This window comes from Falco punctatus, assembly GCF_963210335.1.
Source record: "Falco punctatus genome assembly, chromosome: 2".
NCBI lineage: Eukaryota > Metazoa > Chordata > Aves > Falconiformes > Falconidae > Falco > Falco punctatus.
The window spans coordinates 3,817,208-3,888,937 of NC_137581.1; the positions used below are offsets into that span (position 1 = coordinate 3,817,208).

At 41.3% G+C, this 71,730-nt stretch overlaps 1 protein-coding gene across 12 annotated transcripts; it reads left to right on the forward strand.

The window, feature by feature from the left end:
- The first annotated feature begins 8,170 nt into the window (after positions 1-8,170).
- Positions 8,171-60,297, forward strand: EMSY (EMSY transcriptional repressor, BRCA2 interacting). 12 transcript variants are annotated; one of them, XM_080375431.1, is made up of 21 exons: positions 8,171-8,331; positions 9,463-9,571; positions 13,074-13,173; positions 13,819-13,893; positions 16,151-16,326; positions 17,451-17,603; positions 21,009-21,268; positions 25,685-25,958; positions 26,914-27,216; positions 29,376-29,525; positions 31,029-31,202; positions 33,445-33,581; positions 35,114-35,287; positions 36,193-36,391; positions 37,543-37,707; positions 37,976-38,131; positions 39,889-39,948; positions 40,976-41,130; positions 42,410-42,973; positions 43,848-44,360; positions 45,866-47,486. In XM_080375431.1, exons 2-21 carry the CDS (start codon positions 9,502-9,504, stop codon positions 46,058-46,060), a joined length of 4,053 nt encoding a protein of 1,350 aa, XP_080231557.1. In that variant the 5' UTR covers positions 8,171-8,331; positions 9,463-9,501; the 3' UTR covers positions 46,061-47,486. The 12 variants fall into 12 exon arrangements, 11 of the variants coding, with proteins under 11 accessions (XP_080231557.1, XP_080231560.1, XP_080231563.1 ...); XR_013926039.1 differs by lacking the exons at positions 43,848-44,360; positions 45,866-47,486 and adding exons at positions 53,007-53,123; positions 57,359-60,297 and having other exon boundaries at positions 8,172-8,331; positions 37,973-38,131; XM_080375432.1 differs by having other exon boundaries at positions 8,172-8,331; positions 9,463-9,576; positions 37,973-38,131.
- Positions 60,298-71,730: the final 11,433 nt, after the last annotated feature.

The following is a 71,730-nucleotide window of genomic DNA, read 5'->3' on the forward strand; positions in this document are numbered from 1 at the left end:
GGGGAGACTAATTTTTAAGTGATCCCCATATAATGGAAAGAAAATGAATGTGATTATTTTCAAAACCTAACAATGTTACCAGTAACCCATTATTTTAAAAGAAAATTAGTTTACATTACTACTTAGTTGGAAAATTCCAAAATTAGCTTTTGTTGTTGAGTACAGGAAATCACCAAACCCTTTGATTTTTCTGGCAGAGTAGCTTTTGTAGTGTACATGTATAATTTCTTTCCTGGTGATTTTGTGTGTTAAGTGATCCTCCAGATCATTGAAGTATTGTTCACAGTGTATTTCCAAGTGTGTCTGTCTGTTGACATTGAATGGACATTATATACTGTATTAGTACTGTTGTACATCTGTATTCTCTGGATAAACTATTAAAGGAATTTTGTGTTTGTGTGGATTTTTTAATAGCTTTTTTTTCCCTGCTGTGTCATTAAGTCAGCTGTATCTTAAATCCAGGATGCTCTATCACATAATAATAGTTGTAAAGTAACCTTGTAATGTACTTCTGGAAATCAACTGCATGTCTCTTTCCCGGGCTGAAAGTCAGGATGCCTTTATTTTCCGATTGTACCATGTTAAGTACAATTGTGTACTCCTTCAGGTTTCCTGCTATTAAAAGTTTATTGGCAAGGGAATATTTGAAGTCTGAAATGCTTTCATGACTCTTACTACTATTATGTTACCTTGCAAGTCATACAGCCCCATTGTTGCTGGGATAACCTGTTGAAGAACTACATGGACATCAGGTTAATCCCATAGATGTATTTTTGTAGATCTGTATCCAGGCATGCTGAAATTCACAACAACAGAATGAAAAACAAGATGGTTCTGTCCAGGGTTTGCCTGCAGTTCTGGAGAACTGGGAGGCAAAGGTGGGGGAATAAGTCTTGTACACTGTATGACTGCAGCCCTCTTGACACTGCCTGAGTGTGTGCTGGGCACGTGATACTGGTGAGCAGTGTGCGATTTGAACTCTAACCCTAAGTTGGAGCAATCCAGCATGCTGGCTCCCTCATGGTTAGCTTTTTGCAAATGAGAGTTGGCAATGTCTAGGATGATACTAAAAGGTTATAAGACCCATTTCCTGTTAGTGTTTTCTCTGATGGATTTCTGTTAATTCCAATTCAAAGAATGATGATTTTCACAGGTTTTGTGTCAGGTCTTCAATGTAAGGAAATCCAGAGGGCTGTTGGCTTCGCAGGACTGGGCTTTCATGCGAAGGTGTGGTGTTGGGGTCTACCCAAATTGCATGATTCTATGCACAGGCTGGCTGTATTCTTGCCTACTCGTCCACTCTGTCTTTACTCACAGCTGTCTGTATTCCGGCTTAGAGATTCTCTCCCTGCATAGGAAAGCAGCCTTCTAAATTACAGACAACTGCTCTGAGTCCAGTCCTCGCTTCCACCTGCTTCCACCTGAGCTGCTGGAGTTTCTGAAGTGTTCAGCCAGCCCACGCAGATGATCACAGCCTACCGTGCTGCTCTGTGAGTGGCACATGCTAAAGGAAAGACCTTTGTATCACCATGAAGGAGTTAAAGGGAGAAAATGTGAGCCATCATTTATTTTCCCTATTTGCTCCTTTTGCAGGAATTACAGGTTGACTTTTATTTGTTTCTGCAAGCCTTGCTAACTGCCAGTGTTAAACGCCAACCTCTTAAAAAGTACATGAGCCGACCCCAAAGTTTCAGCAAAGGGTGTGCAGTGACAAAAATGTTACTCTTTCTGGTTTGTAAACTCAGCACCAGCTTCCTTTCCTTTTCCATTGCTGTTTTCACCCTGCAACAACGCTGTATGTTTAAGTGAACTTTTATTTGCAAGGTGTTCTGGGATCAATATAATTTATTGAATTCAGGGCACAGCAAATGGATGGGATCCTTCAAAAACTGTTGGGCATAAAGAGTTTCCAGATGATTGTATTGCTAGGAAAAAACAAGGTCCTGGATTGTCCAGATAAGTGAATGCCTAGTTTCATTGGCCATTAGGTAATTGTGATCATTAACTGTCCTGTTGTCTGTGGAGCTGCCGTTGTTGTCCAGTCTCCGCAGTGACTGAATACATCCTTTAAAGTTGATAGGTTTGCTTGCTTCCCCAGTGTTTACAGCATATCTAACCTTGTAAAAATCTTTAGTCAAAATCAGGAGCAAGTCATTCACCGATGAGTTGAACTTCAAAGCAATCCACAGTCTGTTGATCGGTTAAAAGTGCAACTGGAGAAAGAACATGTGAACTCCCCTAAAATGCAATGCAAATTAGGTCCTAGCCAAATTCTTCTAAGTGCTAAGCTGGGGTATGTTCTTTGCATTGCAGAATTATGCTTGAATTACCAATGGTTTGTAGAGCACATATGTGACCATAGATAAGGACACAAGTTGTGCAGTGGGAGTGGTAACTTTAATACTGCGCTGTGATCCCAGGCTTTCTGCTCTGAGAAGTGGCTTTGCTTTCTTCCCCACAAGCCTGTATGTTCTTCACCAATACAGCACACCACAAGGAGGATGGAGGTTTGCATCTGCCTCCCTAGATTGTAGAGGATGCTAACTTTAATTTGCTCTTTGATATGCTATAGGATGACACAATGAATGTTGTTTTCATTATCTGAGGTTATATAATAAAGTTTTTGCCTCAGTGCTTAGACAGGTGCTCAACTCAATGCTTAGTGGTGTTTTGATGGATTTAAGCCTTGCTGAATTTAGGTACTTTCAGCACTGAAGCTCTTAGGATTTGTAAAATAAATACGTATGTTGAATATAATATGCATTACTTATAATGGGGGAGGGGGGGGAATCTATGTTAACTGGCAACACAAAGCTATCTTCAGTGAAAGTAGCTGAAATATCTGTGTGGATTTAAATACAAATAGTCCTGAGTGACAATCCCTGTATCTGATAAGGCTGTATATAAAAGGCTGCTCTGGCAAGCTGCCAGCACCTAAACACTGCTGAAGCTTCTGCTGTTATCTTATCCAGGAGAAAAAATGTGATGGGAAAGTGTTTGAGGAGGAAGAAAGAGTTTAGGAGTGGTCTGAGGGTGATAGAATGAAATTAAAATAGAGATGCTTATGTCAGGAAAATGTATCAAGTCACTGAATAACCTCTTTAAGAGAATTAGAAGCTCCATTGGTTAGGCCATTTAACTTGGGGGGGTGGGGAAGACCAAGAAATCTTTTTAACTTTTATTAGAATCTAGGCTATTTCTCTCTTATGCAAGACATGGGAGATAGTTTAAACCATCTTTAAATTCCCTAAAATTTAAAATTACCAACAGCATTGCATTCATCTTAGTATAAAAGTGTAGTGAGTTTCTTACGTTTCTCAGTTGCTGGAAGACTGATACAATTTTTGTTTGTTTTCCTTGGTTTTCCAATTTTTCTTTTGTAATTACCAGCTTAAGACTCTGGGAAGCTGAAAATTCTCTGTTTACAGCAGAAAAGCAGCAGCTGCATGAGCTGTGCATGGTTCTCATCTAGTACCGCACTGATGCACTTCTCTTCTACCCAGGAAAGGCTGCACTGAAGAAAAAGGATTATTTCGGAGTCTGTATCAATCAGGTTGCAGCGATGTGACTGGATATGCAGTTAATAATCCAGCAAGAACTGCAGTGAGGCTGCTGTGCTCGTTTCCTCTGAGCCCCCAAAGAGCTGGGAAGCGCAGCTTTGTCCTGGTGACCTGGGCTGCATACAAATCACCTTCTCCATGTGAAAATCACAGCTCCTCCCTTGGGCCAGCTCACTGCTGATGCTTCCAAGCTCATTGTCTTCCTCCTCCTGTTGTTTTTGGCGACAGAAGGGAGTGTGGTGAGACATAGATGATTCTGTTAGTGCCCAGAAAGTTTAACTAATTAGACCAGTGTCTGTATTTGATGAGAATCTTATTATTTCAGCTGATGGGGAATCCGAGGATGTCAGGTAGAGAGACCATAATAGAAAGTAGGAGTGTTCGGTGGTCACTACATTTCTCTTACTGGAAGGAGGAAGAAATTTTGCTTAAATGGTAATGGAGCAAAATCTTAAAAAGAATCCCCAGCGCTATGCCGTTATAAATAATAATGCATGGCTTTTATGTAGTGCCATCTGTTACTAGTTTTGAAAATGCTTTATGAAAGTGGGAAACGGAGGCACAAAAGAGGTGATGGAACTTGTGTGGGTTTGCTCACTAGGCCACCATCAGATGAAGAACACTCCAGATCCTGACAAGTTTCATCCTCTGCTGGCTGTAAGGGGAAAGCCAACGGTGAGCTGCTGTTAACACATTTAGAACTAAAGTATCAGCCTAATATGCCCAAGCTACAAAGATTCAGTGATTTGCTGCTTGAAGCTGTTTTAATGATGTGAGTTCTTAGCTCGCCTAAGAACTGCCAAGTAAAACGGATTATTACAAAATACTTTTACCTTGTGGTTTTGCATTCTTGAGCCTTGCCTCCTTGGGCATTATTGCTATCGACAAGTTTGTTTCTTGTTTTACTTTTTGAACAGTTAGAAGATGCCCTGTAATTTTGGGCCTCCTTAACTCGGGACCCAGGGATGTAGGTGATGAGAACTAAGAAAGTGATTAGCATCTGGAAGGCAACTAAGGCTAGAAAAAACGCTGGCATTTTCACATTCTGCCTTTTCTTTCTTTACCCACAATGATTTATTTCATATGAATTTTCTGAGAAAATGTGTGACATTTAGCCACATTTCTGTATTTATGAAGTAAGCCTAAACCATATTGGTTTTATTTTCATTTTTGTAGTCTATAACTGGAACACTCTTGACGTTTTATTCATCAGATGTAAAAAAATACTGTCAAGTCTATCTCTTATGGGTGACCTCCCTGGATTAGGCTAGAAGATCCTAAACTGGCTGCATGCAGTCATTCTGAGTCCAGATAGCCTTAATTTAGTCTTATGGAATGATCTGTGCTACTCCTGAGACTGATTAGGGCTGTACAGCAGATTGGTGATTCTTATGTGATGGTGGGACTTGATTCAAGAAGAGCCTCCTGACCAGAGCCTGCTGAGGGTGGCTCTGATGCATCTGCTGCGCCTCATCTCTGCTTCTCTGCAGGGACAACCTTGGTAGATCCATCCAAGTAGATCAACCACTGCAGAGCTCTGGCCTTGGTTCAGGTTACTTATGCTTTTCAGGACTCGTAATTTATGTGCTTTGTTGGTTTATTTTCTTTGTCCATGGTATCTCAACCATCTCATTTTTATGGAAAATGGAGTATGGAAAATTGATTGTAGGTTAGTCTGAAGTAAATGGCAATGTTGGTGCCATAGCTACAAGCAGAATTTGGCCTTTGGACTTTCTGGATCTATCTCATGTGTTTCCAAGTCTGGGCCTGAGTAAAAATAGGAAGTATTCTTGGAAATCATCTTATAACATCTGTAGAAATGCAGCAATCTGTAGTGTTTTAACCCTAGCCATTTACCAAGTACCATGGAGCTGCTGGCTAATTCCCCCTCAACCAGAAGGATAGGGAGGAGAATCAGAAAGGAATGTAAAACTTGAGGGTTGAGATAAGAACAATTTAACAAATAAAGCAAAAGCCCTGTACATAAGCAAAGCAAACCAAGGAATTCTTTCACCGCTTCCCTTCAGCAGGCAGGCGTTCAGCCATCCCCAGGAAAGCAGGGCTCCATCATGCGTAATGGTTACTTGAGAGGACAAACACCATAAAGCCAAATGTGTGTCACAGTCCCCCCCCTCCCGCCCTTCTGCTTCCCCCAGCTTATATATACTGAGCATGACACCATATGGTGTGGAATATCCCTTTGGCCAGTTCGGGTCAGCTGTCCTGCCTGTGCCCCCTCCCAGTTTCCCGTGCCTCTCCAGCTTCTCGCTGGCAGGGCCCAGGAAACCGAAAAGTCTTTGATTGAGTATAAACATCACCCAGCAACAACCAAAACCATCAGTGTGTTATCAACATTGTTCTCACACCAAATCAAACACAGCACTGCACCAGCTACTGAGAAGAAAATTAACTCTATCCCAGTTGAAACCAGGACACAATCGCAGCTTCTGACTCTTCATACGTAACTGGCTTGTTTTTTACATCTCTCTTCTGTTTCATGTGCCGAAGGAGATGAAGCGTATACCGTTTTCTTGCGTACATGCATATGTAAGTATGTGAGTGTCAGTGTGTGTCTGTCCACCTTGCACATACTAACTTTTGATCCTGTGGCTAGTTTCATTCGCATTTGAAAAAAACCTAAAGATCTAAAAAAAAAGTAGCAAATTGATCTAATTAGTCTTAACGAATATAGCTGCTGAGCAGGGCTGAGAAAATATATTTGTGCTCTCTCAAACTGTGTTGTTAGCAGAGATTTCACTGGAGAGCAGTATGAAAACAGTGCATTAATAAACACACAAACTGGAAGAAAACATTTAGCTAAAATCTATACCTTAGTGGATAAATTTAGGTTTTGGTAGTTTCTTGCTCAAGGAATGATTTGTTCTACAAATACAAGGACGAGCTGTTAAACACCTCAGATGCAATAAAACTGATACTCAGCTGCAGTATCACAGTTACAAGTGACAAATAAAGCTCAGAAAGGTTATTTTATTCTGGTAAGTGGTGAGGTTGTCCTGCCTGTTCCTACTGACCAGAGTAATCCAACTAAAAGGCGCATATGCAGATCAGTTTGCAGTGGAGTCTCTGACCTGCAAAGGGAGATGCTAACTTCTGGCACTAACCTGGACTGCATCCTCTTCAGTTTTGTGCAAAGCTTAGGACGGTTGTTTTTATTAAGGAATATTACACAGAGATTAGATTTGCCTTCAGCTGGTTCATGTTTAGGAAGGCAGTAAAAAAGGAGGAAAATTGTTCTAGCTCTCCTGTACTGTTCAGCATTGTTTTCAAGTACTTCAGATTTATTCTGCTGTGAAGAACAATAGGAAATTGCAACTGAGAAAATGTTCATCAACCATCACAGGGAAGAAACATTTTTATCTATAGTTAGGTGGCAATAACAGCACTTGCAGATCTGGAAATAGGTGTTGTGATTCAATGCACACCATCCATCTGCCTTGTCTTCACCTCAGCAAACCTCCAGCTGTTTCTGGCATTCTGAAAGCAAACTATAATACACAATTTTCTGGGAGAGAGCAGAATAAGGAGGAGCCCTTCCCTCCTCTTCATTAAACTGTGCCCCCCCAGGGCGCCCGTTTGCTTCGCAAAACCAGAAAGCGTGCAAGATGAAGCATGGAAAATAAGAGCCTGCAGCAAAAATGACGCCCTGGGAGATGGAGAGATGGGAGCAAACGCTCATCCTGAGGGACCTTGGTGCGATTTTCCAGCCATCGCCTTCCAGGCGGTTCCATGGATGGGATTTTTTTTTTTTTTTTTACTTTCTCGCTGCAACGCACAGCTCTGATCAGCAGTGTTGCTTACAACTTCCAGCTGTACCCCAGAGATATTTTATTTTACACTTCTAATCGGATCTAGGGACTTTTAAAGAGATGTAATTTACAGCTTTTCCTGGAAACCTGCCAGAAAAAAAAGTTCTGATGGCTGTTAACAGGCAATACGCAGCTGCCAGGCCCAGCGCCGCCGGCCTGCGGCCCTGCTCGCCCACGGGTCACAGCGGGGAGCAAAACCTGCCGGCCGGGGGCGCGGGGCCGGCCGTGGGGCGCGGGTTGCGTGCCCTGCGCGTCCGCGCAGCCCGCCCACGGCCCCGCGCAGCTCCCCGCTGAACCGCTGCTGGGTTTCAGTCAGAAAAGCTGAAAACGGCCGGATGACGTCAAGGCTAATGTCGACCCTGCCAGGTTTCCTTGCCGAAGCAGCGGTCAGCCGTTAATGCCGGAACTTTAGGGGTACGTGGGAACGTTTCAACGCCGCCCCTCCCGCCCCGCGCTGTAAGCGGTTTCAGTCAGCGGCGGTGCAGCGCGCCTCAGCCCAGCCGCCCAACGGCCGCGGGGTTTTGTCCCCTCTCGCCGCCCGTACCCAGCCGCCAGGCCATGGCGGGACGGCCGGCGCCGCGTCCCAGCACGTCGACAAACGCTGAGGGGACTACAGCTCCCAGGCGTGCTCCGCGCCGCCGTGCAGGGCGCAGCGTCCCCTCCCCACCCCCTGCGCCATCTTGGCACCCGCTTCTTCCATCTCCTCGCTCGCGGAGGGTGGTGGCCAGGGAGGGCGGGAACTACAGCTCCCGGCGTGCCCTGCGGCTCCCGCGCATGCGCTCTGTGTCCCGCCGCCATCTTAACCCGGGGCAGCGCTGCCGCCGCCACCGCCACTAAACAAACCCGAGAGCGGCACCGGCGGGGGGAGGAGGAGGAGGAGGAGGAGCAGGAGCCCGAGCCCTGTCGCTGAGGAGCCTTTCGATGTGCCAAGCACGGCCGGGCAGGTGGGTCCCGCTCCCCGGCAGCGCCGCCGCGCCTTCGCGCTTTGCCCCGGGCGCTTCCCCTCGGGGAGAGGGGCAGCTCCCCTTCCCTGGACGGCGGGGACTCGCCGCCCCCTCACGGGCCCCGGCCCGCAGGCAGCGCCCCGTCCCCCGCCCGCAGGCCACCGGCGCTGTCTCTCCGCCCGGCGCGGGGAAGCCGCGGCCGCCGACCGCTCCCTCCCTCCCTCCTGCCGGCGGGGGCCCCGGGGACGGCCGCCCCCGAGCCCGGTGGGGACCCAGCGCCGCTCGCTCCCGCCGGTCCCCCGCGCCGAGGGCCCTGGAGGGCCCCCAGAAGGGCGGGCGGGGAGTCCCCGGGTGGCGGCTGCCTCCGGGTGCCCTCGTAGGAGATTCTCCCTCCCTCCAGCTCCGCGCTGGAAGCTGCGACGGCTCCGGGGCTTTTGTTCCCGGTGCCCAACCCCCGCCGCCCCCCCGCTGTGCCGTTCCCTGCCCGGGGCACACGGCGCGGCCGCGGGCTGGCCCCAGCCGGCTCGCCCTGCTCGCCTCCGGCTCCTCGTTTTCCTTTATTATCCTCGTTGCAATGGGGAGATGCGCCCTCCCTCCTCGTCACCCCCGGAATCTCGCCGCGATGTGATCGGGCGAGGGGGTGTTCCCGTGTTTGGGTTTTTTTGGGGGGCTGGTGCTGGTACGTGGAAGGCAAATTTCCACGGTGTTTTTGCCATTCTGTCATATAATAGGCTAGTGCTAAATGCATTCCCCGGGGGGAAGGGGGAGCGTGCGGTTAGCTGGAAGAGTTCTTATAATAGGTACTCAGTGCATAAAGAGAGGGAGGAGACTTGAACATCAATTCGGAGAGCGTTTCAGCATGAAAAAAGGCTGGAGAAGGAGAAAGCAAACTCGGTAAAAAGGCTTGGGTGATGGATTCGAGCAAGGGAGTGCAGGAAGTCCGTGCCCTTGTGAAGCTGCTGAATTCCTGCATGGCAAAACATGCCATTACAAAGGTTGGGAGCCTGGAGCTGGAGTGCGAGGGAGTGTGTTGGTGGAGATGTGAGCAGGCTGAAGAGAGTTTACATTAATTGGCTTGGGAAATCGATAAATGATGGACTTGCATTTACTGCATTTATATTCCTTTTCCAGCGAGGCTGAGCTCAGTGGGCACACAAACACAAGGGAAAGATGCCAGTGGTGTGGCCAACTCTTCTGGATCTTAGCAGAGATGAATGCAAGAGGATCCTTCGCAAACTGGGTACAGTAAGATACAATTTGTGGGTCTGTATGTTTGCCCTTTTAAGATTTGCCTGCCTGCTGCTTCCACAAAATACTTTAATATGTCTACAGGCAACTTACAAGTCATTTCCTGCATTTTGCATGTGTCATTGGTTTGACAGCCCTGGCTTAAAATGATGTTTGGCAGATGCTCTCTGCCTGAGAAAAATGAATAGCACAGAATTGTTTTGGTTTGGTTGAATCTCTGACCATGGATGTCCTGGTCCATCTCAGCCGATGTTGCAGTGTTGTGCTGTTGTTCTTTTAATGACTATTAACGTGCAACGGGATGCACTGTGAGAGGAGGGTCTTCATTTTTTTTTCTAATCTGTATTGGACACCTTTTTGTACCAAAAGAGGTGATGGTACCCTAGTTTAACTGGCACTGCGGGACTGAGGTCAAGCAGTAAAGACTTGAAACAGGAGAAAAAAGAAAGATTGTGATGGTTTGTGATTTGCAGTTGCACAGATTATCAGGGAAGTGTGAAAACAATGTTCTTACTTAACTGTCATAACAACAGCAGCTTTTTGCATTGTTACAAATGTAGATCAATATCAGAGTCCCCTGCCCGTTAGATAGGTATTGGGAGACTTTTTTGTGCTCTGTCCTTGCAAATATATGTGTACAAGGAGACTTGCTTTTGTATTTTGGAAGGTAATAAAAATATTTGCTCTTTCCTTATGTATCCACTTCCAACTACCACAGGAGAGGGAATCCTTTGTTAAGCCATTGATCTGATCTTGCATGGTTGTTTTTGAGTTCTTGGAGATTAAATTCTTTTCATTTAGGTGTTTTTTTGTTTTTGTGGTTTTTGTGGGTGTTTTTTTTTTTTTTTTTTGCCAGTTACATGATGCATAATAATAGAAGGGAAGAAAAAACCCATAGATTTGGTTTCAGACTTTCTTCTGAGGAGCATAATCTAGGAGATGATGTCAGGAAGAAAGCTGAGGCTCCGTCTAACTTCCTGTGACTGTCAAGTCACAGTTATTCTTGTTCTTATTTTACTTGAACGTTAAAAGATGATGTGCTGTACTTTTTAACTGTGCCAAGGTTCTTGTATATTGTGAAGCCATCCACTTTATTTTCTGAGAGTTGAGGATTTATTTTCCCTCTATTTGCCCTTTTTATTTGATTTCTTGGGAATCTGGTATTTGCGTTCTGTTGAAACAGCGATGCAGATGTTGCACACAGCATCGCAACTAAGCTGTGTATCCATTAAGGCGACAACCCCCCACCTTAAGCGAGGCTCAAGAAGTATGAAAGCTAGGAGAAAGTGCAGGGTGCCAAGATTTGGACTGGGTCTGTGCTACTAAATTTTGTTAACGTAGCTCTGCTGGCTAGGAGCGTGGAAAAAAAACTTCTACCCCAGCTGACAGTGGTGTGCTGGCAGAACCTTGCTGGTGCAGCTGAGCCAAACAGAACTGCGGCTACACCTCCTTCAATGACATAACCTAGGCTGACAGGAAATTTTTTTTTTTTTCTTACTGGCATGAGCAGTGTCCCCACAAGAGGGCCCTGCCAGCGTGATAGAGGATTGTAGCAGCCCTGTCTCTTCTGGGGTGGAGAAGCTCTTCTGTTAAATAGATGTACCACAAGAGTGGAGGGTGAAGGAGCAGTGGGAGCAGCAAATAGCTGTCTAACAGTCATATCCAGCAATATTTATAGAGTCCCACTTTCCAGCTCTCAGCCCAACATCTTGTTTGGCTGACTGTTCAGCAATTCCATCGTGAATGAAATGCAGTGGTGTAGGTGAGGCTGAAATGCACCCTGAGGTGTGCAATACCTAGGGTTTTTCTGCAGCATTTGTGACTTATAACTGAGTAAGGGGGTGATGGTAGCACCTTACACTTGAAATAATGATATTTGTGAAACCTGTTTTGGCTGTTTGTGTGTTGTGTTGGACAGAGAGCGCACCAGCTAGTGATTGCTATGTAGACATAAGGGTAAGGAAGCTAGTTACAGCTGTTCTGTAATCTTTACTACATTCCAAACGGCCAGAATATGCATTTTTAAAGTCCTAGTGTAGTGGATCTCTATTAAAAATGCAGAAAGAAGAAAAATAATCTGTCCTTGCTAAATAATTATATGGTTGTATCTGAGAATTACTTTATGTTGTTAACAGAGTAAAATAATTAGTATCTTAAATATTGTAACATGGTTGTCTAAATAAATGTTGATATTAGTAATAACCATTGCATTAATTAGCAAATGTTTTATAACTGAAGCTGTAAATGCTTCTGTAGGTCACTCGGCATCCCTGTGCAGCCTGCATAGTTAACAAAAGCGACTTTGCTTTGTGTTTTGCCTGCTTAATCAGGACAGGAGAGCAGGACTTCTTTTCAGCACAATTCCTTGATTTGATTTGTAAATTAGCTCTTTGGAATCCCAAACTGAAAGCTTTTCAGAATAGTATCAGTCTTTCTTTTGCAGCAAACTTCAGAGGTGTTAGGTTTTGGCCTGCCCATTTGATTCTTGCTTTTGGTTAACTGGGATCTGTTGTGGGGTTGGTTTGCGTTGGCCGCTGAAATGGGTGTGATACTTGCATAGAAGGCACCTATGTAAGTATTAGAAGAATTTGTATTTCTGGTTAAAGCAGGAGTTTCAGTAATGTTTCCTTAAGCTGTGCTAAGCTTAGAATAGAAAGTCATTCTTTGCCAAATTAGCAGACTCCATTATTTGTGTTAGGTATATTGTCACTCTGTTTACTAGGACAAAATTCAGACGTTTCAGTAGTCTTAACTATTTTTTAAAACACCAATGGCATGACATTTACATAAGTCACCTGGAATTACAAATACATGTTAAATCAGAGTTGTATTTTTGAGAGTTAAATCTTCATGATGGCTTTACATTTAAGAGTAGCTGGATTGTTTCTTTTGTGTTGAGCAGATTAAATTTGGTGTGTTGCATTCTTTTCAAATTCAGGCAGTTGTACATATGAAGTAAATGGGCATAAAAGATTATGGTGATCGTATTTAACAAACTAGAGCTGATGTTCTCCATGGGAATTGAGGAAGGGCATTACAAAAAAAAAAAATCAGTTGCTCTTTTGATAGTGTATTTCTTTTTCAAGCCAGGCTTTTCCATGGAACTTTCAATAATGGTACGTGTTAAAGATTTTCTTCTGCTTCTGGAGAATTCTGAGCTATTCTCTCCAAATTTGGGGACTATTTCTTCAAGCTTTCTGGCTGAACTGTCAGCTCAGAGAGAGCTTGACATATTCGGTTGGTTTTTAAACTGGATAATCCTCTGTGATGATACAATTGTTTCATAGAAAAGCTGTATGCTGCAGAGTAATTGACTGAGAGAGTTCTAAATCATCAATCTCTTTTGAAAAGCACGAAATAATTGAAAGACATGTTCCTCTTAATGATTTTGAAAATTAATGGAATACTGTCAGTAATACTGAAAGTAACTCCCCCCCCCCCCCCCCCTTTGCTGTGAGCATTAAATAGAAATACCGTTTGTTCTAATTCTTCAGAACTGGAGGCATATGCAGGTGTCATCAGTGCCTTACGTGCACAGGGAGACCTTACGAAAGAGAAGAAAGATCTTCTTGGAGAACTCTCTAAAGTGCTTAGGTAACCCTGACCTTTTTAAAATAAGGACCAATGACCTGTTTTCTTTTAAAGTATTGCATGCTCTTTCTAGTCACTACTATCACAAAGCAAATCTTAATTTGGAGGAGTAATTCTCCATCTTGTGGAGATTTAATTCTTATTCTGCTCTGAGGTTTTGATAAAGAAAACAACTGTACTTCTGTGGCGGAAGCATTTCTGTTTTGTGGGTACTTTGTGAGTTATTGAGTGTTAAAAGGATTACAGCTAGCTCATGAGCATGTGCTAGCTTGCAGTTTTGTCAAGGTAGGACTTCAGGGTCTTTGGGCCCAAGTTCCATCAAGAAAGAAGGCTGCATGTTCTGTGTGAAGTTTTCTACTGTATGCTTTGCATTTATTGCTCTCGTTAGGAGGTTGGATTCTAGCTGTTTTGCAGGGGTACCCTCTGAACAGTAATGTTTCTTTTATTCTTCGGTAATATTTTTAAACAATAATACATTCATTCTTTCTCACTGTGATAGCACAAGTTAAGTGACAATCTCTTAAATGTAAATGCCTGTTCCCTTTTGTCTCTTGAGTAGATTATTCATAAGTTTAATTTTAGCTAGAAGTTTTAGATAAATGTTCATGTCTCCCTCTGACTAAAATATATTGCTGGTTTTTTTAATAGTATTTCAACAGAGCGACATCGTGCTGAAGTTCGGAGAGCAGTAAATGATGAACGACTAACGACTATTGCACACAAGTAAGTTACAGGTCATTTTCTACATGATTTCCAAGGGTACCCTTTGGAAAATCCATTATGCCTTAACTGAACGATAGAACTTTGGAAGATTGATAATGGTTTAAAGAACAGTAGTTAAAACAATGTATGGATGAAGGAATTATGGTGTCAGACTTAAACCAGGGAACTAGAAACGGTTGTTTAGTACTGTTGCATTTTGGATCTGAAGACATGGCAGTCACTGTACAAGTACAATATAAGAAACAGTCTCTTGTCATGAAGAAGTTCCTGTGAGATAGGTGAGAAGAAACAGGGAGTGGAGAAAATAGAGAACTCCATATGCAGGATAAACATGTTTGCTTTATTATTTGTTGTTTTGCCTTTAATTTTATTTAAATCTGTTTGGAAAGGTTATATTAAGAGGGACTTAACTACATAGAAAGAACAAAGAGGGAGAGAGGAGGCAGAGATTAGTGGAAAACAGTGTATCAGCACAGAGGGGGAAAAAAATTGTCAGAATAAAAAAACTGCAGCAAGCTAACTGATGACATCAGTGTCCACCATTCGCTGTTTAATGCAGCTGCTGTGCTGGTATCAACTGGGCTGATTCCTGCTTGCATTTGCTTTCGCAAGCTCCACATGATTTTGAGAGGTGGAGAGGAGCAAGAGGGCCAGTGCTTACATGTCTTTGAGAGTTATTTAACAGTCTTACGGTTAAGGACTGTCTTTAAACAGAGCTGGATTGTATTTTTTTCTTTTTTTTGTGTGTGTTAAAAACATTGATTTTTAAGTTTGACTACTGTAGCTTAGGTGTTAGGGGGAGAAAAGAGGAAATCCTACAGATTTCCTGTAGCAGGCCACTTGAAGTTAGCAAATGTCTGATCCAAGACTTGCCAAAATCAGCATACTGTTTGAGTGCTGCAGAAGGACATTTTCACATTTTAGTGTTTTAATGTTCAAATCTGAAGAGTTAGATGTATGCAGTTTACCAAACAAAACCCACCAACTTCCTTACGCTCCTTTAAAGAAAGGGTGGGGGGAGCGGGATGAGCATTTAATTGTCAAATCAGGATTCTTTCTTGAATAGTTTCCTTTTTAAGTATTAGTCCTGTTTTTAGCGTTTTACAGAATAAGTATAAAGTTTGTCCTGAGGTGTTGAACTTCAAATGGATGAAATATAATCCAGACAAGGTGCAATTGTGAAGTGGTGCATCTTTTTATTTTTCCTGGGGTAATTCTTTGTGTAAGTGATGGTTGGTAATACAGTATTTGACTTACATAATTCTCTAACTCTTTCGGAAAGCCAACTTTGTGCTAGCTTTGCTATGGGCAAAATTTCTAGTCTTACTTTTTATTTTAGGAAAGCATTTTCACTTCAGCTGATGTAGCTCTGCTTATACTATATAAATATGTATGAAGAATGCTGAAGCATATCAGGATTTAACGACAGAACAAATCCTTTGCATTTTACAAACTAATTTGTGGTAGTTTTTGCTGGAACTTAACTTGCAATAGTTCACTTGAAGTTGTTTTTCAGAATATATTAATATATTAATGGGTTGATTTGCTTAAGAACATAACATTGAAAAATAATTTGCTTTTCTGGTTTTGCTGATTTGACAAATGACTCATGTAAAACAGCCATAAACAGAAACATTTTTCCATCTAGATAAGAACAGCATTTTTTGGAAACATTCTCATTTGTGTGTAAGTACTAAGGTTAAGAGAAAATTAGAGCAGCAGGCTGGTTTCTGCTGAGGAAGATGTGGAGGGTGTGTTTAAATCACTTTATGTTCTGTTACCTCGTTTGGGACTACTTTAATAAGTCTGAGAAACTCTTCTGCTTAGGTAAAACAGGATTTGCATTAAAGCCGAGGGCTTTTTCCTCTAATGTAATGAATTTCAGTAGTCTTGTATACAGTCTATTCAATGCCTAGGGATTTTTGTCATCCAGAATTGGAGTGTACCGACTCTACCTGAATAGTAGCTAATCTAATATGGCAATTTTGAGTATGACATGCGCACACCTCTGGCCCATTAAGGGCTTTGTAAAACAAAACAGTAAAAGAAGAGGCAAGTCTTACATTTTCTATGGGACGGTTTCTGTGTGAGGTGGGAAAAATGTGAGGGCTTTCATGAAATGAAGAAAGTTGATGATTGCTGTACTGTGTCTTTAGAAACTGCTTTTTAGGCTTTCACTGTTGAAAAAAGGCACTTAAGAATACTGCATATTTTGGAAACTCTGCAGGATACTTACAGAATGTGCGTTTCTATTTAGTATGTCTGGACCAAATAGCTCTTCTGAATGGTCTATAGAAGGTCGTCGACTGGTACCACTGATGCCACGGCTTGTTCCACAAACAGCTTTTACTGTTACCGCTAATGCTGTTGCCAATGCAGCTGTTCAGCACAATGCATCTCTTCCAGTTCCTGCAGAAACTGGGAACAAAGAAGGTGAGAGAAAGACGGGATTCTACTGCAGTCTGTGGGAATATAAAAAATGTCACAGTTGAAATTGTTATCTTAAATGTGAAGTGTTCGATTAAAAAAAAAAAACCACCCAGATTTTCTCTTATATTAATAGAAATATGAAAAAATACCTTTTTTTTTTTTACTTCTTAAAGATGCCTTTGCAGCATCTGCAGCAGAACTCAGACAGCTTTGTGTTAGTGAACACAGAAGCAACTGAAACTTAAAAAAGAAAAAAAAAAGCCAGGAAAATAGGGGGAAATTCACTGGGTAACTTGTTAATTTCTGTAAACTATAAAACCTTGACTGATGGCTTTAGATTTTATGAAGTTCTGTAAGTGGTGAAAGATGTTTCAGAACGCTATTCTAAGAATGTAAGTAGGTTAGTGAAAGTCAAGAAAATTTTGTTGGGTTTCTCCCTTCCCCCCCCCCCCTTCCCCCTTCAGATGAAACATACCGAGTTAACAAGTTAAGATTGCTTTCTGCTTTCCCTATACCTTTTAAATAATGCTAGTACACATTTCATCTGGCTTGGCTGAATGGGCTTGAATGCAACTGGACAATGTGTAACACTTCTTGAAAGAAGCTGTTTTATTCTGGTTTTATGAGAAATACTGGATTGTTCTATTACTTATAAGCAACAGTTTAAAAGAGCTGATTAGCAAAATCAGTTGTTCATTACTGAAGTAATATTTTGGTTTCTTCAGCTGATGCGCTGTTGAGGAGCGGCACTAGCTATTATCAGCAGTGTAGATATGGTCATTTACAGAAAAGCAAAAATTGAAATACTGAATTAATGCTAAAATGACAAATAACAGGTTGTAAAGTAAAACTTCAGATTAATACAAATAAAAAGTCTAGAATGGGCAGTGCAGATTTCTGGGATGGGTGGAGGGAGGTTAGATTTCTGTGTTGTCTTTGAAGGCAGTTAATTCCATGGCTATGCTTAAGTCAAGCTGGGGAGTATTCAGCAGTAACAGGATTGCAGAGGCAAAGATGTGGATAATGACCCAATAAGCCTTTGGCTTCCATTTCTATTGTTAAAAGAGTGATAGAATAATGGGATTCTGCACTTCAGTTATATGGAAGGTGTCTTTTCTCCTCTTCAGTGGTGGTTTGCTATTCCTACACAAGTACCACTTCAACCCCAACATCTACCCCTGTTCCAAGTGGCAGTGTAGCAACAGTGAAGTCCCCCAGACCCGCCAGTCCAGCCTCCAATGTAGTCGTCTTGCCAAGTGGAAGTACTGTTTACGTCAAAAGTAAGTGATACTAGCAACTGATTAACCAAAGGGAAAGAAAGGGACAGTCTTGTGGCTGAAGCATGAAGTGAGTTAAACACTCTGACCATGGGCAAGTCATTTAATGCCTTTGTGTCTTCATTTAGTCTAAAGAATGAATTTGTTGCTTCCCTTTTTCAGAGAAATTGTGTTCAGAATAAATCCACTCACTGTAAAATGCTGCAGGGAGCAGTAATGGCAAAGTCAACAAGTGAGAGGTGTTCTGAAAATAAAATACAGGAATTGCTGTATATCAGTGGATTTCTAATCCAGCTTGTTAAGAACTAGTCTTAAAGGTGGCTCTGCTGGTTGCTTCTGCAGAGGACTTCCCTTTTCCTTCTGTTTAAATAATGCATAGTAGTCACTTATTTGAGTTAGGAAAGGTCCCTCCTTTCCACTTTCACAGTTGACCTAGATTATTTTAGAATACCATAGTTTGGTAAGCATTTATATGCTTACATTAACTATGTCTGGCCATTTTGTGATGTATTTGGAAGCAAATCTTAATGAGGTTTGTGTTCCTGGGCAACTGTGAAAACTCCAATCAAAATCCCACCAGATACCCATCTTCATGTTTTTAACTTTGGAAATACAAGGTTCTATCCATGTCTAGAAACAGTCTTTTTTTCTTGTCTCCCCCAACCTTTTTTCGTTGGCTAATAAATCACCTAGTTCTTAAAGCAGAATTACGTCCTCATACATATGCCCAGCTCATCAAACATAGTTTTATTTAACTAATAATTAAAAATTTTTCCTTCTGTCTTTTTTGGTGTCTATCAAAATGTAGGTGATAAATACAGATTAATAGTGAAGTTGATAAGTGCTGGTTTTATGCTTGCTGTGGATACCTTTAATATTTAAAAATTATTTTAATCTTTATGCTAGATGTGCATGTTTGTATAAACTTCGAGCTAGTCAGAAATGTCACATTGTACGTAAATGTAATGTTACCTGCAAACCACCATCTTTAATGGCTACATTAACCCACAGAACCCATTACATTAAGATTTTTCATTTTTCTGATTTAATGCACTGATCACTCAGCTTTAGTTTAAAGATTCAGGGGAAAATGTTCTTAACCTCTTAAAAATTTAATTTAGACTTCTATTGAATTATTACGTGGTAATGAGTATAAAACCAGTGTAGACACACGACAGAGGGATGAAAGGTTCTCATTTTTATTCTGTTCATCCCTAGATTTAACTTTTCCCCCACTTCATGCACTTCATTTTATTCTTTTTTTTTTTTTAAAGGAACTGTGTTTTTCAGAGTATATCAGTCACATTAGTTTTAACAAACCTACTTAAGAGCAAACTGAGGAGGCCTGAGTCAGTTGTGACTTTGCCACTGATCTGTTATGTGACCTTATCCAAGTCACTGTCTGATTGAGCCATTAACCTCTCCGTGCCTCTGCTTCCTTGCTCGTCAAGTGTGAATTATGGTTAAGCTGTATTACCTTTCAGCTAAATGCTTGTGGAAGACTTTGTGCAAATGCAGTTTCTAACGTGAAATTATAGGAATAACATTCTTAAAGCCCCAGCAGTGAAAACAGGAGATTAAATGAGCTGTACTTAACATGGAATAATGTTGTGCTAGTTTAATCTTACTTTCTTACTTCTGTGGTGAATTGGGGTGGTTTTTTGGGTGGTTTTTTTGTGAATAACAAATAGCTTTATCTTCAGTATTTCTCGGTGACCCACCAAAATAACAGCTGTGTCCTAACATCCTCTCGCTTGTGGATTTTTGATTCAAATGGGTTCTGAGATTCTGAAATTCCTGCACATTTTCAATGCGATTGGAGACCTCAGAGTTGAAAGTTTGTGTAGTGCACTCACTAATACTTAAAAGCTAGTTCATAATAGACCTTAGTCATGTAACCAAATCTCTGCTTTATAGATGGAGATCACCACCGGGCTTCTTCAGGGCCATAAAGTAATTGCTGATTAGAGCTTTGAAATCCAGACTCGTAGATCCGCTCTTCATCTGTACTGTTGCAGCCAGCTAAAACTATGTTTTGGAGTTCAAAGCGAATTTGAAATAGAGCCTTTGCTTCTCTTCTCTAGTTCAATTTCCCGTTTTTACGTGAATGTAACTGTCAGCCTTCTGAAGTGTACCTGCAAATGAGCTGGTACTCATACTAAGGGCAAATCCCATTTTTCAGAAATCACTTGCTATGCTGCTGGGCACTTTCTTGTCCGTGTCAATTCCTGCATCTTCACATTTTGCATGCCAGAATATTTAGTTATTTTAATTAGAGATTGACCGTAATGAGATACTGTCTGTAATTAGAGGTTGACTGCCAACCAGATTTGCTTGGATTATGAGCAAGTCTGCTTTTTGCTGTGACAGCATTTTTTGTCTTGAAGCCCCAGGCATAGGGAGCAAGATCTTCAGTCTTGTTCAGTATAGAGGAGGTCGTGTCTTTTCAGCTTATCGATGTTTTTCAAAATTTTTTTACACTGGCTAATTTGGTAAACATAAATGCTACCCAATAGCTGTAAGAGATTTTCAAGGTTATTAAGCTGTGTCTTTCTGTAAAGTATACCAGTTTTTGAGCCTGTTGCCTACTTTGGAAGATTTCATATGGATTCAACATTCATTGATCACGCTGTTATCCTTTGCTCAGCTGAATATTGCAGCAGATTTGATTTTTTTTTTTTTGTATGTATACAGATAGTGAGGAAGAATGAAGCTCCTTGAGACTGGACTTTTGTTTTTAATTGTGTGTTAGGTGCCATTTTACATCTGTTGCACAAGATGCACCAAACAAGGCAGAAGCTGATAAAGTGAAGTTTGACCTTTATGGTTAAAATATATATAATAAAAAAAAGTATCTCAAGATGCAGTTCAGATGAAAGGGGGGAGTGGTGCTCTAACGATATAAGCATGGCATGAAAGCAGATGCAAAGCCTGAAATCAGAGAAGACTACAGGATGACAAGCTTCAGGGACTAGTTGCTGTAAACAAAACCACCACTACCAGTGTAGCGTGAAGTTTTAAACCAAAGTGTGCATGATGTTTCCCCACCACCCTTGTGTGTATAGGCTCATTGGTCAGACTTCTGTAGACACCATGAAATCCCTGTACTGGTTCTTAAGTCCTTTTAATCTCTTAAACTGAATGAAGTGACTCAGTAACTGAGTAGCTTGGATTTTGTTTTTTTTTTCTTCTTTGTTTTATGGCACTGGTGGTGTGGTTTATATCAAGGGCTAAGACCATCTGTGGTGTGGTACAGGTTAGTTGTGACTGTAAGATGTAAATAATCCTCTGTTTCTTTTTATTGTATTTGAAAGTGGGTGTAACACTCAGCAAGTTTGTAGTGTTTTAGGAAGCACTGAGTGCCACAGACAGAGAAAATATAATACAGAAAAAGTACTTCTTTTCCAGGTGTTACTTGCTCAGATGATGATGAAAAGCCCCGCAAAAGACGGCGAACAAATTCTTCTAGTTCTTCCCCTGTTCTCCTGAAAGAAGTCCCGAAGGCTGTGACTCCTGTCACTAAAACCATCACGGTGCCTGTAAGTGGCAGCCCCAAGATGAGTAATATAATGCAGAGCATTGCCAACTCTTTGCCACCACACATGTCGCCTGTGAAAATAACCTTCACTAAGCCCTCAACACAGACAACAAACACGACAACACAGAAGGTATGTGGGGGAAGCTGCCAAATGTTACTTTATTCTGGTATTATCAATGAATAAGATATGATGTTTGACTCTTCCTTTCTGTGAACTGTCTAGCTGTTTTCTAAGGATTGCACTTGGGATAAGGCAATCCCCCTTTAAAAAGAACAAAGAGAAAACCAAACTCTTGTATGAATTTAGTTCACCTGTGTGTGAAAGGACCTGGATTGACAGCCGTGGAGACTGAAGCCCTCTTTTTATCCACAGAACAGGTACAGCACAGGCAGCGGGAGTGCAAGCTTCCCCCAGACTGCCCCACCAATGTGCCTCAACCCTGACCTGAAGGGACCACTTCTAGGGATGAGAGGGGATTCAGTCTCCATGCTCATTCAATTCTTGGCCTCTCTGGTGAGACTGCCAACAAGGTTGCCAGTTAGTACCATTTGTGGTGTTGGGTTTTGTGATATGGACACTAGTCCACTGAGAACTGGATCACATAGGCCACTGAACAGCCTTCAGATGGTAACAACTATTGGTCAAAGGTAATCTTTCTTATTTCTATTTTCCTTATTTATAATTATCCTTTGCAGTAGTAGAATTCCAGGAGAGGTGGCATGGGCTTTCCCTTGCCAAGCCTTTTGTCTAGAAACTAGTTTTTTGGGGTCTGTAAAGGTTACTCTTAGAGTTGATCAAAGACTGGGGGGGGCTTTATTTTCCTTTCAGTACTAGGGTGCCATTTCTCATTCTACGTTAACAGTATTATAGTGGTCAAGTTCAGTCGCGTTATTTCAGCAGAGCGTGCCCAGTTTTCACCAGAATGCAGTGTGTGAGAGAGGTTTTCAGTGTAAGATTTTGTTTTGGACTCAGATTTTTATGTGCTTAGTCTATGGCATGACTATTTTCCCATGCTTTAGGAAGCATTTCAGATGCATCTACTTTTTTGTTCTTAAGGTTTAAAAAAAGATTAATGGCTTAGACCAACTTCATTCTTGGTACAGTTATTAATTAAGGCAGACTTGGGGCAGGGGGTGGTCTATGGAATTAATTTGGCCTTGATACTGACAGGCTGATGGTAGGCTGGCCACTAACAAGCATTTTTTTTCCAACTGTGAGAGTTTGACTATTGAGCTCAAACCTTCACGTGGTATTTGCTTTTCTTAATTGTTTTATGACTATTTGGATTAGCAGAGTTCCCATGTCCTAGTTTTTGGAAACCTTAAAGCCAAGGAAGATTAACTGAAGTAACATGCAATAAAAAGCTTGCTTTCTGGCCTTTTCCCGCTTCAGAGCTCTTTGGTGCTTTCGTTTGATTTGCTGTTCTTTAACAGTGTCCTTAATCAAATTTAGTCTCTGAATAGTATAGAGATCCGTGAGTGAGCATAAACCATCAAGTAGAATGTCCTGCATTCAGTGCAGCAAATCCACAGTTCGTATAGGGCTTAACCTACCCATCCTGTTGCTCTTGTTAGACTACTCTTTTGTGCAGGAAGAATTTTTTTTCCTTAAATGTCTGTAGTCTTGTATTAAGTTTCACTATTATATATCATGGTAGTTAGAGATGGAGTGTATTAAATCTCCAAAGGGAAGAGAATGGACTGTTGATACAGTCTTTTATGTAGTTGTGCCTTTGCTTGTTCTGCTGTGGAAATTTCAGGGTTTGCTTTGCGTAGTATTTGACTTTCTGAACCTGTCACACTGCCCTCTTTTGTTGGGTTCAGACATGCCAAAATATGTAACTGGATTGTTTTAGTAGGAGAAATCCCTTTTAGTAGTTTTAAACTAAATGTCAGATTTGTTACACTCAAATTGGAAGTGTACTATTTTAAACAAGTGCTGTTGGATAGGAGTGAAGTTGTTGGCTATGAATAAAATTCTTCATTTCTGCATGCCAACTTTCTGAATTGTTTTGACATTTAGTAGGTTGGAGGAAGACTAATAATGTCACAGCTCCAATTTCTGGATTGCCTTATAATAAAGTCCTCTGTCTAGGACACAGAAGGAATCTAGCGAGGCTTCTGGCAGTTAATGCCTTTATTTCTTCAAGGACTAGGTTTTGATGTCTATCAAAACACAGCTGACGACTAATTTCAATGTATGTTAGGAATTTGTTTTTACTGTAGCAATTAAAATCAACAGCAACAAAAAAGCAACTTGTTTTTTTTTTTAATAATTAAAAATCAGGCAGTCTTTCTGCTGTAAAAGAGATGTGGTGCGGTTTTGGTACCCATGATGAGGTTACTTTGATCATTTCAAGGTACATGAGAAAACAGTATCTCACAAATACAATTGTGATTTGAGCTTTAATACTTCTAAATTTTTACTTCTAAATTTTAATACTTCTAAATATCCAAAAATTTTCTGGATATACTTCATACATGCAGCTCACTGAACTTTGTTTTGCTGTGTTAATTTTGGAAGAAGAAATAGAGACCCAAACCTGCTTAGTTGCAGGACAGCAGTTATTGTTGAGCTATAATGCTTTACAAGCTTTTTTCCTTATATGATTAAATAAAGTGTTATTAGGTGATAATCTTGACTGATGGTTTTATCTCTGTCTTTGAATGAAGAACAATGGTCTTCAGGAGTCATGATGATTCCCAGATTCATCCTACATGTCTGTACCTACTTGGTTGAAATGCTGAACTTGCCAGCTTGCACTACAGATTAGATAGGAAATTAAATGTGAATAATCTGCCTTTTTTAACTGCAAGTTGTCCTGTATTTCTAAATTAGTTATTCTAGGTGGAAAGGAGTTGGCTCTAAAATTCAGACACTAGGGGAGTATTTCTAGTGTTAGCTGTCTATTTAAGAAATAGGATAAAATGGCAGAGGCACATTATAGGGTCTTTCCACCTGCAAGCCTTGTACCAGAATCAAGTTGTGTCATGTTCAGCTTGTCTGCATGGTTGTAGCCTAAGAGCAGTTTCAGAAGGGTGTTCTGGTTAAATCAAGGTTAGGCAGAAGGCAAAAGCAATAGTGGTGCAGAGAAAACAGTCTTCCTGGAGAATGCAATAAAGTGGTGGAGCAGCAGATGTGGAATTCTTGTCCTTCAGACATTGGTCAGTTGTGGTCAACCTGCTGTAGCTTGTGGCGGTAGTAAGGTTTTGGTTTTCCTCAGGTCAAGATATTAAAGGCTTAGCTGAGGAGTGGGGACCATAAAACCAAGCACTGGGTCAAAGGGAGAGGCAGAGGTAACCATGGTGGTGAAATCAGCTGCTTTTACTCCATCCATGTGGCTATTGCTTTTTTTGTTGTTGTTGTTATTAAATGAATTATATCTTAATCTTTTAGTGTTTGATCTGTCACTAAAGTCTGTTTCTGGTACCATTACCATATTATTTATTTTCTCTATCAGGCAAGGTTTCAGAAGTCCTTGGGTAGTAGCGTAAGACTTTTGGTTTGAGCTGACCCAGGTTTTCTTTGCTCTTTCTATACCTTTTTTCTATCTGCCTTTGTTACATCAAATAATAAGTTTTAATTTTCAAAGTTTTAATAAATGGATTTTTTATTAGGACAATTGCATTATTAAAACAATTTGTCAACGTTCTTGCATGGTAAATTGAAAATGTTGTATTTCTGTGGTATGTGTTTCTATTTTCACTGTGTGTAAGTACAAGGAGGTACATGTAAGCAGAATAAAAGGAATCATTTTATGTGAACAGTCCCCATATTCAATACTTAAAATTCTTAGTTTTCTAGATCAGTTGCGTAAGAACAGTTCTCTTCCAATGTTATAATGAATTCTATGTTTTTCTGTGTCAGATCAGATTCATGGCATTGTAATTGTAAGTCGCACTAGGGGTAATGTTTATTCTCTTTAGACAAATGGTTTTCAGACAGATAAGAAATAATTTCTTGTTATTGAGAGCACTAATTAAAGCAGAAATTGTTTCAAACCTAAACCAGTTTTTTCACTGATGAAATATTGTTTACAGCCTTGTGCGTCAAAAATATTTCCTATTACTAACTCGGCAACTGCTTGCTAATTGTTAAAGAGGAAAAAAAAAAACCCCAAACATCTATTCCCTCATTGCCATTTCTTGAAATATGTGCGATGTTTGGGAGAATGGTGTTTAAAACTTGCTGGAAACCCCTTCAGTTGCATTTAAAATGACCTTCAGGCTTCCTGGCCCAGTGTAAATAAGCCAAGCAGTTTATTCCTGTCTGTTTGTCTTCAGATATAAGGTAATTCTACTTTAATTAAATAGTAATTGTTTTCCTCAGAAGAAAACACCTTCTAATTTTAAGGAACTGTTTAACACTATTACTTCAAACTAATTTTTTTTGTTGCCAGCAAATGTGATTATGACAATCTTAAATGGTCTTAATAACGTGTATCCTTAAAAGTAAATACACAGACAGATACAGTACTGAAATTTTATGCTTTTAAATAAATGCAAAGAACAAATGAATTTCGTGTTGTTCTTTTTCTTCTTTCAGGTGATAATAGTAACCACCTCTCCAAGCTCAACTTTTGTACCCAACATCCTTTCAAAGTCCCACAACTATGCAGCAGTTACGAAACTTGTCCCAACATCAGTCATTGCCTCAACTACTCAAAAGCAACCAGTGGTTATAACTGCTTCTCAGTCCTCTTTGGTCAGTAGCAGCAGCAGCAGTAGCTCTTCCACTCCCTCCTGTGCTGCAAATACTATTGCTGTGACTGCTGTAGTATCATCAACACCATCTGTGGTTATGTCAACAGTAGCACAAGGTATGGTAATAACATTATGTTTATAAAAACTCTTTCACTGATGAATTCTACTTTGTGTTGAGAATAGCGTAGGGAAGATGCACTGCATGTTTACATATGATGAGCAAAGCACAGGAGACATGAAAGAAGTCTACTGATGAAACTAATGCAAGATACTCCCCAGAAGTTCTTGTTGAACTCTTTTCCTCTCTACTTAAACAATTAATGTGCAGATCCCTTTTTAAAGGGAATGTTGTGAGACTGTGCAGCATAGCTTTTTATTTTGAAAAGGTTTTACTTTTGCAGCATTAAAACACTGTAGTCTCAAAGTGACTGGCTTTAACAACTCTGATGCATGGAAAAATGGATGTATCCAATATTTGAAGGTGATTGCTTCTCTTAAAGCCTGATTTACAAAAACATGCAAAGTTAACGTTAAATAAATACAAATTACGCTTGACATGTCCAGTCTTAAGAATATTTCTTGTGGTAGCTAATACTGGTGACAATTCTGAAAGGTAGAGGAGTGTTTACACCTTTTTATCTGTGTGTTTTATCAGCATGTCAGTTTTCAAGTCCTTAAAAATTAAGACCTGAGGTGAGCCTGGATTAAAATTCCTAGGTTTCTGATGGCTAATTCCAACTATGTGTGCTAGCTTGACTGTTTTAGCTCCACAGCAACTAGCTAACATTTGGAAGGGCAGCTGTGGATGAAAGAAAGGATCTCAGTGAGCAGCACTTGAAAAATGCGGTGCCTGAGAATGACAGATGTCACATTGCAGTTTTTCCTGGTTCATATTTTCCATTCTTGTTCCAGTCCACGAAATGTTAGACAATCAAGTCTTTTTTTTTTTCTTATGTATATCTATGTATTTTCCAGTTGTAAAGATAGTTTAAATGCAAAATTAAATTAGAAATCGTAATATTTTTCTTTTGTGTTGCACTGTGCAATCTTAAACCATTTACTCTTTCACAGGTGTGTCTACATCGGCAATTAAAGTTGCCTCTACCAGACTACCTTCCCCAAAAGGTTTGGTTGGGAATCCAACTCAGATCTTAGCACAGTTTCCCAAACAGCATCAACAGTCCCCCAAACAGCAGCTGCACCAAATACAACAGGCCCAGCAGCAGCAACAACCACAGCAGCAGCAGCCGCAGCAGCAGCAGCAGCAGCCACAACAGCAGCAGCTGGTGCAGTCTTCTGTAGCTCAACAGCAGCCACAGCAGTCTCAGTTGCCACCTGGCATCAAGCCCACCATTCAGATCAAACAGGAATCAGGTAGTTGGAGTTAATCTTGTGTCATATTGCTGACTGGTGAGGTCTGACCACAGCTCGAGAAAGTAGGGCAGAATTCAGTCCCAAAATGTGTATGGGAAGCCGTTACGAAGGTGTAATTACTTGAGTACAAGATTTAGCATTAAACTTGGATAGAAGTAGGTAGTGAAGGATGTCCTGATGTTTTCAGGTAACGTTGATTGAAGAATTTGGTTCTTTCACTCTTCTTGTTTGGTTCAAGTATTGCAGACCATGCTTTAGGAATAAATGTTTTAACTTTAGAGATTGAAATGTGTGTAAATATCTTCAAAAGTAACCCGATTTGAAACTGGAAGACAAGAGTGTTCTGAACATCCAAGAGCTGTTCAACTGTATCAGCTAGAAAAAGTTAATCCAAGTTTTAATTCTTTTCTTGGGTTCAGAAATCAAAACCTGCTTTTGAGGTACTTGTCAAAACAAATACAATTAGATCAGAAACTGGAAGTTGGACTCTATTCTTTTTGTAACATTGATCCATGCGGTTGACTTTGGGCAAGTCATATAGTCTTTCTATCTTGGCTTTACTCTGCTGTAGAATACAGTTCTTATCTCCATAAGGTGTACTAAGAAGTAATGCTTGCAAAGTTGCCTAATTCTGAAGGAAGAGGTGCTGTAAAAGTGCAAAGTATTTTTATCTCCCTGTTTTATATTAATCATGTCAGTAAAGTTATTATTTTATATTCATATATTTTATATTCATACTATTTAGATCAGATAATTCAAATAGACCATAGAATGAAGAAATAAACAGCCCTACTCCTGTCCTGTGATAAACTTCCTTTTGGATTATAGGACCATTGTCTATGAAAAAATAGCTGCTAATGAAGACAGATAAGAGGCCTCCATTGTCCAGTCACTGGACACTACTTGGTCAATAAGAGCTTCACTTCTTGCCTTCTACCATGGGTTTAGGCTCAGTGTGCTTTTTTTAGTTAAATTTTCTTTGGAAATACCATCTGATACCTATTATTTCTGGAAGATGTGAATCAGTTTTCACAGAGGCTTTGCTTTTTACCCAGTTTTGTGTCTGGATGATGCAATGGTTTCAGTTCCTCTTTCCCAACTTCATTGTATGGAGCTTACTGGCTCTGTACTGTTTATATAGTCAACATAAAAAGAAGGAACAATCTCTGGAGGATGTTCCACATCCTGAGTGGAAGAAATTGTTCACCTAGAAACATTTGTACACAAATACAAGTGCCTACATTTAGATGGGATTAATTTATGCTGGGTGTTTCACAGCATTTCACCAACACAATACAATGCATTTACCTCATTGTGGAACAATAGAAGATGTAAGTGTCCTGGATATACTTTTGAACAGATGACATGAATTTCCTGGTTTGCAACTGAGAAGTAAATCTCACAGTTCCCATTCCACGACACAAATAGAGAGAGAGGGAGCAGAATCTTTGCTGTACCAAGGTGTCCTCATCCTTCGTTCTTGCTGATTCTACTCGGGTTGTTTCAGCCCAGTTCCTTTGTGGCTTTAAGATAACCAATAAATCAAGAGGCGAGTGAGCAGTTTACTTAAAACAGCCTTCCCTAGCCTAATACTATATTCTTTACACCCACTAATACTCTTTGTGCAGAAATCTTTATTGAATTTATTCACAGGGATGAAGTCAACTAGGCTAATTAAGACAGGTTAGAATTTACAGGCTAAAGAGATGAAGGTCTATTTCACTTTTAGATGGTTCATTGTGTATGAACCAATTCAGTATAGGTTGTAACCTGTTGGTTCCCGGGAAACATTCTGTTTTTCAAATCATGGACCAGAAAAGGTTAAAAATCACTACAACAAATCTGTGATGGAATGGAATCCCATGCCTCAGTGGGAGTAACTAGGAATTGAAACAGGCACATGAAAGGCAAAGATGATGAATGTCTTGTTATTTACCAAAAAAAAAAAAAAAAAAACAAACAACAAACCAAACCAACAAGAAAAAGGCAAAAAAATCCAACCCAAACTAAAAAAATAATTCTTTTCAGGATCAAGAATGCATGGGCTCAGAATGGAAGCCTTGTGGGGCTACTTGCCCGTTAGGGCTTGGTCTGAGAAAGCATTTCAAAAAGTAACTTTTCGTGCCTGTGTTTTAACAGTGACCTTTCTCCTTTCCTAGGTGTTAAAATAATCACTCAACAGGTGCAGCCCAGTAAAATCCTTCCCAAACCAGTTACAGCGACCTTGCCCAGCAGTAGCAATTCACCTATTATGGTGGTTAGCAGTAATGGGACTATCATGACAACTAAACTGGTCACTACTCCCACTGGTAAGTTACGGCTCTGAGAAGGGAAGGGAGGGTAAACCCAGACATACAGATGATCAAACATGGTTTATTAGGGTAAAAAAACCCCCACTTCTCTCTTGTGAACAGTGAGTACAACAGCACGTTCAGAGTCCTGTTGATACTTGTTCTAGATTAGGATTTTTGCACTGAGTACTCTTTTATTCCTCTGACGATCTTTTTGAATTGGTACTTAAAAATGATTGTTCCTTCCTTACTGAGTTTATTTTAAAGGAGGTTTTCTTGCAGCATATACTGATACTTTGCACTTCTGTAGCATCTTATATTAGACAATTTACATTAATTTTTTAGGTATGTCAAGCAGATAGGAATGATGCTGACCTATTTTACATATATGGACTTTAAAAGACAGGTGACTTGCTCATAGTCCTGTAGTGAATTTATAAAAAGGGCAGTAAATTGAATTTTAAACTCCCAGTGTTTTTCTGGGGATCTAATTGTATTTGTGTTTTCCTAAAGATCAGAAATAATGCAGACTGTTCAGATTGTAAACTTGTGTGAGAAAAATTTGAAGGGCATCTTTATCCTAGTTTTCAGAAAACAGTAACTTTTAGCATGGGTTGGGAATATTAGCATAAATTAATGGTTAGTATTCTTTTTTTCTAACTTTTGAAGTACTTCACAAAAGCATTCTTAAATACATTAAAAAAAATCTAGCAGGCTTACAGGTCGTTTAATTGGTAAAACCTGTATTGTGCTCTCTTGGATTTGAAAACATGGCTTTCTTGTTAGACTGTCTTGGTCTGTGATCTATAGCAGTTAAGGTCTAATGCACTATCTGCAGCACTACAAGCAGAATGGAATTACAATGTTCCTGTAGCTGTTAGCTGATATTATTATTTTGAGCAAGTTTCTTTTGGGGACTCAGTTCTGTTTGCATTTTGAGAAGGAGTAGATCTGAAAAAACCAACACACACCCTGGCAGGAAGTTTGGTTTTTACTGCTGAATGCTAAAACCATAAAATTGCATTATCACTGTAAATGATGTTTTCAGTCTTGGAGTGATATTTAGACCAGTCATTGGTGTGTTCTTTATAAACAATTTGTCATATAGAAGAAGCAATAGTATAGGTGTCTTTCAAGAGAGAGTAGGGATCAGTTCTGGTAGTGTCATCAGATGCCTGACTCGGGTATCTAAAGGAGCAAGTGGCAAACATACAGCAGAATCTGAACACCTATTGAAAATTAAAATCTTGGGCACAAGGATGTGTATTAAAAGATGACAGTTTATGAATATGAAATATGAAAGTTGTAAATACTTTAGAAGATTCTTAAAGTTGGTATATACTTGAGTATTGCTCTGTGGGTTTAAAAAGTAGCAGGAGAATTGTAAAGGGTGGTAATAAATCACAGTGTTGGTCTTTGAATAAATCTAATGCTTTTCACCTAAATTAACTGATTTTTCCACAAATACTAGTAGAGGATCATATTCTAACAGTGAACTTTCTTGTTCTGTCTTTAAAACAGGAACTCAAGCAACATATACGCGGCCAACAGTTAGCCCCTCTATAGGGGCTCGGATGGCTGGAACTCCAGGGGCTGCTACTTATGTGAAAACTACAAGTGGTAGTATCATTACTGTGGTACCAAAATCACTGGCTACGCTGGGAGGGAAGATTATCAGCAGTAATATTGTTTCTGGTAGGCATATGAGTACTTCTTGTGCTTACATATCAAGACTATTTCAAAAGTAACTTCAGACTTGCTCTAACTGTTTCTGGACTTTTTGTGGGTTACATGGTCAAATAATTAGTAGGACCTTTAAAGGAGAAGTTGTTAATTCAGAAGAAAAGCAGCTGAGGATGAAGAAAATAATGGGTAGAAGTTAATGATGTAAAGTGATCTTAAAGATTGCAGCAGTTCTTGTGTGTAAGGAGGAAGCATCTAACGTGAGGGAAGCCTGGGAGGAGAAGAGAAATGTTGGGGGAGGAGAACTACTGTGTTAGAGGGTGGAAAGATCAGAAAACTATTGGCCCAAATTTAAAGCATTTTATAATCTGGGTGCTGCCCTTTTCTATTCCACTGCATGTCCAAAGAACCAGAATAAAAATAAGCTCTGTATGTTAAACTCGGTGGTGTAGTCTCCGCCTTATCTTGTTCTTCTTTTATCATTGTCAGCCTGTCTTTCCCTTACACAATGTTCTAACTTTAAGTTTTTCCTCCCAGCCTCACGCAGACCCTACTGCTTATCTTTGTTAGTCTGCTGACCTACCTTGACGCTCTCTGCCTGTATAGCCTCTAAATCTTTGGGACCAGGACCAAGCACACTCACTCCAGTCACAGTTTCTTAGTATCTGATTTGGACTTTGTAACAGTGCTAATGCAGAGAGGGTCTGCTGTGTTTTCCTGGCTAGGTACATATGTACAGCAAGGTCTGCTGGTTCTGTTCATCCTGTCTAGTAATATCTTTAAATTACTCTAAGGTCCCATTGTTGGTGTTTAGCAAAGACCTGACATGGCACCAGTCAGCCACTGGAAGCTGCTGCACAAGCTGTCCAGTCAACCCCTTCTGAGGAGTAGTCTGGTAGAGGTACCTCAGTTTTTTCAGATGCTGATTTCTACAAAATGATATTTAGAGCTTCTTTGGGAAAAAGTAACTTTTTTAGCCTGTTGTGGGTATCATGAATTTTTCAGAAGATTTCTAGATCTACTAGTAGGTTTATACACAAATGCAAGTATAATTCTCCTGGGCACTAGCTAATGTGGGGAAGCCCATGACTGACCCTGTTAGTGATAGTAATGATTGTCCTGAAACAACACAGGTGTGGAAAGGATGCTTGCCTTTTTTATTTTTGCTTTGTGGTGGGTTTTTTTGGGGTTGTTTTGGGGGTGGGGTGGTTTGTTGGTGGTTTTTTTGTTTGTTTGTTTAAGGAAGCAATCTTTAGATGCCTTTGAAGGTCACTAGAATTAAGTAAATCATGTACATATTCCCTTTCCCAGAATTAGTAAAATTATTAATCTGGAATATATGAGTGAAGTATCTACAGGCATGACTGACAGAGGGAATCCTTGGGTCTGCAGCTCTGCTGTGACTGAGTGCTACTTTCTTCCAGGAGAAAGTGGAAGGTAGTGATAAAAAGTTGTCTGAGATACTGAAATGGCAGTCTGGTAACGGTGATGACTTACGTATCGGTACATATGTACTCTTGTAGGCTGGGGGGGCTGACTAGAATTACCTGTCATGGCAGTTAAATAAAAACCTGATACAGGGAATGGAACTAATTAAGTACTGGGAGAGGATCAGAAGTAGCCAGCACAGCTCTTCCTAAAAAGAAACACCCCACCCCACCCCCCACTTCTAAACGCAACTTTTAAGAACTGATCGTAAAACAATAGCATATTTTTTTTTTCCTTCTTTCAAGGCACTAGTTGTCACTTTCAGTGTTACAACATTTCAATGCCCAAAAAAGCTGGTATTTCTCTTGACAGATACTTTCTTGGTACGTACATTCTTCTGCAGAAGAAATCTTTAGAAGAATCTTTGTGAGGTCAGATAGGACCTTGAGTTGAGTATTAGTGGTGTCCTTATCCCCCTCAATTTCTAGCCTTTGAAAAGTTAGACACGTTAGCTTGAGAATATTAGGTTGCTCCATAATTTGTGAGAAGGGGCTGACTGTCCTAATATAAATTACTCTGTCCTTCACATGCCTGTTATTACTGTAGGTGAAAGGTTTGTGGAGTGGGAATTTAATCTTTATATGTTGAGTTCCATGACATAAATTCCTGTTCCAGATGCTGCTTTTATTTTGTCGTTGTTGTGCTGTTAGATCTAAATACGCTGTTAGCTCTAAGTACGGTGATTCCTGTATAGCTCACCATCTTCTGTAGTGGTATATAAACATACGATAAACTACTCATTATTTCTTTTCCCACAAAAATTTAGGAACTACAACCAAGATCACTACAATTCCAATGACATCGAAACCCAATGTGATTGTTGTGCAAAAGACTACTGGAAAAGGAACTACAATTCAGGGGCTTCCAGGCAAAAATGTTGTTACAACGCTATTGAATGCTGGGGTAAGAGATTCAAGTCTCAAATTGATAGCCAAGTGACACGCTGTGTGCTGGCTGCTGCATTCATTCTGTTAAAGTCCCTATTAAAAGCAACCTGCGTGAGCTCCTTAACAGATAGAGCATGCCTTAATGTCAGGGATATTTGAAAAGCAGTTATGTTTCGTGGGTTATGAAAGTTGCTTAAAACAAGCTGTGAATGTTCTCAAAGTTAATGGAAGATAAAAAGATTTTTGAGCTTGCCTTTTTGCCATGGTTAATGATTTCGTAATCCTAAAAGGATTAAGCAGAAGAAAACTACTAGAGTCTTGCCTGCTTTGTGCTCCAGTGAGAACCATGGTCCTGTTACAAACTTGCATCTCCAGCTGTTTATCTTTTGGATGTAAAGGACAGAAATAAACTGTCCTTCACAGTAAGAGTACCACCTTTTGATTTATGTGGTGTGTAACACTATAGCATCCTGTACCTCAGTATTGTACAGCATTGAATTATTTTTTTGATAACTTGATTTTGGTCTTGCACGTCAGGTTTCCAGCTTCATCTAGGTTTACCTGTAAGTGCTAGTAAATAAATATGATGATCATGCTTTATATTCCTAGATAGAGTTGTGAGATTTAATGCATTAATCATGTAGTCTTTAAAGGTCTACCTGAGTAGCAGAGCTGAGTAGGGAGGTTTGGGGGTTTTCCTAAACCTTTTAGGAATTTTTAAGATTGTGAACTTCCGTAGTTTACAAAACTTGAAGATGTATTTTCACGCAAGTGGAAATCCCTTGGTGTTACACAGTAGGAACCATCAGAATGTGATGATATTTCTGAAACAAGTATGGTTCATGGTTTTTCCCGCTACTTGATGGGAATTGGTAGGAGCACTGGAAGAACTGGCAACTAATGTTGTTTCTGGTTTATTACTATGCAGAGCTAAAAAAAAAAGCATGCTCAATGTCTTTGCTGCTCTTAAGCTGTCGGGGATCTAGTCATATGTCAGCGCTATTCCAAAGTCAAGTGTTCCCTGTGAAACAGCTGTGAATCTGCTTTGTTTTTTTTTTTCTTAGTTCAAAGAAAGTCCATTCATAATTAATGTCTTGGTCATGAGGATAATACAAAGATCTATAAATAACTTTTTTAGAATCCCAGTTAAAGTTTTGTAGATGTCTTGCCGAAGTTAGTGTTAATAGAAATAAGAGGTTTCAGAAAACATTTGTGAAGGATTTGAGGAAAGTTCCAACTTACGTGAATTCTTAGAAGCAACCTTGAAAAAACTTGTCAGTGTCTCTTAGTTACTGCTTTTTGTTCACCCCTTCAGAGCTGCTCAAAAGGTAAAGTAATGGAAAAGGGGATTTTGGTAGCTTTTCTATTTAAAGCTGTAGGGTTTTTTTGTTATTGGTCTTTAAATGTTTTTTGTATCAAGTAAGTCTCGTTGCAGCAGCAGCAGTGACTTCATGGTACACACACTTGTCTATAACTGTATTTTTTTAGAGACTGGGTCTTTCTGAAGAATTTCACCAAGTTAACCTGTAAACTTTGACTTCTCTGCAGGGGGAGAAAACTATTCAGGCAGTGCCAGCAGGAGCAAAACCTGCTATCATCACTGCCACAAGACCCATCACAAAAATGATTGTTACACAGCCAAAAGGAATAGGCTCCACGGTCCAGCCAGCCACCAAAATCATCCCAACTAAAATTGTTTATGGTCAGCAAGGGAAGACGCAGGTAACAGTGAGGACCCATTTTTCTTTTGAAATGTACCCCTAAATTTTAATGGGAAGTAAATAATTTTTCACTGTGGTGCCGTATTTGTTGCAGGAATAATATAAGTCTATGGGGAGTAAGACTTGGGGTGTAATCAGTTGGCCTTGATTCTTATTTCTTGAGCGTGGTGTTTGGGTTTGTTACCTTTTTCTGAGCAAGCCAGAAGGATTTACTAAGTCTTTTACATAGCTGAAACTGTCTGGTTGTGTCTCTAGATGCCTGTTCAACTCCTACAGTTAATACTAGATCATGAGAAATAGATGCAGAGTGTGGACATAGGTCATCCATCAAATCTGAGGTTTTATTGAAGTTATTTTCTGGTTGATGTATGTTCAGGTTGTCCCTGCAACCATGTGTAGTAGGTGGGGCTGTATGCGGAGAATCTGGCCTATTTCTGGATGCTCTCAGTTTCAGCTTTTTCTCTGGTTGCACTTAGTATTTAAAAGAGCTAAACTTATGTCACATACAATGTTTTGCGTGTCTTGATTGTTCAAGACTGTGTTTACAGTTGGCTGTGGAGAAGTGCTTGTCCTTATCAGTTCAGTGCATGTTCCAGCTCACTTGTGTAGCTTTCTCTTGTCACACCATAGTTGTATCAGCCTTGAAAAATGGTTTAGTGGCTTTGTGTTAAGTACTCCAAATTACTGAGTGAGAAGTATATTCTTGTGCATTGCTATTTACTTGGGCTTTGTGGTTTAATAATCAGAGCTGCTGAATTTACAGGTAGACTTTTCATTTTCAGTAAATAGTGAATATTATGTAGGTCTTGCACATTGATCTGTTTGAATAGCACCCTGTATTCGTGATTGCTCAGATCTGTTTTCTTGAGCATGCTTACTGAACACAAAATTTGTCTTTCCAATTAGGTTCTCATAAAACCAAAGCCAGTGACATTTCAAGCAACAGTTGTGAGCGAACAAACTAGGCAATTGGTGACTGAAACGTTACAGCAGGCATCAAGGGTAGCAGAGACAGGAAACTCTTCCCTCCCAGAAGTGAAAGAAGAACCGCAGACCTACACTGATAGCAGCTCTTCTTCTACAGAGTCTTCCCAGAGCTCCCAAGGTGTGTATTAGTGTTGCATAAAATACAAATGGACTGTCTCTCAAGCATGCTAGCTAGTTTCATATAACTCACTGCATCTCCTTTTAGCACGGCTTTTCACCCAGTCTGTTATAGTGAGTCACTGTTCACTTCCCTGATGGCTTTCTTTGTCTTTTATGAACTATTTACTGTATTGACTGCATTTCCTATGTGAAAAGTGGAGATAATGGTTTCTTGCTGGGTGCCAACTTGTTACAATGCTTGTGGCCTGCAGCCTATTCCCTCTTTGGGGAGTCTGACAGAGGTAGGCAGTGTAGCAGGTTTGGGGTTTTTTTGGCAACTCATGCTCTGCCAACCCTTTTTCCTGAGAGTATTGAAGCTTCTGTCTGCTGCGTGACTGAAAGCTGTCATGTGACCACCGTAAATTTTGGTCCTTTTATAGGCACATGTGAGTGGATCAGGACATATATCAGACATGCAGTCCTGCTGCTGTGTCTTCAAGCCATGGTACGGATGCAGTTCTTTGTGTGGTAGAGGAGCATAAATAATGGGGCATAAATAACACCCAGACTTCAGTCAGGAGTGGCCGTAGGGTGTATCGCTACATTAAATAAAACCAACTATGTCTCAGTGAAATGTGTGTACTTTACTACGTGTGTTTCAGCCACCTTTTCTATATAATTCTGTCATTCTTGGTCTATACTGCCATTTTAAGTAAATTTTTAAAAAGTTTTGAAGCTTCAACAAACCTATCAAAATTTAGGAGCTCTTAATTCAGAATGCTCAATACACGTTGATCACCTGAACTGCTGAAATCCTCTGAAAAAAAAGAGTTCATTCCAAGGCAAATTTAGTATACAAGGAAACCTGCTTTAACTTTGTTCAAACCAAAGCTTTTATGAACAACTAAGATAGATAAGACCTTTTGGTTTTTTTGCTGGAAACTTCATAACATCAGCAGTGTTTTACTTCAGTAGTTAATTGTAATAAAAACTAAAGTGTTGCAGAATGAGAGTACGCATCCTTAGCAGTGTTCAAAATGCTAATGGATAATGAGTAGCTTGGTCCAATTTTGAACTATAGCCCTGCTTTCAAGCAAGGAGTTGGACAAGAGACCTCCAACCAAAATGGTTCTGCGATGACCTGATGTGCTTTTGTTCTTTTGCAAACAGATTCTCAGCCCGTAGTCCATGTGATTGCTTCAAGAAGTCAAGATTGGTCAGAACATGAAATTGCTGTGGACACAAGCCCTACGATAATTTACCAGGATGTATCCAGTGAATCTCAGTCAGCTACTTCCACGATAAAAGCTTTGCTGGAACTTCAGCAGACAACAGGTGTGAAAACACATATGGTTGTTTAGGATAACTTTAAAGCTTATTACTTGCTTAAGCAGCGGTTTGTACTAAGTTTCATAATTAAAAAGCACCTATCTTGAGTCAGCTTGATTCTTTTCTTCTTATCCTGTAACAGTTTCTTTGAATATATTATATAATGTTCCCTGTCTATTTAATTAAACTTTTGCATTTATATTGGAGGTTTATTTTATTATGGAGGTTCATATATTGGAGGCTTATTTTATGCTTTGTTTTTCTTCTGAAGCAGTGAAGGAGAAGTTAGAATCGAAGCCAAGGCAGCCTACCATTGACTTGAGCCAAATGGCTGTCCCAATCCAGATGACCCAAGAAAAGAGGCATTCTCCAGAGAGTCCTTCGATTGCTGTAGTGGAGTCGGAACTAGTTGCTGAATATATCACAACTGGTAAGTGACTAAGGTGGTGTGATGGTGGGTTTGCAGTTCAAGCCTGGGATCTTAATTTTGAACTTTTCTTACAATGGGTTTCATTTTTATGTTTTCACTGTCATTTGCTGTAGAGGAAATGAGTTTTCTTCCACTCTTGAGACCATGTACAGGGGACAGAGATTGTATCTGCTTTTCTGGGGCGTAGTGGAGAATGTTTCTAGCTGAAACAAAGGGTTGTTGCTTCAAGACATCCTACTTGAACAGATCTTCTGTTCCCTGACCTGTCCCACTTGTCTTTTAAAGAAAACAGTAAGGAAAAAGAAAACTAAGAGTACAGGAACTGTATACTGGTTTTGTACATAACCGGGGGAGTCCAACTTTTGACTTTAACCCATGTTTGCAAAATGTTACTTGTTTACCAGGACTGCGTGGTGTTTTTAAGCCAGGTGTGCATTTAGAGTGCTAACGTAGCCCCCAGTTTCTTCACTTTCTAGAAGGCTTTGAACTGAGAAATTTGCACGTTTTAAAGAAATTATTCAAACTGAAATTATGGTTGAGATTCAACTCTTTCGAAACTCTTGACTCTTCCTATCTGCTTGCCCATTTTGTGTAAGTCCTTGACTCCCTTGTCTCTCTGATGCTCCCTGCTACCTCAGAACACTAGCCACTTCCCACACATACATGAGAAGATCAAATTACCTATTTTCCATTTTAATTTCTTAAATCTACATTTTTGATCTACCTACTTTATTTGGAAAATGAAATCAAAAATGTGTTTAAAATCCGCATTGGAAAAGAGGAATAAAGCTAGATTATATTGAATTGTGTAAGTACATATCTGTAACTCCAGTGTTTTTAGTGTTAAATGTCTTAAACAGTTACTTTAATTTTTCATTTACCTGCTCTGTATCTCCTCCCCTTGCTTCCTTCCCTCATATGGTCTAAGTTTAAGTTGTGTGAAATTGAAGCAGGGAGGGATGTTATTTAAAAAAAGTAACAATAACACTTACTGTGTCTGGCTTCAATTGTGAATGTTTGAGTCACCTTCCCTTGGATCTCTTTTAAAACAAACTCAAAAGTACAATAAATAGTGTTACAGTGATTTCCAGTTAAGTCAGTTATCTTCACTGACACAGACGCTGTGTGTTGAGCTTCTATTCAGGGTTCCAGTTTTTGCTGGCTCCTGCTGTAAAAGTTGATGTAAAATAGGGCCCTTTGCAAGGAGGATGGGAAATTGCAGTCAGTATCTTTATAGATTTAAGTCCTTTTCTGCCACGTAGAAGCCACACAAAGTACGCAAGTTGAAAATTTCTTTGAGTTATGATTACTGTTTGAAATACTGGGATTTTTGTAAACCTTGAGTTGATATACAGGGATCTTCTAGAACAATGCAGGTTGCTGAGAGTTGACTAGCAGCAGTTTCTACTACAGTGCAAAATTGGTTATTTTGCTGTTAGATTTTTTTTTTTTTGGTCCCTTCCCCCAGTTTCTGTGAATGCTGTCAGGGAATGCAGGTAATTGAGTGTTCCTTCTTGTTTTAATTTTTGCTTCTCAGGATTCATCAGTAATCCATGTAGCTATATTTTTCTGATAAAAATTCAGTAGTAAGATAGTAAACAGTCTATAATCTGTTGTGAAATCTCCTGCATTCATCTAGATCAAAGGATAAGGCACACTTTAATCTATATGGGAGCTGGGATTCAGCATGTGCTTCCTTGTGAGATGAAGGGAGCGGTTCACACGTCTTTGTGTCACCATTTTTTGTCTGTCTGCAGACTCAGGAAGACAACACTGTATTGGTTCACATTCGGAAGAATATCTACACAACCATATAGGTTAGAAACTTTATTTTTAAATGAAATTTTCAATTGTACAGGAATTGTTGGGGGATATCCATGACTGATCTGGCACAGCATGCAGGCTGGTATTGATATAATCAGACCCCTTTCTTGGAGTGGGAAAGTAAAATTATCATACTAGTTTAAAACATGGCCTTTCATTTAACTTTCAGGAAAGTCACTAGAAACTTCAAGTTAATGTTACAACTGAATTTAAACTTCACTTGTTCTCTTTTGTTATTAATTATTTTGTAAATAAAAAGTTAATAACATGCAAATATTTGCTTTAATTATGGACAGGCACAAAGTAATTGGATTCATGTCTTATCAGTGACTGCAATACAGAATGGTTTGTGGCTTTTTCTCCTCAGCAGATCATTTCTCTGTCAATCCACTCTTTAATTACAGAGCCATCATCATAGCTCATGCTGGATCTGTTCTAAAAAGTGGCATAAACCCATTACAAGGTCTCCATTTTTTGGTCTGTAATTTCTGATCAACCTTGCTTTCACAAAATTCAAACATTTTCTAATTGCTAATCTTTCAAATTTAGCCTGTGCTCTGGACAGTGTTTATTGCAGATTATCAGTGGTAGAAATTCAGTGAGCAAGGCTTGCTGTTCTTAATTGCAGTCAATTATGCAGGTAAAAACCTACAGTATTTAGCAGTGTAAAAACCACAGACTAACTTGTGGTCTGCAGTGCTGTATAAAGAACCCAGATGAAAACAAAGTATAAATTCTGCTTGCAAAGTTGGTGTGTTGGGAGAGGGAGGCCAGAAGATGTTTTTCATACTCTGATTACTTAGGAAAGAGAAACAAAAGCAAAACCCCTCAGTTACTACTTGAAGAGGCTTCTCAGAATAGATCTACACTTTAAGGTTGAGGCTAGCATACAGTAAAAGACGTTTTTCATACTCGGATCTTTATTTCACCCGTGTATGCTTCCAGTTGCAGCTTAAATGCAAATAGTAGAAGTTACTGCAGTTAGTTCTGGAGAAGTGCCACTGACCTCTTTACTTTCAGTCAGTCATCGTTCCCAGCCCCACCAGCAGTCATCTCAGCCTCAGAGGACTCTGCTGCAACACGTGGCTCAGTCGCAGACAGCAACGCAGACTTCTGTTGTGGTGAAATCTATCCCCGCATCCTCCACTGGCGCAATTACCCATATCATGCAGCAGGTTGTACCCTTTCTTTTCCCAACAGTCTATAAACAGCAGTAGGTTGTATGTGTTACATAGGACCAGGGCTTGCTCTGAAGGAACATGTCATGTTGCTGCCACTGAAAATGCTAGGTGTAAGGACAAGTTAATAACTTACTGCCTGTTTTTGGTGGTGAGGGTGGTGGGACAGAAGGAAAGCAGTTAATGAGATTGCTTAAGACTGTTAAGAGGTACTAGCAGATACTGTGGAAAAGACAGTGCTTCCTAGATGAGTTCCTGCTCTCTGCATGTCATCTCTTCAACAGCAACAAGCTGCTATTCTCTATATGTTGCGTTGCAAGGGCCTAGGCTCTTTAGATTATGTTGGTGTTAGTGTAGGGAGAAGAGGGATGAAGCAGCATCTGGTCAGTACAGAGAGCACATGGTGTCTTTTTCATCTGAGGGCTTTAGTTTGTGGATAGGCAAACTTCTGAATCAAAAAGTAAGATCTTAGACTACTGCTGTAAGGATCCCAAACACTTCAAACAAACGGTGTAGCTTGTAGTGAAATCTTACTGAAGTCACTCCAATGCCTTTGTTCAAGACCTCCTCAGCTCTGCAGTGCTTTCACTTCTGGGAACTTCAGCTGTGGACCAGGACAGTACTGTGTTAGGGTTATAAACCCACTTCAGAGAGTGTATTTTCACAGGTGTTTGAGTAGGCTGCTGAGGCCATTTTTTAATACATTTGGACAATGGTATACAAAGCACAGTAATGCAGATGTCTTGCTCTCTCAAATCCATCACAAAATCAAACATTTTTTGTGCGGTTCCCAAGGAAAATTGCAATAAAATTTTGAGGAAGGAGAACAGAGGATCTTTTCTCAATCTCGGAATCCTCTCGAGGCAAAACAAGAACTTACTGTGCAGAAAGACTCTGGCTATAATGAGGAGCTACTGGTTCAACTACCTGCTAATCCCTGCTGCTTCATATCCAATTATCATGCAACCTCAGGGGATCTGAACCTTAGTCTGACACGTGTGAGGGCTACATCATTGCCACTGAGGATTAGTTATGTGGTTAATGTCGCATAGATATATATGTACCACATTTTAACACGATAAAAAATAGCCATGGATTACTTATGTATTGTGGAATCTTCATGTAAGAGTACCTTTTAATACGTGAATTGGGAGTCTGTAATGGTAAAATAAATGAAAGTAGTCCAGTTGAAATATTAAAAGTTATTTTTTAGATTGTGTATTCTTATAATTTATATTTCTCTTTACTAACTTAACTCTAACTTCTTCTTCTTAAGGCCTTAAGCAGTCACACTGCATTTACCAAACACAGTGAGCAACTTGGAACTGAGGAAGGAGAAGTGGAAGAGATGGACACCTTAGATCCTCAGACTGGCTTGTTTTACAGATCTGCCCTGACACAATCGCAGGCACAAAAACAGCAAAAACTGAGTCAGCCGCAGCTGGAACAGACTCAACTGCAAGTGAAAACTCTGCAGTGTTTCCAGACTAAGCAGAAGCAGACAATCCACCTGCAGGCCGATCAAATCCAGCACAAACTCCCACAAATGCCCCAGCTTTCTATAAGGCATCAAAAGCTAACCCCCCTGCAGCAAGAGCAAGCACAGACCAAACCAGATGCACAGCACCCCCCACACCACATGATGGCCAAAGAAAGGCAACTCCCTACCTTAGTGGCACAGCCACAGCAAACTGTAGTACAGGTGCTTGCAGTAAAAACCACGCAGCAGCTGCCCAAACTGCAACAGGCACCAACGGCACAAAAAATCTACGTGCAACCCCAACCCCCCCAGAGTCAAATGCAGCTACCTGCCTCTTCAGAGAAACAGCCAGCAAGCCAGGTAACGGAATATTGATAGCATGCAAAATACACGTCGCATTTCAAGGAAAAAAAAAAAAAAAATCAAAACACCAACCCTGTCGCTGTAGCAGTGTTTTGTCCTGGCAAGAGAGAACTCCTCATTCTGCTGGTATTAATTACCCCATCAGAAGGTTGACACTAGGAAAGAGAAGCACATGTTCTAGGGGAGAAATCCATAGAGCTCACAAACGTATTTTGTTGGACAGTTTTTTTTTGAATTTCTGCCACCACTGGTGCATGGAATTTGTCCCTAACTATTTTCTTTTCATTTTTAGATATGACACATTATTAATTTCCGTTCCCGTAGCACTTTTTATTTCTGTGGAAATAAAGATGAATACACTGCAGTCTCCTAATGCTCTCTCCATTGTACGTCTTCCTTTGTAGTTTACATCTTCCTGAAGTTATATGGCTTTCATGTACAGGAGTAATTTGATTTTCCTTGGGAGGGAAAAAGGTAAAAGACTGAGGAGCATGGAGGGGGGAAAAAAAAAAAAAGTATTTTAACTAACTCCAGAAAAGTACAAGTAGGTTTGGGGTTTTTTAGCCCTTTCAGGAATTCATGTGAAAACAAGAGGGTTAACAAACGTTACATGGGGATGTAAATCCCAAAGGAAAACGAGGCTGCTGTGGTATTATACTGCTACAATCCTTATCTAGCAGCCTAAAAAGCTGCTTTTCCCTAGGCTTCAATTAACTGTTATCATATCATTGCTAATTCCTTTGTTAAAACACTGAGTTTCAACTGTCTTCCTAATAGCAAGTATGTTGTTTGTGCCATACTGCCTTGGAAATATTGATTAGCTTTTCAATAAATCTAGCTGTAACATGCACAACAAAAATTTGATTTTCAGGTGCAGCATCCAATTATAACGCAAGGATCCACTGTTACAAAGATAACTTTTGAGGGGCATCAGCCTCCTTCTGTTTCAAAGGTAGCAGGTGGCAGTTCTGTGCCCAAACTGGCATTGCCAGTTACCAGCTTATTTCCCATGCAGGCATCTGTGAAGACAGCACTAGCAGATATTGTGAGAGTGTCTATGGTGGAAGCTCAGATTGATGCAAATGTAGAACATGCAATAGTGGATCCCCCAAACAAGGCCATGTCCACTAGTAAACTTGCTAGCGAAGCAGAGTCGTCACCTTGTACCCAGGTGCCGAGGGTGACTGCAGTAGGGATGACGGCAACTTCCATCCCCCAGCAACAGACATGTACAGAATCCAGTTCAAGTCCTCCTGCTGTTGGTCCTACTTTAACAGAGAGGAAACTCGATGCACAAGGAATGTCTACAACAAACCAGTTTATACAAATTCAGAATATATCACAAAAGAAAGCTGAAGAGATTTCATCAGAAATTGTTATCCAGGTAAGAGAAGATCAGAGCAAATAAGGCAAAGGTTGAACAGAGCAAATTCGTGTCTAATGTGATGATAGCAACTGAACAATGTTCGAGTATTTTTGTTTTCCTTACCCAGTTTTTGGTTCTTTTTTTCTACTCTTATACTTGTAATGGATTACTACAAAGTGTGTAATAATTCTTAAACTGAGCTCGAGTTTGTTTAGCACTGTATCATTCACTGTGTCTTCGGTGTCTGCCTTTCTTTTTCCGTTAAGAAAATAAACCAAGCTCATCTAATTTTACAAAGTACTTTTATTTGAAACTCTTTAAAATGTGACCTTCAACGCTTACTATGGAACAATGATTAGAAATTTGTATAGTGGCTATTAGTGTTACTTCTGAATATAAGTTAGCGCAAAAAATGGAGTAGTGGGGTTCTGCTTACTGGGAAAGTTCAGTAAATAAAGTCTGGATTCAGAAGAAAGCTTGCTAACTTCACTTATAACCAGTCTTGCCACTTCTGAGATAAAATTACTTGATCTCTAGCCCAATGCATTGAGTCATTGCCTAACTGATGATTGGTACCTTCATTGATGCTGCTGTCTTAAATATGACGTTTGATGATTTAATGCGTGGTCAGAATATCAACTGAGGAAGTATTTAAGTCATCAGAGGACTCATAGTGGTATAACATAGATCTTTGTGGGCTAGTTGGCATGGTGTATGTTCACACAAATGGTAGTGTGGACTGAAATGGTTTTATTACATATAATATTTGTGTTTCAGTGAAAATGCTTCTGAAGTGGAAAATAATCCGTATACAGAGCTTTCAAATTTTTCATGCTACTTTGTAAAATCTTCATTGCATCAGACTTCGCTTTTGTAGAAATCATCATTTTTGTACTCATTTTTAGTCCTCATTCCCCTAAATAGACAAAGGTAGATTGCTGTTTTACTTCAAATCTGTGTATTTTGAGAATCTGTATTGTTTGTCATTGTGGCATGTTTCAAACGAGCTGTTTCAAAAGTAAAATACTGCCCAGAATGTGAGTTCTATAAAGTTGCAGATTTAGTTCCTAGAACGTGTGAAAGTGTAAGCAGAAATCAATAGCTTGGATACATTGCCTCTGTGCTGCTGCAGCTCTGAGCAGGGCCAGAGTTTCTATGTCTTGTCTGAAAAAGATTGAGAAAAAATAAGGCTGAAGAAAGTATTTTCTCTGCTTTGCATTTGAGGAGTGGTGGGCACTGGTGGTGTAGCTGTTTGGTTATACTGTCACAGACCTTTAGTGAAGATCCAAGGCCAAGATCAGCGCGTTAAGAGCAAGATTACTAAAATTTTATCTTTCACAACCTAATCTGGTGAAAGGATGCTTTGAAGTTTTAGCTTGAACATAGTCACATGCAGCGGGCCTTAGCTGGGGAAAACTGCTCTTGAACACAATAAACCTTTTCCATAAGTACCTGCACTTGTGCAGATGCCTTTCCCTGTGAAAACAGTGCGTGTTAAAACTTAAATATTTTCTTTCTTTCAGACTATCCCTCACTATTCCATCCCTTGTCACTCCAGCTCCAATGTGGTAGTGGAACCCAGTGGGCTCCTGGAGCTCAACAACTTCACCAGTCAGCGCCTCGACGATGAGGAGACAGCAATGGAGCAAGACGTGGACAGTAGCACTGAGGATGGCACTGAGCCCAGCCCCTCTCGAAGTTCTGCTGAACAATCCTAAGGAATTGGGACACTGGAGTGCACTTTAAAATATCTTGGGATTTTGAGTATCCAAGATACCCTTGTATTGTGATGTCTTAGAGCACTTTGCCTATTAGAGTTGTTCATTGGACCCTTGAAGCATCAGTGTGTTTTAACAAGATGGTATTGCAAAAGCTGCATCTTAAAAATTGTTCCCAAAAAAAAGAAAAAGTTACCAAGATTTAGTAAACCTGTGACAGTGGAATGTACTCCTGTTAAAAGGCAAATCTGCAGCGAATTCTACAGCTCGTGCTATTGAAGCCGTTGCCCAGATACTGAAATAGATTTCAGTGAAAAGGGATTGTTACTTTGCTGTGTCTTTTTGTTAGCTGTTGAGCCAAACAACCGTCAAAAAAAGAGGATGTTTAATAAATATTTGTATTTTTAAATAGCATGTGAGAGAAAAAAGTGTCTCTGACAGTGCTGAAAAAGCCCCAGGAATTTTGGAATTGGTTAGCTTTCTTCCACTTGTGCTCACTTAGAGTTAAGATTTTTTTGTAAACCTAAAAATATAGTTTATATTTTTTCAGTTCCTGTTGGTGAATGGTTAATAAGCAAAATCACTAACTGGAAGCAAAGTGGATTTGCTAGTGGATTTTTTTTTCATGCTTTAAAAGAAGGGTAACGGTCTGTGAGGCATTTCTTTGTGCCATAAGCACACAAAGTGCTCATATACGCTAGTTGATCTTTGATTATTTATTTAAATATAAAATTCAAAGTGAGGCCAAGTTGTTTAGAAAGTTCCTGTGAAACAGGCAGGTGAGTTAATTCTAGTACAAACAGGGTGTGGGGGGTTGTATTTTGCTATAAATCAATTTTTCAAAATTGGGGATAAATGGTTCAGCATCTTTCCAAGTTGAACCTCCGAATTTAGAAGTGAGCTAAGGCTTTTAAAATCTGTATTTTACTCTTACATGCTGTTTTTAAAGTGACCATTTTGGTAGTTTAAAAGCTTAAATCAGTATACAGTGGTAGGTTTCAGAAATTAGCCTTATGACTTGGCTTGTTGAAGCAATACATTGGGTTTTTGTGATAGTTACAAGCCACAGAGAGGGGGTTGCGTTCAGATGGGATGAGAGAACCAGTTTTAATACATTCTGCTAATGAGACAATACTTTTTTTCCCAAATGTATATAAACCCACGTTTTTAACTGTTTTGTATAGATTTCATTATAAATAACTAAGCATTTTAAGACTTTGACATATCATTTAATTGTATATACATCTATCAGCCTAACTGCCCACTTTTTGGTGCTGAAGTACTACTGTAAGTAGATTTCATCCAAAGTCTAATACAGCTTTTTGCGTCAGTCTTTTTTAAGTTATGATTTTACTGTTGATATTGTAGTTAAGATTAAATTCCAATAGGGTAACTCAAACTAAAAATACAAACCCTAAAAAACTCACTTACCTTACTTGTCCTGAGTATCCACCCGTGTAAGAACATGCAGTAACCCCAAGATGGTGCTGTTGTTTTTTCATGTAACTTCAGTTATTTTATAATTTCAGTCCTTATGACTTCCATACACTTTTTATTCCTTCTGTTTCCTTTTCCATCAGCCTTAGTTCCAAAATAATGTAGCTTATTATGGTGGAGAAGTGTCCTGATAAATTCAGTGTGCGAATGCCAGAATAGTGGGTTAGGAAACTAACTTTTTTGCATTACCTTTACATTGGAATAGGTATTGGTTTGGTTTCTGCTGTACTGAGTGCTCAGGATGGAAGAGAATAATATATATGAAATGAAGCATACCATATTTTTTTCCCGTAGTGGGGGGAGGGAAAAAAAAAAAGCCTACCACTATGCCATTCTAGATAGTTTAGGTTTTGATAGTTGTTTGGGAGCTTCTGCTCTTGCTTTAGTGAAATAATGGTGACCAGCAAGAGTGACTAAGTTATGATCCAAGTCCTGAAAGTTGCACATTGCTGCAGAATGACAAAAAGCAATTTAATACAGGTTTTATTGCCGGTGGGATTGGACAGTCTGTTGTGCTTGCAGATGCCAGCATAAGGCATTGTCTGTAGTTTTCCATGCACAGTTACGAAGAGCCCAAAGCAGATGACAGTTCTGGCTTGTATCAAATTATCACCTGAGGTCTTGCAGTATTTTTGAGCATCCCTGACATATCTAGGACTAAAAGGCCATGAGAATATAAAGTAGAGCAAGATTTTTCTTAGTGCTTGTGCCCAAGAACTTTGCCTTAAATTATGGTTTCAGGTTTAGGTGAACGTATATGCTCTCTCCAGCCAAAAGGGGATACTAAGAAATGGCACAGGGTGAGTTTGATGCTCCTAATGCATGAAGTGTGTTGTTGAGTTGTGGTCCAGCCTACTCCGATATTTTATGTAAGGCTTCTGTTTGCATCTTTAGTGATGACTTTACAGAAAAGTTATGAACAACTACAGTGAATTATTTAACAGATCCTTAAAGACAGCAAATCTCTTTTTTTAAAACATGGAAGGTTTTAGAGTTTCTATGAGAGCTAGTTGTTTTCAAATTGGCAAATGGAAACACATGGTGGGGAGATCTAGGGCTCATGTGAGAAATTTAGAAAAGGGACTTTGGTAATCAATACATTCATTCTTGAAACTTCTGTCTTGATGCTTTCCCAAAATGAGCTGCTTGTTTTCAGATTATTTAATTTGTTCCAGCATTTCGCTATATAATACCTTTAATAATAAGGAATATACAAGATGAGCTAAAATGTAGGGTCAAGATGGTAATTTTTTTCCTAGCTACTTGGTTTTTGAGAACAAACTATAAGAAGGTGTGCTCAGAGCATTTGGCCTTCTGCCGCTTTTCATGAACTCCAGGCAGCACTGCCTGTTCTGTGTCCTGCCCTGCAGATACGCAGATTTTTCATACCTGCCGCTGGGATACTTCCTGCATCTCCTGCGGCCATGTATCTTCTCCTTATAGCCTTATAAGTATCACTAAGCTGCTAAAAATAAAACATCAGCGTGTAAGGTAATATTTGCATATCCCTTTTCCCTAATAAGCTACATCTTCCTTTCTGAAATGGATTTGTTGTCCCTGCTTGGAACAGAAGGAAAGGTGAGCTATGGTGATGATCTTTGGTACTAGGGATTAGCAGGTAGTAGCTGTGGATGAACTGGAGAGCAAGTGAAACAGCATTAAAGAGTTGCTTTGAATTCAGTGTTCTAACAAATGTGCTCTGGCACTGCAATAGTACAAACATGAACTTTTAAAAAAAGGCTGAGCAAAATGAAGTTAGAGGAAGTACTGAATCGAGGGAGAAATATTTAAAGATGGGTGCGATCACAGAGGACTATGCGCTTTCTGGAAAGGTTTAACCACCAGGGTAACAGTATTTTCAGTCTTAGTCTTTCTCCTGTGGACAAAATGAGCTTTTGAAATTTCGAGTTAAAATAGAAGAACAGAAGCTACTTGCAGTTGTGTAACCTTAGATGTGGAGGACCCTTTGAACTGGATGCATGACAAAATAGATGGGACTTAACAAAATCCCAAACAGCCACCTAAGACCTTTAGAAAAAATCAAAAGTCAGGGAAACTTAAGACTATATGTTGTTGTCTCTAGTATATAAATAGTTCCTGAACTCTCAGGGTTTCACTAATGATGGTGATTATGCATCCCCACAGGTACACTGCAAAGGCAGATAGTTTCAGCTTGGCAATGTGCAATCTAGAGAAGACTGATCATAACTTAAGATAATGAACTATAAAAATCATACTGTTTGGGGGTTTGCCTGTGCTGGAAAAACAGTATGTTTGGCACTTGTGTGTCTGTGCTGGGCTCAGGACTGGCTTCTTTCTCTAGGCTGGATGTAAACCATGAGGGGTGATCATTAACAGCCTGTGCAAAGTTTGCATCCATGCTATGGGGCTTCGAGTTTTTCCCCTACCCAGAGTCCGTCCTGAAAATCTGTGAATCTGGTTTCTTCCAGCAGAAGTGCAACACACAGCTTATGATAAATACAGAGTTTAACAAAGCTAATCAAAGAGAAAGTTAGGGAGGAAGTACCTTAAGATGTATTTGTGGGTTCTTGTGCAAGAAGAAATTGCCATTGGGGACGTTTTCGTCTGGTATAGAGTCATAGAAACAGAAACTTGAAAAAAAAAACTAATAGTAAGATTGAGGATAATTAATTAGGGTTACCACAGAGCATCATGTTTCTTTGTCATTTGGAGTCTCTTCTTTCCAACAAGCACAGAGGCTGCAGGTTGAAATCCAGTGACCTCTTATCTGATGTAGTGGCAATGAAACAAGGCAGTTGCATTGGTATGTTAAGGCTTTAAACTATGAAAAATGTATAGTACTTGGTGGTACCTTGGGGCAGCTAGAGCTATGACTGGCAGGTGGAGGCGATTGGTGATCTCAGGTGGGTTGTGGTGGTGGTGGTTTTTTTCATGGTACTGGGGTGAAAAGTTGGTGGTGGTGTAAGTAGAATGAGTGCCTGGGAATTTGTTAACAATTTCTAGAGAAAAGGGTCTTTGAATTATTTGGGACAGGAAGGAAATCAAAAAGTTTTAAACACAGGGGACTGAAGAGTAAGAGCATGGCTATAAATCATTTCTGGAGTCCAGAACTGTTAGAATTGTCCCATAAATATTACTTTGGATCAGGTCTGACTCAAAACTTCGTATGATTTTGGTTTTGCCCAGTACTTGGCCACTTTTGAAAAACAGAATTTTTTGGGAATGATATCTTGGATGTTTTTCTCAACTTCCCATCTTTCAGTAATTTTTTAGCAGTTTTGAAATTTTCTGGGATCCCATTTTCTGTAGCTGCCTTTATTAAATGGATTTTATTGTAAAGAAAAGATACTCCTATCACCTGACTGGGGGTGGGTTATTAGGACTGTGGGCTCTTTGGGTTACCCTTCAGAGGGTGCTCGGCATGTCAGCCAGTCTCTCATGGACTGCGCGTGGGATTTAGACTCCACAGAATGGTTTGGGTTGGAGGGGACCTTTAAAAGACCAGCCAAACCTAGCATGAATCTTCTGTGATGGATCTGTTGCAAAACCTGAGAATTCTTACTGTGAGAGCCTGTCTAATTTATTACTCGTTAGAGCAAATGCTGTTCAGGAATTGCTGTGCTTCATGGTAACAAATCCAGTTTTTTTCAGCCGCCAGCCAGAACTGTGCAGAGGCTCATAGGACCCCAATACTTTGGGACATCCCTTCATGTCAGTCTCTAGGAGAGGACAACTCTTTGGAGTGTGGAATTCTCTTTGCACAGGCTTTTATTGCTGTTAAGGATGCTGCTTGTTTTAATATTTGCATATGCAGAGTGCAGCAGGCTCTAGGGATGACGGTGCGTCTGTCACTGCTGCCCTGTAACGGTCACCGTGGCTGTTGACCGTCTCCATAGGTGTAAACCCTTTGAGTTGGGTGCTTGGTCAGGCCAGACTTTTTCTGAAGACTAATTAGTTCTTAACTGCCAAGTTACTCTTTGATATTGTATCCTTTTTTTAAAAGCAAAGCAAGCCAACATGCAGGGTATCTTTCTTAGTGCCTGTTTCAGGTCTCTTTTTTCCTAATTCTCTTTGTTCCTAGGAAGCTGTTTTCCCCCTTAAGCTTAGTTTGGTTCTGTAATCTGCTGCTGTCTCCCGTAACTGCCATAATTTCCAAGGAGAGAACGGGAATGCTTGCATCCCTTCCTTTCAAGAAACTTCTCAGTGCCCGAGACCTGAATACAGCAAAGGCCTAGGAACAGTTCTTGCACTCATGTGGTCAGTGAGGTTGGCAGGAACCTCTGGAGATGACAGTCTAGTCCAACCCTCTTACTCAAAGGAGGGTTTATCCCCCACCCCCCACCCCCGCTTTTCTTCTTTTTTTTTTTTTTCTTCTAATGTGTGTGTTGTGTTTTGTCTTTTTTTCTCGGTTTGTTTTGGATATGAAATAGAAATACTATATTGGTTTGAGAAGACGTTAAAAACAGCATGAGAACAAACCACAAGAAATAGGAAGTAGCACAAGTTTAGTGAGAACAAAGTTTTGTAGCTGCAGTGTTCCCAGAAATAGGGATATTTGTTTTCCTCTCCGGACTTTTACTCGTACGTTCTTCCTGCAGCCACATTTGGACTGCGGTGACGCAAGGAACTAACAAAGGACTGTAGCGAGCTCCCACTTTCTAGTATTAATACTGAAAAAGTGTCTGGAGAAGGATTTGGGTCTCAGATGTTTTTTCAACTGTGTCAATCTACGGTTGGATGCAGTAGCTGTTAGTGAGCACTGTGCAGCCTCCTCATTTTGCATGCCAATATATAATATAGATCCATGGGTGGCCACAGCACAGTTTTAGCTCTGACTTTCCTCAAACCTACCATGTAAATGTGTGACATGCAAGCCCAGATGGACTAATTAGAGAACCAGAGGGCTGCCTTCCCTGTAAAGCAATGATTTTGGTCAGGATGGAGCCTGTCTAGCTTTGCTTTGAGGACACACAAGCTCATTCGATTGCTGGTACTGCTTCAGTGCCTCCCTTTGAATTTGTCCTGAGGGATGGGTGAGTTCTGCAATAGATAGGTTTGAGGAGACCAAAATAATAACAAAGATCTGCCAAAGCATCTTAAGACAGCCCAGGAGGATGCTGCAAACCAGAGCTGGCTGAGTACCAAGGCCACAGGATAGGGCTTTATTAAAAATAATTGTTACCAAGTGGCTTTATTACAAATAATTGTTACGAAGTTAGACTTGTATTATTGCGTGGTCTCAGTGAGCAATTGCCTGGTCTGATCAGCTGCTGTGGATATACCATGGGGCTCGGAGTTCCCCTTGGGTTAGGGTTAGCACAGGTGCTCTATGGAAGATTATTTTGACCGTGTTTGGAAATAAAATAGGGGCCTCGAGCTGAAATAAACTGGGGTTGGGGAACGGGGTTTGCAAACTTTGAACCCGAGGGTAAACATAACCTGGATCGTTTCAATTCTCTCAATCAAGGTGCAGGAAGACACAAAGACATCTCTGGCCCTGGAGCTTTAGTCCTCTTGCGAGAGTTGAGTAGAAGAAGTGATCTGGGAAATTGCTTGCCTTGGACATATGTGGTATCTACAGATGGTGAGTGGGATGTGTGAAATGACAGCAGGCAGGTGCCAGCCGACAGCTGGAGGGGGACTATCAAGATCCCCTCCTGAGAGCTGCAGCTCCTGTTACGGTGAGACACGGTTAGCCCTGATTTGCACCCAGATGGTTGATTTGGTGGCGGCACGCTTATTTGCAAAGCTTACAAAGGCTCTCAAAGTAAAATAAAGCTATCAAATTCCTGGCTGAGGTGGACTAAGCACCCCATTACATCATTCCTCCTCACCTTCTACCCCTAGAAAATAAACATTAAATTTCCCAACTTCGTTCTGAAAGCTACCGAAAATCACTTTTCCTGTCTGACAACTTTCTTATGAGTGTGAGGTTTGTTTTCATCACAAATCACACCCTTGTTCTTGGTTCTAGCAGAAAGGATGTCCTTTGTGTGGTTGCCAAAGAACTTCATGGTTTTTCTTTCCCTTCTTCTCTGTCCTTCTCGTCCTGGAGTTTGTGGTCGTGCTACAGCAGTCACTACAGCGTAGAGATTAGCAGGATGGCTGTAAAGTAATGAGTGGAGGTTTTTGGGTCAAATCTAAGTGAATCATAAAATCACAGAATGATCTGGGTTGGAAGGGACCTTCAAGACCACCCACTCCCACTTCCCTGACCCGGGCAGGGCCCCCTCCCCCCAGCCCAGGCTGCTCCCAGCCCCGGCCAGCCTGGCCTTGAGCCCTGCCAGGGATGGGGCACCCACAGCTGCTCTGGGCAGCCCCTCGCCGCCCTCACGGGGAAGGGTTTCATCTTAATATCTCATCTAAATCTCCCCTTTTCCAGTTTAAAACCATTACTCCTTGTCCTATCACTACAGACCCTACTAAAAAGTCTGTTCCCCATCTTTCTTATAAGCTCCTTTTAATATTTAAAGGCCATTATAAGGTCTCCTCAGACAGTTCCCCCTGGAAATCATCAAGAAATTCCTTACTTGGTTAGGACAGCTCTGCAAAAGCATGAGGCTGCTTACTTAAGTAAGTCTAGAAGTTCTGGGTTCTTATGCCTTTGAGATCACCACACAGGAGAGAGGTCTGCTGAGGGATGGGATGTTTGGGAGGAGTGTGTGCGGCGTGCTGACTGCATGGCACAAAGCAAGATGCTGATGTTATGTGTTGTCTTTGGAGAGACCGTGAGCTATCCCACCAGTAGATTAAGCCCATGTGGCCATTGAGAAGCAGGAGGGAAGAACGGGGACCTTTCTGGGTCTAGGACCAGTGAGCTCTGTAGGTGAATTGACGCAGGAGCTTGCAAACTTGTCAATCATGCCATCGAGAGGTGTGGTGACATCAACCATGCAGTCACTCCCACTGTCCCATGGGATGTGTGAGGAGTCCTGGATGTGATGAAATTTTACAGTGCAATAGCAAGGACAAAAATGATACGAACCCCCAAGGACCTGTGGAGTCTCCTGTGAGGAATCTAATGTGCCTTCATCCTTCACCTTGATTTTTGGTCTGTGTGCTCTTCGGTGATACAGCACTGTTCTCTAGAAAGGAGAGGGTCTGCACTGCAAAACCATTCATCCTTCCTGGACTCCCTGTTTGCTCAATGACCTATGGAAATATCCCATAAGTAATGACACCTCCTTCGTTGTTTTTTGGGATCACTCATGAACTGTGGAAGATAACAGGCAGTGGGAACGCCAGGATGCACCTGGATTTTGTTCCTGTGGAAGACAACAATTGTTTCTCCTACAGACTTAAGATTCCTTTGTTCTAACTTAATGTTTTATTGATTTATCAAAATTCAAATGCTTGTGATTTGAGCCCTTCATTTAATATATTTCACCCATCTTGTTCATCATACTGTTGGTTGCAGAATGTGCATCCCTTGTTGCCACCAAAGCACTGCAAGAAGCCCAACGAAACAGAGCAGTCTCACTCCTGCAATTCATGCTGTCTGGTGTGACTTGTCCACCAGGCTTGTCTTCCCCTTCCCTTGGCCCGACCTGTCGCGTACTGCCGTGTAGTAAATAGTAACTTGTGTTAACGTAACACTCACTGTTGCTGCTGTTGGAGTCTTGCCACAAATACTGTTTGTTTGTCAGATTTTAATACCAAACTATATAAATTATCCAACCCATGAGAGCTTAGTGTAGATACCTTCTGGCTGGCTTGGCAGGGACCCAGCCTGTCTGTGTGTTGACACAATGCGCTCCATGCTGAGCATAGTGTCTTGGCTACAGTCTTGTTCCCTCCACGTCTGTGGCAGGGACATTCCCACTTTGCTGTCCTGGTGTATTCAAATTCATCCTGTTCTCCCACAAACCATCCGGTTTTGAAAAGTTTCCTCTTAATGCTAGTGCCTTGTGCTGATCCACCTTCTCCTGACCAGAGAGGAGTCACCGTGGAGGCTGCTTGTGAAAGAAGCTCTGGGAATCGCTCCTGCTTCCTCTTCCCTACAGTCTTGTGTTAGCACACAGTTTTAGTTTTATATTACTGTTTAGGTGGCACCAGTCTCTTCTGAACTAGGTAGGATACCGCTAGTTTGTGGTAGTAAAAAAGCAAGGACTCCTTGAGGTTTCTGATGCGCTAGGGACAAGGAGGAGCTCCCAGCCACGTGTAGCGTGAATAGGATAAACCAAGGAACTAAAGGCCACCGTGACTGTGGATTTCCCTGGGTTTCTGTGCTTCAACTTCTGTTTGCTTTTAGGTTCAGCTACTGAAAATTTATTGTTTCATAAAAGACCCAAAATTGTTTTGCCAATATAATAGAACTTGATTATAACGGAAGTGGAGAAAGACTGCTGTTTGGGAAAGACTGACTCGTTTAATTGGATGCTTCATTTCTGAAACACGAGCCCACAATATTGTACGTTTGTGTTTTTCTTTTACGGATGCTGAAGGACTGAGCTGGCAGAAAACATACATGAGTTGTGAACTAAACCTATGATTTCCCGCCCTCCCTGAAAACATATATTTACTGACGTAAAAGACAAATCAAAGGGTCAGGTGTCTTTATCGGATGCCACCTGCGTGAAGCTCTCTAGGAATGAAGCCAGGCCTCTGCAGCCACTGTGCAAGCTCGCTCTTGTTTTGCAGGAACATAAACAATTCTGTGCAGATGTTTCACAGCGAACCCAAGCCGGAACAGCACAAACTGCATCCTGCTGTAAACACAGTTTCCTGTGAAGAACAATATAATACTTAATCACTTTTTTATGTTGCCGCTTGAGCTCGGTGGCAGGCTGGTCTCCTTCATGATCACTTGACAAAGGAAATAGCTCAGAAAAATCAAATTGCTACCAGAAAACCCCAAAATTCTTTAATCTAGTCATGCCATGTACCACGACATTATAAATATGTGTTCTTCAATTCTTTCCCAGACTCAAAGAGAGAAATAATGCTTTTTACCAATCTGCATTTAGTTTCTTATTCAGCCATTCATGTCTTGACATTTGAGGTGATGTCCAAGAGTGAACAAAAACAGATTCTGGTGAAAGTCCCTTTTAGTTCTTCGTATGTTTTTTTTTGCAGCTCCTAAAGGGCAACATTTTATCAGTGATACGCACAGGAATAGAAAACCTGGTATTATTCTGATCAGAAGCATCTTGAACAGACTGTTCTCTGAAGCCCACGGTTGAAAAAACTGTGATGGGATTAACTTCCCAGGTTAAAATATTTGTGGAGAATCCTCTGTTATTTGTCCTTATGGGGAGGAGGAAGGATGGTATTGTCCTATAATGGAATCAAGTGCTTATGTTAGCCACTGAAGGCAGTGTATGTAAGAGAAATGAGGAATGGAGGGAAGGCAAGCAGAGAAATCATGAATTCTTGCCTGCATGCAGCAAGTTAACTTTGCTTAGGGTAGCAGCTCTCCTGGTGAACATCACAGGGTTTCTTGAGAGATGGAACTGAGCAAGGATAATATTTCCTGGTATTTAGTCCAGTGCACTTTCTGTTATATTCTGAGGGAGTCTTAAGGCCAGGTGGTGGAAACCATAATGAAGACTCCTGGGCAGAGCAAAACCATGGGGCATTCTGTAAGGAACCAAACACAAACTTTCTGTGAGTCATGGAGATGCCATGGTTAGTGCCCTGGTGTTTATTAAATTTCCAGGGTTGTGATCCAGCTTAGATTTCAGAGGTTAATGTAAAATGCTGGTGGAAGAGAGAAATTAAAAGCTCCTATTTCTGGAGAAGTAGTGATGAGTACTCATAGCAGAGGACGAGTTCTGACTGTTGCGTAGATGATGCATCTCCTGTACTCTCTTTTTTTAGGTGGAAATTCATAACAGAGCTTCTAAACATGAAAGCCTTTTGCTGAAGCAAGGAAGAGTGTGCTGGATTCATGTGACTGGGACATCATCCAGCAATGGTTGATTTTGCATCGGTACTAAGCAGCTGGCCTAAAAACCTCAAGGGAGTGCTTCTGTGTTGGTGAAAATGCATCACCCTCACCACGCTGTTCAGATGGTGGGAAACATACCTGGGAAACCTGCGGCTTCCAGATCAGGAAGGATGCAAAAGTCCTTTTCATGCAGACTATGGAAAAAATCCACGGATGGCCATAGTGGACCAATGTCTCTCCTCTCATCAGGACCCATCCCATCACCCTTTCTCACGAACTGACCCAACAGTGCTGTGTGGATGAGCTTTGCCCTGATGTGTGGACATATATAATAACGTATCTTTTTTCCCAGTGGAAGACCTTTATAATAACAAGGTTATTTTTATGTGTATGTGTGTGTGAAATTTCTTTCTATCCTCTATCAGTGTTTTTCTTATCCTCAAGCTTTTCTTCTCAAATAAATACCGGCAGGTTGCTGACCAGCTTCCCTCCTTCGGGGAAAGCATGCCTTTGTGGTGAAGACGCTGAACTAGGTCTCACATCAGCTGGGTTAGATGGTCCCTATGACCCCAGGCAAATAAATCAATTGCTCTGCTTTTTGCCTTGGCTCCCCGAGCATTTGGCCGTCTCCCTGCTCCACAGGGTAACGTAAGGATAAAATCCATTTGTGATTCTGAGTTGCATGGTTACTGTGTGGACTTGGGGCTAAATAAAAAAATAAAAAAATAGAAAAATGCATCTTCTAGAGTCTTCTCTCTGGTCTCCAGCTCTCCTCACATAATTAACCAACCACTGTGTCTTTCCTCGGGCCAGTTTGCCATCCCAAGCTGCTACTCATCTGGTGTCCTCGTTCAGCGGCTCCCCGCAGGGCCCTGCAACTTCTCTCCCTAATTGGCAGCTTTTAATTGGCAAATCATTGCCCTCTTCCAGCACAATTCCTCCCTTCCCTGCAACATCCCTGGGTGATGCCTGAACGATAAAACACAACTGACATCCTCTTGCAGGGCTTCCCCACACTGTCTGCTCCTTGGAGGAAGCCTATGCCATTGATAATGAGCAGTGCTCATTTTTAGCCTTATTTTGCTATAGGTTATATATTATATAGATATATAAAAATAAAAATATAATCTTCATTGCCTAATTCCAGACCAAGATTATGAACTAGACTGAAGAATCCTTAGAAGTCACAGCTACAACCACACAAATATTGCCGTGCAGTGATGTCTGACGTTTTTGTAGATCTGATATAAGATCAAATGCTTTGCAGGGCTGCACCGTGCTTTTGCAGGGGTGTACACCCATAAGCCCATGCTGATGGTAGTAGAGCTACCCTAGCTGAAACCTGCTTACAAGCCTCAATTCCAATTAATTATATGATGAGATTTATTTTTCAAACGAGAAGAAATGACATGTTTTACCTTAAATTTTAGTGTGCACCGGTACATGCTATAGGAAAATACAGACTTTTAAATGCCATTAGCTAGAAGCCAGGTTTGCAGAACTTCTGGCAACTGTAATATTTTGTGTATATATATATATATCTATATATATATATAAATGCATATATATTTTTTGAATGGCGTACACCATCTGAGGGTTGGTGAAGTATACTGTTTTCTGAAAGCACATGACAGCAACTCCTTGCTCCTCCCCCGAAACCACCATAGTTTACAATGTTCAGCAACTGATGATACTGAGATGCTTTGGGAAGCATTCACAGCAATTGGGCTTTATTAGCTGCTGATAATATTTATTTTCCTTCCTCCTGGCCCCAGCACCAAGGCTACACTGGGAAAGGCACCAGGGTCAGCCAGAATCTCTCTTCACTTTGGTGGATTATAGCCATGTTAGGAACAGATGCACATTGTAACTTAAATTTGCAGGGAAAAGCACTCTAGGTGCTGACTTCCTATGCAAGATGCAGCAGCTACTGCCATATGTTCTGCTAAACCATTTGCTGAGGGTGGCTGGGCAAATGCGGAGTATGTTTGCAGCGATGTACTTTTCAGAGCTGGAGTGTGCTTCAGGGGGACTCTAATACTATAAGCTGCCTTCCCTTCTATTCCCAAATGATCTTTCTACTGCGTAGAAGGTCAGGAGGCACCGCTTCAGTGACTGTAACAGAACTGAAGGTCATCCTGGATTCTTCTGTTTTCAAAAGCTACTTTTATCTTTTCTATCTCATTCCCTACTGTCCTGACTTCTGGCAGTACACGTGCTCCCGGTAGCCTGACTTCATGGGTCACAACTCTCCCAACAGGCCAAACAGGGTCAAAGCACGGTCCTGTGGTTGTCAAGACTGTAACTGTTAGCACAGCAATGTGAGATGCTTAATCACAAATCTGAGCACATGCTTCAGAGTAAATTCCTCCTGGATGGAAGCAATGAAGCAAAACCCAGCTGTTTGCTCATATGTAGCTGCAAATAATGATTTCTTTACAGTACAAAGCAAAATCTCACTTCAAAATCAATCTCTTCTTGTCACTGTGTTCTGTGGTTTAGGTTTTAAATGGTTAACTAGACATCTTAGCTGGTCCTCCTCATCCTTTTGTAGCTGCTCATAAATACACTGCAGTGAATTCCATTTGTTAGATAACATTTGCAGAGTAGCATAGATGTGAACAGTATTTCATAGATTACAGATAAGGCATACTCCCTCTCTAGGAGACTTTGAAATCTAAAGTAGTCAACTTACACACATGGAAGAACACGAGAAATTTTTTCACCGCAAGGATTGTCTGGGTTGCCAGTGATTAGAAAAGAGGAGTGCTGCTTGAAAAGCCAAATTTTAAGCAGCGATTTGAAGAAAAGAAGATGTTTGACAAATGAACATAGAGAAGGGGCAAAGGCACAAGGCCAAGAATGTGAAGAGAGAAAAAAAAATTAGATGAGAAGATAGAGATAAGCCAGTGCACTGTGAAATAATGGTCTAGATCTTGGTCCTGGCAGGAAAAACTTAAGTTGTCAAGGTTGGGGGGCACTGCAGGTAGAAAAGGAGAGGTCTTAGGACAGTTGTGTTTATAACTTCAAGTGCACAATTGCATACCGTGTGAGGTCTTGGTCTTCAAGAAAGAAAAAGACCTCTTCATGAAAGAAAAGAGTGACGTGCTGCAGCAAAGACAGGAAAGGAGGCAAAAGAATAAAAGGTCTGGGTGTCAATGGAAGGTTGAGAGATGGGATTTGGAAGGAAAATGTGTTCATTTCTCGAAAAAAGTGTGTATGAAATGCAGGTCTTGGTGGGGGAGGTCCCCATGGGTAGCGTTAGGATAGAGAGGGAAGAGAGGTCAGAGCCCAGTGCTGAGGTTCAGCATTGTGGCTGTATGGCAGGAGAAACATAGATTAAATACATCAGGAGAGGAGGTGGATAAAAGGAAACACAGAGGACCAAAATCAGGCTCCAGTCCAACACCAATACACAGAATAAGAGTAGAGATAGAGGAGCCCTTGCAGAAAGGTCTGTAGGAAAATGTTCAGGAACACCTACTCCCTCTCCATTCTGTCGCAGACATCGTTCCCTCCATCTGCTCTCACCCAACATGGAAAGACCAACTGCTTCTCTTCGGATTTGGTTATCATTGCTTATCTATTAGACTTCCAAAACCACAAGTCTGTACTTTTCCATTCTGTGCCTTATCCTTGATAAAATTCCCCCACAAACACCCGCAGATAGACCTACACCGTCAATGTATGCAGAAACCTTGATGGCTTCTGGTGGGCCTGACTGCTGCTGGTTGCTCTCAGTGCTTCCTTGTGCTCCCTTGTCTGTGTTCATCTGTCTGCCCCTTGCTTTATACTTTGACTGTGAGTCAAGGAGACCCTTCAGTAGACCTTCAGGGTGCTGTGGTGATACAGGAAAATCATGTCCTGGTATAGATTCTCCTCCCTGATAGCTGATGAAGAGTGGGTTGTCACCCTTCTCCTGGCAGGACTGGTGGAACTCTCTCCCTTGGGTATATGTGTCAAAAATCACACAATCTTTACGTTGCTGTAATTCACTCGAGAACCTGAGAAGAATTTAGCATGGCAATAGGGATTCAGGAATTGGTTTGGGGCAGGTACCCAGACACAGGATCTGGGAAACCCCCTGATTTAGCAATATGGAGACACAATAAGCTGGCTCCAGCAGCACAGAAGTTAACAGAGGAGAAGTATCAGCAATCAACGGGGGAGTAGGTGGGTGGATTAAAGACAAAAATACAGAAACCCATGAAAAAAACAGTTAGGAAGACAGGTTTTTTCTGTCTGTGCTTGGTGCAACAATTCCCAGAAAAAGAATGAGGGTAGAAAAATAACACCCTTCCACAAGCCAAAATTTCATTGTGAGTGGAAAAACAAACTCCTCTAACAGCAGCTGCTGTTTTATATGTTGGCCATAAAGGACATAGTATTATGAAACTTGTAATAATATTTAGCAACTGCAGTAATCTCATTAATTTTTTGATAGATGTTCACTTACATCCTGTTTATAAGATGTCCCTGAGCATCTGCAATATTACAAAGACATATTGTCATGACAAGGTGATTAGAGGAAATTGTTTGCATGGGGTGGTGGTGATTAATTAGAGTTTGATTTACAGTCTAGAAAATAAGTGGAACAGGATAAGGCTTTGGTTGATATTAGGACAGGTCTTAAGCTAGTTCAGCTTGGCCTGGGTCATTTGAAGACTAAATTCTGGTCTACTTTTCTGTTCTTGGTTTTAATCAAAATCATATGCAATACCTTGAAATTTGTTTGCCTATCTATTTAAGGTTTTCAGCATTATTTATACCGTGTTTTATTTTTATGTTACCCAAACCATGTAGATCAAGTCTGAAACTGAACCTGAATGTTTCTAAAAAACCCAGGTATTTACCCTCAGAGGTTTCGACCCACAAAGTCTGAACGAGATACATAATCAGGAGAGAGTTGTGTAAAGATCCCAAGTTCAACGCAAATTACCCAGATTATAAAGTCCATATCAGCAAATGTTCCCATACAAGGATGTCCTAGGAAATATCTGTGCATGATTGAGGAATGTCATGCTGCTTCTGGGATTTGGGGTGACTGGGGCAGGGCCAAGTGCTTACACAACTGCTTGAAGGATTGCAGATTTACCGGGTAAGCAGGAGGCGAAAGACTCCATTTCTTACTGACCTGAGCCCTGAGCAGCTTCATTGACTTGCTGGAGGCAGCGAGGTGCAATTCAGGAACCAACTTAGCGGGGTGGGCAAAGCTTGTAGCCGGTTTCCGCGCTGGCACAGCTGATCTCATCACTTGTTGCAGCAAAAGAAGCAAATATGGAGCAGAAGCAGAGGTTCAGCCTGTGCCTCACTTCAACACGGTGGTGGCTGCAATTTGCCCATGTAGAGTAGGGACAGCATGCATGGCCATAGCCTGTCCTCCCCTCATCCTGCGGACAAACAAGAGGTTTCTTTCCCAAGACCTATTTGGCAGCTTCCAACAGCTCCAACGTTTTTAGCAAAGAACTGGGGTGGGGGAAACCCTCACCCTGATCAGTGTGCACAGCGGTAGCAGTGTTTCCGATAGCAGCCAAACGTCTTCTCTTCTGGTGTGTGTGGGTGTGCAGGAGCGAGTCCAAAATCAATAATACCCAGAAACATAACAACAGTTAGCACACATACATAATTAAACCTCCTTGCCTAAAATATCAGCTCAGAGCACATATTTACCTACTCATGCTTCCCACTAAAAATAAACGGATTGAAGTCACAAACCTACTGTGTGAGTAGGTGGGGGGAAAAATGCCACATGTGAAGCATAGCGTGTGACAGAAATTCCTCTGTGCAGCGTGTTCAGGCTCCCCTCCCATCCCACCCTCCCTTCAGCACTTTGGATTGAGTTGCAGGACAATTCTTGCCAACAAATATTGGGACAGCGTGTCTGCTTTGTGTCTATATTGTTATCAACTATCTGCAGCCAGCACAGCCACATTTCCAGGCAGAAGTTATCAGAAATTCTTAGTTTTGGGAGGTTTTGTTTGTTTGTTTGCTTTTTCATTGTTTGTTGCTGGAGACGCTGACCACCAGGTTAGGACTCAGATCCTAATTTTTCTGCTTTGCCACTGATCCACTGGCATTGTTGGGAACAGGTTGCACTCATGATCTGTGGAGCAGTATTGTTCTGTGCCCATGCAAGGGGTTTTTCATCAAAACCAAAATCATTTGACTAGTGCCAGCACTGTTCCTTGAGTTCTTTCACTGTCGGCTTTGTGCAGCTGGGCCAAATCTCTGAAGTGGCAAAGAGGGGTGTTTGCACAGCAAAAGCAAGGAAGAATCAGGTTGCTGATGGGCCTTGCCATGTTCCCTGCGTTTGATCTAAGAAACAGTAAGCAACAACTCAATATCTTTTGATCGTGACCTCCATATTCAACCCAAATAGCTAAACATGCTGGCATTTCTGCGAGTCCTTTCCCTGAAGGCATGAGTATTGTTTCTGTTAGGCTCAGGAAATTAACGTGGAACCTCCCTTTCTTTTGGGTTGAAGCTGCACAAGAGCTGTCCCATCAAAAAGCCCGAGTTATTTCTGTCTCCCGAGCATGCCTTGAGTAATTCATTCTCCAAGGCTATGTCTACACTAGGAAATTGAACTTGCCCATGATTGCTCACCAGCACTGAGGCCAACTGGCACGGGACAGCCCATGTCCATGCTACTAAAGTCTGTTTGTCACCAAAACATGCTGTCTGAACATCTTGTGCTTTTCCCCAAACCAGTGGCACTTTAGGAGAGAGCTGGTTCGTCCAGGGCAGAGGTGTACCAGGGACAGCTGAGCAGCACTGACACTGACAGACAGACTCTGAATCCACATAGCACCTAGTTTACTAGAGCAGATTATGCTTGAAAGACTGTTCTGGGTTGGATATTAATTTTCACAGGGTGTTTGCTTATCTTCTGAGGTCTTCTTGATGGCAGTTTCTTCAGAAACTGGATAGTCCTTGCCCATTTCTTACCATCTAGAGAAGAGGCTTCCAATTATTTGGGACCACAAACCTTCAAAGTCCTTGAAATGTCATAAAAACCAAGCTGCACCTTTCTATCAAACTTTAAACTGAAAATATTACGAAGGTGCTATCATTCCTGATCCTGTGGCTTTGCACACCACATCTTGAGGTGCTGTGCACCTCATGTGAGGCGGGTGGGGAACTGGGAAAGCCTAACTGTGCTGTGGTAGTGGACTGCTGAAGGGAATCCAGATGAAACACCATTTCAGTGAGAAAACAGCTAAATGTGTGCGGAGGGACCAGGGTTTTTGAGATCTCCTTCCTTTCCTCCCAACTGAATCTTTACCCAGGACTGGGGTCAACCCCCTTCCCCAGCTCTCCTTTTGGCCTCGTCAGTTGTAGGACGTGTAAGTGCTGCACGGTTGGCCTGGTCAGTGCGAGGAGAGGCTGGGACAGGGATGTCTGCTGCACGCTTGGGCAGGGAGGCAGGGTGTGGGCAGGGAGCCCTGAGCCCTGCCTTGGCATGGTGAGGTCATGGTCTACGCTCATGCGTTGTAAGCACACCCATGTCTTGGGAAACTCCTGCTTCTGGCTCAAGTGTCATGGCATGGATGGGAGTGGTGTGTGCCCTTTCAACCACCGCTGGTTCCACACATGGACAGCTTGGGTGCCCAGCTGGGCATCACAGGATCCTTCCAAGCTGTCTTCCTGAGGGCCATGCGATGGGGCATGTCACAACACCTCATGTATCACCCAAGTATCCTTCTGGTAGAATGGGGGTCTGATTCCTGTTTGTCTTAGTAGAAACAGGAGACAAAACTCTTAGTAAGACTCAGGTGTGTTTGGTACAGCCCAGGTAGAAGCTAGGTACGCAAGTTCAGGAGAGAAACCAAAAGCCTCTTGCAAACTCTTCTGGCATTCTTGAAAAGCTGAAGATGTGAGTTTATTTCAGAAACTTGGTAGGGAACTAAAGCTACATTAAACGTGGAACATCCCTTACTTCATCTGGGCTGATTGTCTACCAAGCTATCTAAACTTCAGGCCAACTGCCTCAGCCAGAAGACCTGCTGGAATGTGCTTTGGCTCCCTCCCTGTACACGTATCCAGGTTTTCCTTCTTGCTGGGGAAACCAGCACAGGGAAGAGTAGGAGGAAGGGTGCAGCTGGGTCTCCTTCCAACACGCACTCAGGAGCTGAAAAGTACTGCCTGTTCCTACTATTTTTTCTGTTCCCCTGATGCTCATCGCACATTCCAGCCATTTCAGGGTACACGTAATAAGTGACCTTCTGACAAAAACCCTGTTCCTTCCACACCTGTTCCTTCCACCCAGGTATGGGTTTGGGGACCAAGCTTGGGCATCCAGTGATTAACTCAAGGTAATCTTCTGTTGGATCCCCATTTGATTCAGGGTGCAAATTCTTCTGCTGTTCATCCCTGAGGAGTTTATTAGAAATACTACCTTGGTGCACCTGTGCAGCCTGCACAGAGGAGCAACTAGATGAAGACCTGAGCTGTGGAGCAGAAATTGCTGCTGCCACTGTCTTCTGGATGAAGGTTACTTATGAAGCTCTCCACTTGCCTTGAACATTTTGTGGTTGTTAAGTCCTCTTAAAAGCCCCATACAGAACCACTGTTACAGTCTTTTTTTTTTTTTTTTCTTTGAGAAGAAATATCTGTTGTGGTTTATTTCACTAACAGCAAGAAAATAGGTAACAGATCTCTTAGTTAAAAACTTAAATGAAAAATCCATCATGCAGCAAAAAGAGCTTTGAATGATATCTTCCAGACTAACTCTGAGAAAGGCAAAGAAGGTCCCCTATCTCTTAGTGATCCACAGCCCTGAACATCTGTCCCAAAATATTCAGCTCCAGGCTGCCAGCAAAAAAGGACTGGAGGTTAAGGGCTTGACCTTCCTGAAGAAACTATACTTGGCCAATAAAGACTTTGGCTAAAAAGCTTACTGGGGGATGGATGAAGATTCATCTCAAAGCAGAAAGTGATGCCAGTGGTTTGCTCAGATGTAACATTTTAACTGGAGATTTATTGAGGATTTTTTTTTGTTGTTGTTTTGCTATTGCTTCTCTTTGCAAAGTTGAAACTTGTCCAGCAACACTCTGTTTTGGTCTTTTATATGGATTATCAGACACTTCAGAAGAACAAACTAACAAAAATATAACACAATTTGCCTGTGACATCTGCAGTTTCTTTTAACCAAAAAAAAAAAAAAAAAGAAGAAAAAGAAAAGAAAAAAAAAAGAGCATCAGCAAGTTTGTAATGAAAGGAGGTGGACTGGGAGATCTCTTAACAAACTTTCAGCTGAGATCTTGGCAGAACAAAAAATAAAGAGTTGTTTTCCTTAGTTGCTGCCAGCATTTTTAATGTTTCCACCAGCTTCATTGGGCATCAAATGGGCACTAAATTGGGATGATATAATTTCCAGCACAATGCATGATGCATGACTCCTTTGACATGTGGGAAGTATTGTACCTTGTGGTCTTTAACTAAACACAGGTGAAACTCTGGGTTTATTCCTAAAGGCTGGAATTACTTTGGCCATCATCATGGAACAGAAAGATAAACAGAACTAATAAAGTAATGAAGCTTTAAAAAATCCTCTTGAGACTTCAGCCCATCTGTAAATTGCTCAGTGACTTAACAGAAACTGCACATGTAGAGGAAGAGAAATACGGGGCTCTAAAGCCAGTTGTTGGGGCTTTGTGACAGTTTTGACGGGTAGGCAGAACTCCCTCCGTATGTCCAAGTTACTGTCTATCTAAAGGCATCCCTGAATCTGTTCTATAACAAAAGAGAGTGTCACTGAGTTCAGGATCAGGACCAACAGCCTCAGAGTTGCAATGACTGACTCTCTCCATCGATTCACACTGTTTATTTAAACCCAAGCTTTTTTTCCTGGTCCATCCCAGATGTAACCAAGTGTAGCCGGCACCTCTGACCTTGTGAAATTTCCACTATTTATATCTCATGGGATTAACTTCAATATGGACCCAAACCTAGCTGTCTCCTAGGCTAAATTTTATAAACTCCATGCTTTAATTTATGCCTAATCCACATCCATCTCCCACACTACCCTTGAATCCCACCCTGATGGAGGGAATGGGAAATTTTGGATAATTTCCTTATCCAAAACCTGTGAAGTACCCAGGAGGACTCACGATGCCCATGATGATACTTCCATGTGGTTATACCAAGTTTATGTTTGTTCCTGCTTTGCAACAGCAGAGGGAACTTGCTCAGGGACTTCAGTATATAAAGCACCCCAGCTGGCACCTCTTGTCTGCATTAAAATGCAGAGTGAAGACAAAGGTCTTGAAAAATAATAGCAAGATGATTGTTCCCTTAGGAGGACGATGCTTTTACTCTCTTGCAGCAATGCGGAGAAGAATAAAATCTGCTTTTCCAGGGAAGTTGCCAATCAGTGGTTCACAGCTGGAGGGGATTGACTCACAGATATAAATTGAAGGGCGTTTAGAATCTGAAACAAAATAATAAAAAACATTGACCTTTTTTTGAGAGGGAAGTGAATTTCTGCTCAGGATGAGTTGTATAAATGGGCTGGAATAATCATAAGATATGATTATTGATTAATCAGTGTATTGGGGGAGTCAGGAAAGACCAGGCTATGCTGCAATGACATAAACAGGGAAAAAAATTGCTTCAGGGCTCTCATTAAGCAGCAGAGGGATACAGTCGGTGATGCCATACCTCCATCCCTGCACACCGGTGAAATTCGCTCAAAGGGTAAGTAACCATGTAATATTATTAATTCATGTCCAATCTCAGTGCTTTCCACTTTTGTTCCCAGACTGGTGGCTGCTCTTTCACTTGTTCCCCAGATTCACATCAGTACATCTCCATGGGAATGGAAGTTTTTGCTGGAGTTAATGTGGCAAAGCATCAAGGAAAATCAGTGCACTGGTCACTCTTCCCGATCAAGCCTGTAAAAGGCGCAGTTGGTGTGGCACTCTCCCCACCACGATCCAGTGCGGATGTGTGGATAGAAATAACGAAGCAAATAGATTTCTTCCTCTACTATGCTGGGAAGCCAGCACAACACAAGGTTCATCGACATTTATGGAAATCTCGGTGACCCTGAAGTTTTTCTTCCCAGAGCAATCCCAGCATATCTGGGAACTGCTCATAGCATCGGTGTGACTATTAAAAGCCGGGCTCCGGGCACCTGCCTAATGCCATACCTAATCACCTCCCATTGCACAACGCAGACCAAAGCTACAGATTACCTTTGCACAAAGAATTAATCTTGACCGTTGCTACCTTACCACCATTTCATTGGTTTTCTACCTTACAAACGCTGCATGCGTCCCACAGTAAATGACACAGATGCCTGCGTGCCCAGCTACGCTTGTGCATTGGTTGGCTTCTTCTCTGCAGCCCTTTAGCCCTAGCTCACTGCTGTAAACTCATGACTCTTTTTCTCTCTGAGTGTTTGCTTTTGACCTGGAATCGCTGGGGATTTGCTGTTTAATAATTATTTCTCAGGAAGCCTACACTGTATGGTGATTTGTAAACATCACGGTCTTTTAATCTGAAAGACCATTCTTTTTTGGTGTGTGGGAGTAATGTGTAGAAGTTGCTCGTCAACAACTTTTATTTTTGGTCCTTTCTTTAAGTAGCTTCAAGCTCTATGGCTATATGTAAATTGTTGGGCTTCACCATATAAGCTTCCCCTCATTTACCTGTAAGAATAAGAAGGAAGCTCAAGGGGTCCTAAAGTGATTGGATTTCAGTATTTTCTGTCCCAAAATATATCAAAGCAACATTGTTTCTGCTGTGCCTGGGTCCTGTGGGACAAAAGGGGTTGGCACCATTTCTTCACCTTCCCTGCACAGCCACTGTCAATGCTTCGAGGAGCCCCTGCGGCTGAGTTACCACCTCGGCAGGCTGCTGAGCACCTCCTTGGTGGTTTCACCTCTTGTGGTGGTTTCCAGGCTGTTAATCAGCATGCACACAAAACCAGCCTCCAAGGCAGCCCCTGGGGATGTCCCCACACCTTGCACATGTTGAGGCCACAAACTGTCTGTCCAGTGGTGCTGGGGTCTGCACAGGTCCTTGCAGCAACATCAGGAGCCAAGCCTCATCCCATCTTCCTCTTCTGCAGGTCAATGGAGCCAGGCAGCGATGGAGGAGTGGGAGCACGACTGAGCCAAGCACTGTCTCTGAGATGTGATACTTGGGTGTCACGTCACCCATCGCTGGAGTGCTGTTGACTACTCTGCTCTTGGCTGGTTTGTGAGCAACGCTGCCTTGCAGCCTGGGAGGAGGGATGGAGTGGCTCTGCCACTCTGCAGGGGTTTGGCAAAGACTGGGCTTGTCATGAGCAAAAGTGATCAACGTTGGGGATTTATGTCTTTATCTATAAGATGATGGAAGCCTACTGACCTGCTTTTATAGTGGATTTGTTTGGAACAGCTGCTAAACTCAATTCTACACAACACTGTTTAATAAAATATATTGAACAAAAAGTAAAAACCCCACAAAATACCATTAAAACCCCAAAATTGTTCTTTGTAGCTCACATTGCCACTAAACTCAGTTGTCCGAGTCTTGTGTTGGGCCAAATTTTCTGAGGCAAAATCAGTGTATATTTTGTGACCGGCACAGTTTTTGATAGCCCAGGTGTTTTCAGGGTTGTCTCAGCTATAATTAGCTCTGAGGACTCACAGCCTGAGGAGGTTTAGCAGGATTTAAGACTACCTTCCCCTAATTTGTGGTAGTTGTTTCTGAGAAGGGCAAGAAATACTTGCAAACCTGCTGCTGCCTTTGCGCGTGGGTAGAGCTCAGTGTGAGTCTAAGCTGGTTGCAGTCGGCATGACCCCACCACCAGCAGATCTAGAGGGGAAAACTCCCCCAGATGTGCTGCTGCCGCTGTGGCTGTGCTCCAAGACGAATGATGCCGGTCAGAGGTATGATGAGATGTTTCCTCCAGCAGCAAGGTCTCCATTGCATAGGCTGCTTCCATTTCTTCATTTCCTCTACTCTAGCCTGACGTCGTCTTCTGCTTTCACTCCTACTTAGTGACCTTTGCATCCTCAAAGCAGCTTTCATTTTAATTGCTTTTATCAGTACTCGCTTTCAAACCAAGTCTGAGGACGCCTCATGTCTGTGTCTGGTGGAGGCTGGGTGCTTGTTCACAAAAATGGGGCTGAAGTGTACTATTTCAGCATCGCACCCAATTAACTGCTTTTGAAACTCACCGAATTATAGGTCTGAAGGCAACACACACTTAAACTCTTCACTCCTAAGACCTCTAAGGGATGTTTGCAGCCTCCAGTGTGGGATGCATTCACATCAAGCTTTGCTGAGAGGTCAAGTTTCTTAAGTGGCTGTTGCAAATTTGGTTGAAACTGAACATAAAGAAAGAGAGCTGCTGTCTAGGACTTGTCTGATGGTCAATAATAAGGAGAGCCTAACAGATAGGAGCCTACAGATCATTAAAAAAGATTAAACACATGACACTGTGGTGTCCTGCTATGCCCTTTCAGACCATGGGGAGGCTGGACGTCTGGGATATGTCTGCACTGAGCGGTAGCGTCTTCCTAAGAACTTGTTGCTGCCAAGAGAAATCATCTTGTGCAAATCTTTGCTTTCTCAAAACTGTTCCTTCTTACCACATTTCCCTGGGCTGCGCTCCCACTGCGAGGCCAGGGGAGAGCAAATCACCTCAGCAAACCATTGACTCACATACACTTTCACCTCTAACTGGCAAAGATTGCTGAAAGCCGGGCCAGACACATTCGTTGCACAAATGAAAACAACTTGCAGCTAGATTTTTGCTGCTTTTCCTGTTGTTGAGGAAATTTTTTCATACTCCAGATTCAGTTGGTTACAGCTCATTTCGTTGCTTGCTGTTCTGATGCTGCTATAACGCCTCGGAGGTGCATGTTATTTGTGTGGCTGTTGGTGCAGAGACAATTCTATCTGCAAGGCTTGGTTTGATCCCAGGTCTTCTTACTGGAGCCACACCACATGTTCCCACTTCTTGGCAATGGATAAGGGATCTCAACAGTGTTTTGGAAGAGGTGGGAGACAGCCTCAGGACCTATCATCTGACCTAATGACATGGTCACACGCAGCGGACCATGCCGCACATGACTGCAGTTGATACGCAACCCCAGAGCTCTGGCTGGGTTTGCTGTGAGGAGCAGGGGGCTTTCAGATGCACCAGGGAAGGCCACCAGATGCTTTGGAGACAATGACCAGCAATTGTCACTCAACTTGATGCCGGTCAGAAGAGCAGAGATGGGATCTGCAGTTTCCTTGGGAGCCCTTGTGAGTGAGGAGGTGCTCTGCAACATGCTGTGCATCTTGTGATGGCTTAGAGGCA

Bases quoted from the DNA above. Each gene is read 5' to 3' on its own strand.
- EMSY (XM_080375428.1), top strand. From the start codon at position 9,502: ATGCCAGTGGTGTGGCCAACTCTTCTGGATCTTAGCAGAGATGAATGC. The intron at 17,604-21,008 runs GTAAGTGATACT...CTTCTTTTCCAG, and splicing joins AAGTACTGTTTACGTCAAAA to GTGTTACTTGCTCAGATGAT. The intron at 21,269-25,684 runs GTATGTGGGGGA...TTCTTCTTTCAG, and splicing joins CAAACACGACAACACAGAAG to GTGATAATAGTAACCACCTC.